Raw genomic sequence first — 72089 nt, 5'->3', positions numbered from 1 at the left:
TCCGTTTGCCAAGGTCATGGAAGGGCTCAGATTTATGTCACCAGATCCCTGGCCCCCAGAGGGCACGCTGTACTGGGTTCAGAGCTGCCTGGATCTGCAAAGCCTGCTGATCATTTCCAAAACGTCCTGTCATCCGCCATCTCTCAAGATGAAGGCCAACTCATTGCCTAGTTGTCATAAGCTGGCCCAAGTAAGCCCGCCTTCTGATCTCCATTCTGGAATTTGAGCAGCGTGTTGTGTGTGTACTCTAAGAGAGAAACAGGTCAGCCGGCTGCTCCAGTTTGCACTGCCCTGTGAACTAGGGGGTCCTTATCAGGGTAGGTGCGCTTCCTCTTCCAGGAGAGGCAGGGAGGGAAACAGGAAGTGCCACTGGGTGCAGATAAGTCTCTGTGCGTAGGTGTCTATATATAGATCTATATATAGACACACCCATACATAATGAAAGACCTTCTGATGGGAATTTCAGAACCAATGCAAAGCAGACTGTTAATGTAGGGAAATTAGCTTAAAGCACTTTGCTTATCTCACTGCTATTTTAATAGTATCACCCCTGTAGCATCTTAGGGTGAAAGATTCATCAGCCTTTTATCATCTGATGAATAACTCCCCTAAATCTGCAAACTCTCAAAACAAAGTCCTATTGTCCACATTTTCTGTGGGCCACAAAAATAACCCACTATGCCATTGCAGCTCCTATTATGAATGTGAATATGCATATTTGCGTATGCTCACATATACAAATAGCTGGGAGAACGACAGGGCTTTCTAATCCTGTAAACAGTCACAGCCTTGGAACTTCACAGGGACAGTTCTATCCTGTCATATAGGGTCACTGTGAGCCAGCATTGACTCAAAGGCGGTGAGTGAGTCACATTCACACACAAACATACAGCTATACACACAACACACAGATATTCACATGCATACACATGTAAACATAAAGAGACATACATACACATATACATCCACGCACACATATACATACACAAACACAATACATTTTTGCACCTCTACTGAACATGTACAAAACACCGTGACCCTGTCAGAGTGCCCTGAAACTGGAAATCTCTCTGTGAAATGCTGAAAGAGTGCGCCAATTTTCAGAAGATGCTAAGTCACACCAAACTGAGGTCAAAGCTCCAACCCCGGGATGAACTGCAAAGCAGCTCTAGGCCAGTGCTCAGAATTGAAGCTCTCCCACTGAGAGAAGACTCCGCCGGGCACTACAGACGCTCTCACTTCGTGTGAATGCATGCAGGCTGTGCGCTATGTGTCGTGGGATAAAAAGTTCAGAGCCTGTCGTGCACACTCCTTTCTGACGTCGTTTGGGGCATTGAGATTCCCGTGACACAAACGTAACTGCTCCTGCCTTCTAATAAGAAGTCGCTGCTGCTGCTGCTATGGCTGTGGTGTTACTCGCTCTGCTGGATGAAAAGTCAGAGGTCTCTAAGGGCTTCAGGTCTGGTTTGATCCAGAAACTCAAGGCACATCTTTGGTTCCTCTTTCTCCCTCTTCGCCACCTTCCTCAGTGTGGGAGCCGGGCTCACGAAGATCCCCAGCTCTTCACCTCAGCGACAAACGCAGTCCAATGGCGACAGCACACCCACCCACCGCACACTAGCACCCCTGCATCTGCTAAAAGGCGAGGCGCTCTTCCTCAAGCTTCTGTGTTGCTTCCCTGGACACAGACATGCCCCTCCCCTATTTGCAGCCTTATCTTTAGGTCACAGTCCTCAACCCTCAGCCAGTTCCTGTGGCCCTGTCCTTGGGGTGCCCTCATTAGCCAGGCCTGGTCGCATGACCACTCCTGAACCAGGCAGAATGAGAATGTTTCTACCCAGGTGACCTGGGTTGAGACTGGGGTGGGGGGTAGGAGTGTTCACTCCAAAGAAGATCAGGTTCTGTCACCAGAAGGAGGTCACCTGGGTAGGAAACAAAACAAACATGGCATCCCAGAGCCCAAAGGGTATGATGGAACCAGAGCCTGAGTGGGGCACAGTGGGCCGTGGGCTCAGGATGGATTGGAGCAGGGAAAACTGGGCCCACCAGGAACCTTGCTTTAGGGCCTACTTAAGAAAGGACTGTCTACTTGAGATTGTGTTCTTTCAAAGAACCGTGTAGATGAGGTCAAATTGGCAACAGCAACTCGAAAGGTTAGATGAGAACCTTAGAAGGCAGTGAGTTTGTGTCGATAAGGGTGAAACCGTTTGGAAGAGGTTATTGAGGAAAATGGCAGAACTCAAAGAATAAAGCCAGTGTTACTGGTTTTCACTTGTAGCAATGATTGATTTGACATATATTTTGCTTTATAAACACACACACACACCCTGAGCACTTAAAAAACAAAAACCCAACAATCTAGTTGGAAAGGATGGGGTATGGGGGATGAGTTGCGGGTTTTCTTCATCTTTCCCTCCAGATCTCGCTAGGTGTCTGGGGGTTGGCTGAGCCTAAAGATGGGCCCCCAACCAGCTTTCATCACTATCTTCTGGTACATCTGGTACGTAGAAGAAAAAGGCTGTTACAATGAGTACAAGGAAGAAGAATATGTTCTAGAATTGAATGCGGTGATGATTGAAGTATTGAATTGTATGATATGTGGATGAAGTGCTAATAAACCAGTTCCAAAAAAAGAAAGGAAAAAGGCTGAAGTAATCATCTCCTGTCCCTCCTCTACTGGCCAGTAGGTTTAGCAATAGCTCCCGCCACCGCCTCTGCCATAAGGTTTAGCGCCACCCCACCCCCATGCCTCCCTGACCCCGCCCTAGACCTGGAGGACGGAGCAGCAGAGGAAAAATGTCACTATGATGCTGGTGAGGAATTGTGAAAGGACTGTGGCCTGCCGGAAGAACAAGCCAATCTGTCTTGAAAGAGTGAAAGCCAGAGTGCTTATAAGTGAGGGTGGGGAGACTTCATCTCATGGACTTTGGACATGAATGATATCAGGAGAGGCCAGTCCCTGGAAAAGGACATCACACCTGGTAGAGGATCTGTGAAAAAGAGGAAGACCCTCAAGGTGATGGAGTGACGCAGAGTTTTGAACACAGTGTTTGAACAACTACGTGTTCAAACAGCCTCGTGTGGATGGTGCAGGATTGACAGTGTTTCCTTCCATTGTGGGTTGAAACCGACTTGGTACCTAACAACAACAGCATGGTCCAGGTGGAGTACAAGCCCCTGGGGGTTCAAATATCCACCAGTTGCCTCAACTAGGAACTAGAATTCATCCTTGGCCCTTCCTTTGGACTCACCTTCAACTACAAATTAACCATCCCAATCCAAATTCACTACCGTCAAGTCGATTCAGACTCTTGGCCTCCCTCTAAGATAGGACAGAGCTGCCTGTGTGGGTTTCTGAGACTGTAACTCTTTTAAGGGAATAGAAAGCCTCGTCTTTCTCCCCCTGAGTGGCTGTTGGTTTCAAACTGCTGATGTTGCAGTGAGCAGCCCAATGCATAACCCACTTTACGACCAATTTTGTCTTCTCAAATTGCGTTCGAAGCCATTTCCCTGGCAGATAAGAGGGCTTTGAAGTGCCATAGGAGTCACCAGAATCACTGCCCTGGCCACCTGTGTGCCCACAGCATCGGGCAGTGACTTTACTTATCTCTCCAGCAGGCCATGAAGATATGCAAAGTATTTTGAGATTTGTTGAGTGAAATTTAGAAGTAGAAGACAAGTGGGTTGATCAAAGTGTATGGACACCATGCATTCTAATCCACAGCTGCACGTTGCTTCAGGTGACCCAGAGAGGGGACCTAACCATGGGGAGTGTTGAGTGGGGTCTGTGATATGATCCAAAGAATAAATGCCTGTAGACCCTAAGGAGTCTAAGTCCTCACTGGACCTAGAGTGGTGATGGGGCATTTACAGATGGGGCGCCTGAGGTTGGTGTCTGCAAAGAAGGGGTCACTTCACACTCTGAACTCTCCTCATCTGGAGGCAGGGAGACCTTACTAGAGCCACCTGCACAAGGGAGAGCTCCTTGGGATTCTGGGCAGCATTGAACGCATCTGCCCATCCCTAGATGCCAGGAGAGGTACCCAGGTTGGTCCACCATGGGAGGTGAGCGGGGAGTGTCCATTGTCCATAGCGGGGCACCGTTCATCCTCTCCCATTTCCTTTGCTGTTCTGGCTAACCAGAGATGAGGAAGAACTAAATAGCTTTACAAAAGAGCTTTTGTCTTCGGCCTTGATTTCTAAGATGCTTTGAGCAAACTTGGGGATTATCTGCAACTCTCATCATGGTTTTATTTGACACTTTCAAACCCATCCCATCCTCTCCCAACCCCCACCCCCTGGCCACATCTCCAGTATTGACCACCAGCATCTCTTTCCCGATACCCATGGCACTCACTTCACCAGTGTCGCCTGCCCTCTGTCTGTGGGTGCGCTTGCGTCACTGTGTTCTGGTGTCAGCACAATGGAAGCAGAAGTTGTTGGATGGGATCGCAGGAAAGCTCCTTAGAAACCAAAGAGCTCTGCAGACCCTCTCTGCTTTCCCCAGCGCCTGCCTCCTGCCTGCAACGTTGATAGGATGGCAGGAGCTCCCTGAGTCATGGTGGGCTGAAATGTGCCTATACTCACAATGGCAGCACACACCCACACCCACACCCAGAGAGAGAGAGAGAGAGAGAGAGAGGCTGGGTCTCCACTGTGGTTCTCGCCTCCTGACCTGAAACCTATGAGCCCTGGGGACATGCTAGGCTAAGCGCTGGGCCGCTAATTTCAAGGTTGGTAGTTCAAACCCACTAGCTGCTCTGAGGGAGGACAATGACACAATCTGCTCTCATAAAGATACAGAGTTCTCCTCCGTGTCAGAATATATAGTGTCAGAGTTGACTTGATGGCAATGGATTTGGTTTGAGGTTTGGACTTGAAACCCACTTTGTATTTAAACCATTATTACATCTGGTGTCTGTTCCCTGCAGCCATCAGTTCTAGTTGCTACTCTTAGCTCAGGCCTCCGTCTCAGTGGAAACCCCACTCTCTCTTGTCTCCCATCCCCCATCTGAGTTGACGGCTCCAAAACCAAACTCACTGCCATCAGGTCATCCTGATCATACCGCCCATATACAAGAGGGTAGAACTGCCCCTGTGCGTGTCTGAGACGATAAATCTTTACAGCAGTAGAAAGCCTCATCTTTCTCTCGAGGAGAAACTGTGGTTCTGAACTGCTGACCTTGAGGTTAACATCCCAACACATAACCACTATACCATCAGGGCATCCCCACATGTCCTGCATATCCTACATCATAGTCCAAGTTACACAACACAATAATCTCCTATTGGCTTGTCTTCTTGTCCGGTCAGCTTGCAGTCTCCACCAGACAATAGACCTTGCCTTTCATTTCTACCACTGTAAGCCCAGCCTTACCACAACATGGGGCCCATTTGTGGGTCCTTAATAAGTATAGGTTGACTGGATAGATGTTGACTTACATAGTCTCTGTCCCCAGGAAACTCACTGTCTAGATTTCTGCTCTAGCTGGAACCCTGGGTGTGAATACATTACCCCAAGGCCAAGAAGGCAGAGTTCACAGCAGTACAATTGTCCAATCTGCCAGATGTCCAATCATTTGTAGCCACTGTCCCCCTTTATGGAGGTCAGCCATGTACGTTGGGGGCTTGCTGGCCTGGGGAATCAGGAATAAACATGGAACACAGGGGAGCCCTGCGGGTCTTGACTCTCCCATCGTCATGACCGAGTTCCAAGTGGACAGGCCTCACGCGTCTGGTTAAACAAGTTATGATTAAAGCCACAGAGGAGAGTGAGGTGGCCCAGCTGGATGCAAAACAGGGAAATCTCTCAGAACTGTAAGTGGGGCCCAAGACACAGGGCTTGTGGGGCTCTGATCCCAGCCCCGCCACTTCACTGGGTTTAATGGGCCTCTGAATAGCTCAAGGGTCAGCGCTGAGGCTCACAGGCCAACCCAGGCTGACCTCGTTCTGGAAAGAAAGCTCTTTCTATTAGAAAGAACGTTGTCAGGAAAGTCTAGCACAGGTCTGTTTTCGAATAAGCCCACGAACAGGACCCAAACCCAACCCACTGTTCATGAGGGAATTCTGATCCCTATGGACCCTACAGGCCAGAGTATAACTGTCCTATAGGGTTTCTAAGCTGTGTTCTTTATGGGAACAGGTGTCCGCATCCTTCCCCTTGGGAGTGGCTGGTGGGTTAGAACACTTGACCTTTTGATTATCCGCTTAACTACTGTTAGAGTGCTTAGCTACTGCAGCCACCAGGGCCCCTGTAAGTCCACTGTGGGACATAGAAGGGGTTTCCCCAGGTTGTTTCCTAAATATATGCCAAACCTAAGACACTGTGTGCAACACATATTCAATGATTGTACATTGGGAGATCAGCTGCTTAGAGGTTATCTCCCAAAGGGTGATCAGCCATCTAGAGCAATCAGACTCTATAGTCTGTCCCACCCTAAGTAGGACCCACTCCCTTCTGATAAGGACAGTGGATTGTTTCCCTGAAGGGGAGCCCCAGAAACAAGGTCAAGCCAATTCAAGGAGGACCCAGGTTAGGCTGCCATGTTGAATCTAGAGTCCGCCCATCTTGTTACATGAGTGCCCCTAGTCCCTCCCCTTCCTATTGCATGTAGACACCTAGCCATCCCTCCCTGTCATGAGTATGCCTATTGGACACCCCCTTTCTGTTATGTATGTGGTTACTTGTAATCCAGGGGCTTGCACACCCCTAAGTATATATAAACCTTGGTTAGAAATATATTCCTCTCTCTGTATGTGGACCTGGCTGCTGAGATCGTGGCCATCCCTGAGGTGAGCATGCTACCATGAAATGTGTCTGACTCCTTTATTTTATTCTCCCCTATCTTCCCTGACTTTACTATGAGCTTTATATATTATAGCCGTACAATTGCGCCTACAGACCCTGCGGTGGTCCGAGGCTGGTTTCTCTGACAAATGGCGCCCATCGTGTGGCACAGTAGGCAAAGAACTCTTTTGAGTTATACCCTGTGTAGAAATTGTACAGCCCACTGGATGGTAGTGAATGGGAGAAATTGCTTGAAGTGAGGATCCAGTTAGGGGATTGGCAGATAAGCAGTAGCAATAGTGATAATAGTAGAATAAGTATTTTAAAGAGGACAATGGGGCGAGGTAAAAGTAAACCTAAAATTTATGGTGTTACGCTTATCCACTTACTGAAAAGACAGGGCTTAAAAGTAACAAACAAATGCAAAGATTTCTAAAAGTACCAAATATATATATATATATTCCATGGTTCCCAGAGGAAGGAAATTTAGATCTAGGAACTTGGGAGGAAGTAGGTAAAAACGTAAAGAAAGCACATAGAGAGGGCAGAGTATATCCCTGGACATGGTCTCTGTGTGCTCAAGTTAAGATGGTTTTAGAACCTCTGCAGACAGAGCAGGTGAGGAAAGAGGAGCACCTATGTCAGGAAAGGCCTGAACTAAACTACAGAAGCAGGCAAAGGTGATCCAAAATGAGTATCAGGCAGACGAGAAGATTTTAGACAGGATTGAGGAAACTAAGCCTGAATCAGAAGGGGAAACCATCCCAATAGCATCTGCCCCCGCTGGGATTTCGTGTAGAAAAGCCCAGAGATGGCAAAGCAATGAAGCAAGCCAGTGCAGGACGTAAAGATGAGATTAGCTCCAAGGAAATGCAACCAAAGGGAGAGGATGCGGTTTGGGAAGTGAAGTTTAGAGAGACACCAGTCGAGAAAACCAGTGCAGAAAATAGAAACAAAGAGGCAGTGTAGAAACGCCCCTTTACTTTCAAAGGCAGCAGTCGGGATTGCAGAAGGAGGTTTAGAAATTAGGACGGCTTTTCCTGTTCGAGTTATTAACGGACAGCCTGACTCGCCACACCCACAAGGAGTTCACAGCACCTTCCTTTTAAGCTTGAGATCTTCTAAAAGATCTCAAGGAAGCAGTCACTGACTATGGCCCAAACTCTCCTTTTGTAACTAGCGTGATAAGGTCTTTGGAAGAGTCCGAATGCTGGATCCCTGCTGACGAGAGCGTTCACAAGAGCATGCCTTTCTCCTTCGGAATTGTGCAATATAGAATATGGTGGAATAAATCAGTGCATGCACGAGCTCATAGAAATACTGAGGATGGAATAGATACAGGATTCATCAATTGCTAGGGGATAAGAGTTATATCATAGTTGAGTCACAAACTACAGTTTACCGAACTAGAGTTTCCCCAGGTACTGGAGGTTTACCTAAAGGCCTAGGAAAACATGGTACTATCAAGAGTGAGACAGCCCAGTTCCACTGCTATGAGGCAGCAGAATGATGAGTCCTATGTAGACTCTGTGTCCTGATTAGAGGATGCTGTGCACAAAAGTGTGTCAAGAAATGTGCAGGCAGTGGAAGGTCTAGTTCACAAACAATCTTAGATTTTTCTAATGAGGACTATAAGAATGCCTTATGTCCCTACAGGGAACAGGATACGTTTTTTGTTGTTTGTTTGTTTTTTTAACATTTTATTAGGGGTTCATACAACTCTAATCACAATCCATACATATACATATATCAATTGTATAAAGCACATCTGTACATTCTTTGCCCCAATCATTTTCACAGCATTTGCTCTCCACTTAAACCCTTTGCATCAGGTCCTCTTTTTTCCCCTCCCCGCTCCCCCATCCCTCATGAGCCCTTGATAATTCATAGATTATTATTTTGTCATATCTTTCCCTATCCGGTGTCTCCCTTCACCCCCTTCTCTGTTGTCTATCCCCCAGGGAGGAGGTCACATGTAGATCCTTGTAATCAGTTCCCCCTTTCTAAACCACTCACCCTCTACTCTCCCAGTATCGCCCCTCACCCCCTGGTTCTGAAGGTATCATCCACCCTGGATTCCCTGTGCCTCCGGCTCCTATATGCACCAGTGTACAACCTCTGCTCTATCCAGACTTGCAAGGTAGAATTTGAATCATGGTAGCTGGGGGGAGGAAGCATCCAGGATCTGGGGGAAAGCTGTATTCTCTATCGATACTACATCGCACCCTGACTGACTCATCTCCTCCCCTAGACCCCTCTGTGAGGGGGTCTCCAGTGGCCAACAAATGGGCTTTGGGTTTCCACTCTGCACTTCCCCCTTCATTCACTATGGTAAGATTTTTTTTTTTCTGATGATGCCTTATCCCTGATCCCTTCGACACCTCGTGATCACACAGGCTGGTGTGCTTCTTCCATGTGGGCTTTGTTGCTTCTGAGCAAGATGGCCGCTTGTTCACCTTCAAGCCTTTAAGACCCCAGACACTATCTCTTTTGATAGCCAGGCACCATCAGCTTTCTTCGCCACATTTGTTTATGCACCCGTTTGTCCTCGGTGATTGTATCATGGAGGTGTGCAGTCAATGATATGATTTTTTGTTCTTTGATGCCTGAAAACTAATCCCTTCGGGACCACGTGATCACACAGGCTGGTGTGTTCTTCCATGTGGGCTTTGTTGCTTCTGAGCTAGATGGCCGCTTATCTATCTTCAAGCCTTTAAGATCCCAGACACTATCTCTTTTGATAGCTGGGCACCATCAGCTTTCTTCACCACATTTACTTGTTCACCCACTTTGGCTTCAGCAGTTGTGTCAGGAGGGTGAGCATCATAGAATGCCAATTTAATAGAAGAAAGTATTCATGCGTTGAGGGAGTGATTGAGTGGAGGCCCAAGGTCCTTCCGCCACCTTAATACTAAATCTATAAATATAGACACATAGATCTATTTCCCCATTCTCATATATATATTTTCATGTACATGTCTTTGTCTAGACCTCCATAAATGTTCTTTGCCTCCTAGCTCTTTCCTCTATTTCCCTTGACTTTCCTCCTGCCCCACTATCATGCTCCGTCCCCACCTGGGTTACAGCTATACCTCTTCTTTACGTTACCTTACCCTTGATCATTCCTTACCAGGCCTGCCACACACCCCTCACCACCAATTTGGATCCCATGTTGTTCCCTTGTCCCTGGGTTTGTTAACACCACTTCCTTACCCCCCCCCCCAGCCTCCCCCTATCCCAAGTCCCCCCGGAACTGTCGGTCCCATTGTTTTTCCTCCAGTTAGTTCATCCAGCCTGTCTTATTTAGACAGACCTGTGGAGATAATAACATGCACAAAAACAAGACAGAGGAAAACAAAGTAACAGTATACAACCAGACAACAAAACAGCAACAACAAACCACTGACAAAGAACAAAACAAAACACATCAAGAAAGAAAAGCTTGTAGTTCATTCAAGGATCGTTTGTTGACCCTTAGGAGTGTTTTCCAGTCCAGGCTGTTGGGGCACCACGCCCTGGCCCCAAAGTCCACCTTCAGCATTCCCTGGGGACCTTGCCGCTCCATTCCCTTGCTGTAACTCTTAGATTATCTTTAAATATGCAGGATTTTAGGGACAATGAATACAAAGCTGACCTACTAGCCGCCGCTTTGGCCAACTACATCAGGCATAAAGGGAAATGCTTCAGTTGTGGGAAGATAGGTCATTTTCAAAGCGAGTGCTGGCAGCGCAGGCCAATCAGCCTGGCCGTGAAAAGCAAGCTGCCGCCTGTGCCCGAGCACGGGCCAGCACCACCAAGGTTGGGTTTAGAAGAACCTGGACTTTGCCCCTGCTGTAGGAAGGGAACTCAATGGGCAAATCCATGTTGCTCAAGATTCAGCAATAAGGGACTTCTATTAGTAAACGCTTCCCGGCAGGGAAATGGTGAGGGGAGATTGATCCAAGCCCTGCCTAGCAGCGCACTGGTATCAAGGCTTCTGCCTGACTCTACAAAGGAGTCCTTAAAGACTAATCACAGTTATCACCTAGCCTCCAACAAGAGACCAGACAAACCAAGCTTGCAAAAGCCCAGCCTCTGTTCTTGCTGCAGTGTCATTAACCAAGAAAGGGCCCAGAAGCCCACACAGCAGTATGTTGATCCCAAAAAGCAGGAGTCTCTGCTAGAAAGAGTAGTACAGCTTCTATCAGGAAAATTTAACCTAAGTACTCCAGAAATTCAAATTGATCCTGGAGTTACTCGGAGGTGTGAAGAAAAGCCAAAAAACTGTAGTTAAGCCAGAAATTATTAAGAATGGTACTTGGGGTCCACTACCTGAAAGAACTATAGGACATTTATTAGGAAAGTCCAATCTAAATTCTCAAGGTGTTCAAATTGTTACTGGAGTTATAGATCAGGATTATGAAGAAGAAATTAGAGCAGTGATAAAATCCGATACACCATGGTTTATAAAGGAGGATTGCTTAAGCCAATTTTTGCTTCCTTGCATTTCTAGAGTTAAAGTTTATACCTATCAGGAAAGAGCACCTGAGAAGTCTGACCACCCTATGAATCAAGGGCTCTTTGGGAGTGCTGTTTCAGGGAAACAACAGCGCCCCCACATGGAATGAGAAACTGAAGGAAAGGGGGTTTTCAATGTTGGATATGGGATCATTTCCTTAGGGCATTCACAAGGGCCTAAGCCCCGCCCACTAACTTCATCTAGATCCAGCATGGAGGGAATCAGAGAAGTTAACCAGACAGAATATTGCAAGATCGTAAAACCCTGCAATGTAAAAGGCCTAAAGGGCAATTGTAACCATACTTGTAAACTTAGGGGGAATGCCTGTTTTATGTTAGTTCAAGAACAGCTGGACAAATTTATTAATGATTTTTTCGGTCTTTCAAATTATCCTGAGTGTGTTAAGAAGTTCTCGCTACAGTGAGCTCTCTTGGTTCTCTGAGTGCTAGGAGCCGAAATTTAAATAACAATGAAGTCTATGTAACAAATTTCACTGGTTTGGAATCAAGCAAGTTCCCTGAGATTGGTTATATTGTCTTTAAGTCTCCATTGTTAAAACATTAGGGGGAGAAGAAGAGAAATCCTGTGTCTGACAAACTTCATTTAGTCATTTTAACTAAAAAAAATTTCTCCTTGCTAAAAGCTTGTGACAAAATTAGGGCAGATAAACACACTTTCACTTCTACATAAAAAGCTGACCCTAAGAAGTCCCAGGAAGATGGAAATCCCGTTTGGGATCCCAGTCTGCCAATCACCTGTAGGATGGGCTGTTCATTCATGTTTTTGCAGAAGAAAGCACATGGTCACCCCTTAAGAGCCACTTTTGGAGAAAGATGAAGGACAAGGAAAAGCTGAAGAAACCACGCAAGCTTAAACGTGTTTCTGTTTCCAGGTTGCTAACAGCCCAAAGGGAGGGACTATTTGTTTATGTTTTCACAGGCAAAGGAGATAGGTGGATTTCTCTTCAGTCAGCAAGACCCAGAAAAAAAGGAAGCTGATGCTATGACCTGAGAGTTGAGAGAACAGCCCAGCAGCCTCTGTCCTGTTGTTGAAGTCATCCAAAATGCCAAGAAGTCCTCGCAGATTCCTGAGAATGGCAATTGTTGCCTGCTGAGGCATTTCTGCCATTGCTGATTTGCTGATGCTGTCTAAGAGACACTCTGGGCCTCTCTCAAAATGGAACGTTTTATACAATAGTGACTGGACTACTACAACAGGCTGTTCATTACCAGACAATCAAATTATGGACTTGCAGCATCAACTAATGCTAAAATGCGATTGGAATGCAACTGATTTCTGTGTGAGCTCTTACCCATATAATAAGACATTGCATGATTGGTATTTGATTAGAAAACATTTGCAAGGGTTTAAGGGAAACATCTCATTTGAATATTAATCAGCAAAAAAGGATATTTTCAATACGTTCAAAGATAGACCTAAGGCATCCCCTAGCACTGATGTGATTAAACAATTGGTGGATGGCATAGGAGAGGTGGGACCCACATGCTTGGGTTCAAAGTATTTCACCCAGCTTAAGTTCCAGTCTGACGGTGCTGTTCATCATCATACCTTTGATGTTTACAGGCTCGTGCTGCTTCTGTAGGTGTGTGAAAGAAAACCATGTAGCCTCAATGGCTCCTTTGAATTTTATACATAAAACAAACGTGGGAAAATCCTTTATTCTCATACTAAGAAGCTTGGCAGACTGGCTTTCTGGGGTGGAGGGAGGCCTTTACCCTTGAGGTTGAAGGTGAGTCCTGAACACATTCTCATCATCTTGTTCCCCACTAGATCCGAAAGTTACCTCTTACAAGCACACAGCTGATTGCTGTGTAGCCGGCAGCTTTACTATAGAAGCAGACACCCCTATGTGCTCCGTCTCTTCCCACCATGTCATCCAATGTCTATAAAACCACCCCCCAATTGTGGATGAACCTGGGGAGATTTTATCCCCCAAGCCTGGACCCAACATCTTTTCCATAGCTCAAATTTTTGGCTTGGCTGCAAAATTATTGTCATGAATTTTGCCTTGGCAGCTTTCAGTGTATAGAAAGAAACCATGTTGCCCCTGTGGCTCATTTGAATTTCATACATAAAACAAAAGGGGGATTTGTGGGTGCAGAACGTTTCCCCCCCAGGTTGTCCCCTAAATCTATGCCAGACCTAAGACACTGCGTGCAACACATGTTCAATGACTGTACACTGGGAGGTCAGCTGCTTAGAGGTTATCTCCCAAAGGGTGATCAGCCATAATCAGACTCTATAGTCTGTCCCACCCTAAGTAGGACCCACTCCTTTCTGATAAGGACAGTGGATTTTTTTTTCCCTGAAGGAGAGCCCAGACACAAGTTCAAGCCAATTCAAGGAGGACCCAGGTTAGGCTGCCATGTTGAATCTAGGGTCTGCCCATTTGGTCACATGTGTATCCCTAGCCCCTCCCCTTCCTATTGCTTATACACACCTAGCTATCACGCGTATACTTATTGGACAGTCCCTTCCTGTTATGTGTGTGGTTACCTGTAGTCCGAGGGGCTTGCACACCCCCTAAGTGTATATAAGCTTTGGTTAGAAATATATTCTTTCCTCTCTCTGTGCGAACTTGTCCGCTGAGATCATGGCCATTCCTGAGGTGAGCGTGTTACCAGGAAATGTGTCTTCATTTTGTTCTCTCTCCTCTGTCTTCCATGACTTTACTATGTTCTTTATGTATTATAGCCGTACAATTGCACCTACGGACCCTGTGATGTCAGAAGCTGGTTTCCTCTGACAGTCCACACACCCAGGTGTTTATTCCCAGGGCCAGAACACCTCTCTGTGTTTCTCTACCCCTTCTCCCCCACCCCCCCAAAAAAGTTGCTTCTTACAGTCTTCTACAAACTAGATGGTTGGGGTCTACTGAAAATAAGACACTGCTGTGCATAAGAACATGCATCCGAAAAATGAAAGGTGAGTCCACTGATTGGGAAAAAGTGTTTGTCGATGACACATCAGAAGACATGAGACAGCTTTCTAAATGTATAGAGTTTTGCAGCACCTCAATAAAACAAAATAAAAAACCCCAACAATCCCATTGAAACATGGGCAAGAGAGAGTTCAACAAATAGGACCCTCAAAAGGCGAACAAACACGAACAACTGCCGTCACTGTCACTAGCCACCGGGGAGATGCACATCAAAACAATGAGACCACAGCAACAACGAGAGCCCAATTCTAAACAAAGCAAACCAGAAAACAACAAGGGCTAGAGAGGGGGTGGGGAGATAGGAACGCTGAGCCGCTGCTGGTGGGCTGGTAAAGATGCCCCACCGTTGTGGAAAATGCCATGTTGCTCCTTAGCACAACTGAGAGCAGGGATCTCACACAGCTCAGCAATACCTCTGTGGGGCATGCACCCCAAAGACATAAGAAACACTGTACAAAGAGGCATATCAGATGCTCCTCCATCTTCATCAAGGCACAGCTCACAAGAGCAAGAACCTGGAAACAGCCCAAATGCCTGCCTTACAGTCGAAAGATGGATTTGAAAACAAACAGACTTGGACCCATAAGCACAACGGAAAGCAATGCGTCCCTAAAACACCATGATGAAGCCACGGAGCACCTGGTGATATGGAGAGGCCTGGAGACCGCTATGCTGAGTGAAGGTTGTCCGTCACAAAAGGACACATTGGATGAGGCCACTGTCTGCCAGCAATGCAGCGGAGCCCTGCTTGGTGCCCAACACCCACCATCGCCCCTTCTTGGAGCATCTTCAGAAACACTTCGTCAGAGGAGGCCAGTTTCTCGTGTGGAGGGGAGAGAGAGAAGACCCATCAGTCCCTACCAGGTGGGATTATGCCAGGCTCCCCCCAAATCAACAGGTGCTCAGGGAACCGTCCTGGACATTCAAATCTAGAGGTGGTGATGGTGGCGGGGCTCTGTGTCAGAGAAGGCAACTTCATTCTGTCAGGGAGTCAATGAGGAGAGGCAACCGGCCATGAAGCAAAAAAAGCTTACCCTTTGCATGTATAGACCCCCATGGGAACAAACCAATCATGTGATGTTCCTCATCAGGCACACGTTTCTGCCTTAGACCCAGACCATGTGCTGCCCATGACCTAGGACTTTAGACTTTGTCCTGTTCAAGGGCACAGCATCCCACACCAGAAGGATCCGACTCACAGCGACCCTATAGGACAAGGTAGGGCTGCCCCTGTGGGTTTCTGAGACCATAACTCTTTACGGGAGTGGAAAGCCCCTTCTTTCTCCTGGAGAGTGGCACAGGACCAGGCACTGCATGCTTGAGATGTGTGTCTGGAAGTGGATGGCAATGTGTGTTCGGAAGATGGCCCAGGACCAGGCAATGCTTTGTTCGGTTCTACCCAAGGTCGCCCTCAGGGAGAAGACGACTGAAGAGCCGCCACCGTAATGGAACTACATCACGTGCGAATCTAAGTCATCAGTCACAAGAACGCAGCTGCTTGGCGGTGGAGAGAGGCTTCTTTAACTAGTGTGGGCAGTCTCGCTTCCCACTCCGCTTGAAGAGCTGGTGCTCTGGGTGCACACCCCACACCGGGCCCACAGCACACCGCACTCTGTGCATCAGGATGCACTTAGCCGCACATGAACCCCAAACTCAAACCAATCCTTCATCAGGTGCTCAACCAGTGCTTCTCTGGGTGCCACCCTGGAGAAGAGATAGCTGGCCTGCAAGCACCCGAACAGCCAGGGCTGGTTTGGCAACTTTGTAAGAATGTTAAATATCTATTTTTCCCCCTCCTCACATTCTATTTCTTAAATTTTTCAAACCAATGGAGACTTTGAAGAAGATGCCGTGAACTCCCTGCATTCTACCATCAACCGCTTACTAGCTTGCTCTACCACCTCTGTAATCTCTCTCTCCCCCTAAAACACGTGTTGGAATCCACATCGCGGTGGCACAGCGGGTTAGTGCTCCGCAGCACACAGAAAGCCCGGCAGTTTGAATCCACCAGAGACGCCGTGGGAGCAAGGCCTGGTGACCTGCTGGCATAAGGATCGCAGGCTGGGAAACCCCACAGGTCCACTCCCCTCCACATTTGGGGTCACTGTGAGCTGGAGCAGGCCAATGGCAAGGCTTTGCGGCCGGCTGCTGCCGCAGCACACCTGCACTGTCTTCTGGTTCGGGAATAGGCTTCTCGTTGTTAACAAGACAGCAGCACCCTTACACACCACCTCCAAGGGACAAAAGGAGCAGACTAGACACAGACACTCCCTTGGGGAAGACAGATGCTGAGCGAAAACTGTCTACAAGCCAAAGAAACCGTGGAAGGGGTGGGGGTAGCTACCAGAATGGGATCAGCACAGCCGAGCCCTTGATGTGGACTCCGAGCTTCCTAACTGTGAGAAAATTAAGGCCTGTTCTTTCAACCTACCCCCTTGTGGTATTTGTGTTCTGGCAGCCCCAGAAAACAAAACACCACCTTCTCTCCACCCATCCAGTCGTCTTAGGTTTTGATACATTTTGAAGACCATTTCAGAGGTTCACATGCCTCTCCCCTGAGAACACTCCAGCCCACGCATCCCTCACCCCAAAGCAATAAATAGCTGCTTATGATTTTCGAGAGGAAATTGTGAGTCAGTGTAATGCACAAACCTCCCGTTGGCCATTCAGTGAAATTGGCACGCATGCATTCAGCTGTGTCACCCAGACCTCTCTGAGGATCTATCAAGGGCAATTGGAATTCAATCAGTTCCCCTCGTTCTACGGCCTGACTTTGAAATGTCCCTGCCCTGTAAGGTGAGGCCCCACTGCGACTTGAGCTTTATGAAACATAGACTTCATACGTCTTATTTTGCATTTTTGGCTCCAGACTCAGGAAAACACTCAGAGACAAGCCCAGACATTTAGAAATGACTGGCTTGAGGCAAAGGAGCCTGGGTGGTGCTGCGGGTTAGCCATTGGGCTGTTAACTGCAAAGTCAGCGGTTCCAACCCGCCAGCCCCCTATCTGCTCCCACGAAGGTTTACAGTCTGGGCAATCCTTCGCAGCATCCCTGTGATGTGGAATTGACTTGATGGCGGTGGGTTGGGGTTTCTGGTTTGACTGGAGTAAGGGCATGAGGAGGCTTTGGTTAGTCCCTTTTGGCCCTCTGGTCACCACCGGGTCTTGCTTCATGGTCTCTTTATGACACAAATACCTCGCATGAATGGCTGTAATAGACACACTCAGTTCCTCACGTTTCGGAGGCCAGAAGTTGGCATTCAGGGCACGGTTCTAGGGGAAGGTGCTCTCTCTGTTGGTTCGGGAAAGAGGTCCTGTCTTTTCCCAATTTTTTTCCCCCAGCATTCTACTTCACCCAACTTGGCTCACTTCTGCTCTGAGGTCTCAAAGTGACTGGTTTAAGGCACCCTGTATCACAGAGGAGCCTGGTGGTGTAGTGGTTATGCAATGGGCTGCTGACCACAAGGTCAATAGTTTGAAACCACAAGCTGCTCTGTGGGAGAAAGACAAGGCTCACTACTCGTAAAGAGTTACAGTCTCAGAAACCCACAGGGAAGTTTTATTTTATAGGGTTACTATGAGTTCACGTCAACTTGATGGCAGTGAGGTATCCCTATCTTTACGTGTTAATATGTGTCTATATAGAGGTAGAAATGTAGACATGTATACATAAATATATTAATCCATAAAGACAGGGATATTGGCCCATGTACATATATATTCATATGTTAAAAGTATCAAGGTAGCAGACAGACTCTGGGCCTCTACTTAAGTCTCATAACCTGACACTGTGTGATACCAATTTCTGGACACAATCACTGAAAACCAAATGGGTGCATAAGCAAATGTGGTGAAGAAAGCTGATGGTGCCCGGCTATTAAAAGATATAGTATCTGGGATCTTAAAGGCTTGAAGTTAAACAAGCGGCCATCTAACAAGAAAGTAACGAAGCCCACATGGAAGAAGCACACCAGCCTGTGTGATCATGAGGTATTGACGAGATCAGTTATCAGAAGATTCAAAACAAACAATATATCTTTGTGAAGGAGAGGGGTCAAAGTGGAGACCCAGAGCCCATCTATAGACAATTGGGCATTCCTTCACAATAGGGTCACATGGAAGGGACGATTAATCCAGGGTGCAGTATGGCACCGATGAAACACTCAACATTCCTCTAGTTCTTTAAGGTTTCCTCCCTCCACAACCCTAACTCCAGTTCCCCCCTCACAAATCCTGCTAGACTGGAATATGTGCATTGGTACAGATAAGTGCTTTCGACACATGGAATCCAGGGCAGATAAACCCCTCAGAAACAGTAACAGGAGTAGCAATACCATGAGGTTATGGGTAGGTGGGGAGGAGGGGAGAAAGGGGAACTGATAGCAATGATGGATGTATAATGCCTCCGCCCCCAGGGGATGAATAACAGAAATATGGGTGGAGAGATACACTGGATGGTGTAAGATATGTATATATATAATTATTATTATTAAGGGTTCACGAGGGCGGTAGGAAGAGAAAAAAGAGGAGCTGTTATCAAAGGGCTCAATTAGATGATGGCAACATATGTACAAGTTTGCTTGATACAATTGATTTATGGATTGTTATAATATCTGTAAGAGCCTCAATAAAACAATTTACAAACAAAAAGGAGTACTGCCTATGCCTCAGTTTCCTTTCCTGCAAAATGGGTATAAAGATAAAGTTTCCTAGAGAGGTCTGAGGGGTTGGCCCCAATCCCAAGTAAGTAGACAGCCCCCCTCCCGGCAGAAGAATTCACTTCAGAGGACAGCACTGAAACTATAGCTCAGGGAGAGGGACTTGTTTGATCAGAGCACACAGGAGCAAATGAAGGGGGAGGAAGACAGAGGGGATCACATCCTGACCCACCAAGTCCTGAGGATGATATCCCTGCTCAGAGCAGCGCATGCACAGAGAGGACCATAGGGCTGGCCCCACCACGAGGTATGACCTGCCTTACTGACCCAGAGCACTATGGGGGCAACACTGGAGACGTAGTGCAGGAATTGCACCTGATCTGACCCCATCATACTGAGGAGAAACACTAAGGATGTGCAACAGAACAACAAGGGGAGCAGAGCAATGAAGTCACCAGGGAATACCAAAAATAGACTTTGGGGCCAGGGCTTGGCACCCCATCAGACTCAACCGGAAAACACTCCTAAAGGTCAACAAACATACCTTGAACTATTTACAGGCTTATCTTTTTTTTTTTTTTTGCTTTGTTGCTTTGTTTTTCTCTGTCTTGTTTTTGTGCATATTATTATCTCTGCAGGTCTATCTAGATAAGATAGGTGAGATAAACAATCTGGAGGAGATAAACAACAGGACCGATGGTTCCAGGGAAGCAGACATGGGAGAGGGAGAGGTGAGGGAAAGGAAGTGAGTGTTAACAAACCCAAGGACAAGGGAACAACAAGTGATCTAAAATTGATGATGAGGAGGGTATAGGAGGCCTGGTAGGACTTGATCAAAGGCAATGTAACCTAGAGGAATTACTGACACCCAAATGAAGGAAGAACATGATAATGGGATAATAGGAAAGCAAAAGGAAATAGAGGAAAGAACTAGGAGGCAAGGGGATTTATAGAGGTCTAAATAAAGGCACATACATATGAAAATATATTTATATATGACGATGGGGAAATAGATCTATGTACATATATTTGTAGGTTTAGTACTCCCTCAATGCAAGAACAGTTTGCCCTATTAACCTGGCATTCCATGATGCTCACCTTCCAGACAGAATTGCTGAAGACAAAGTGGGTGCATAAGCAAATGCAGTGAAGAAAGCTGATGGTGCCCGGCTATCAAAAGAGCTAGATAGCATCTGGGGTCTTAAAGACTTGAAGATAAACAAGTGGCCATTTGGCTGAGAAGAAACAAAGCCCTCATGGAAGAAGCACACCAGCCTGTGTGATCATGAGGTGTTGATAAGCTCAAGTATCAGGTATCAAAGAACAAAATATCTTATCATTGTGAATGAAGGGGAGTGCAGAGTAGAGACCCAAAGCCCATCTGTAGGCAACTGGACCTCTCCTTACAGAGGGTCTTGGGGAGGGGATGAGCCAGTCAGGGCGCAGTGTAGCACCAATGAAACATACAACTTTCCACTAGTTCTTTAATGCTTCACACCCCCTCCCCACGATCATGATTCCAATTCTACCTCACACATCCAGCTAGACCAGAGCATGTACACTGGGACAGATAAGAGCTGGAAACACAGGGAATCCAGCACAGATAAACCCCTCAGGGACAATAATGAGAATAGTGATATCAGAAGGGTAAGGGAAAGTTGGGGGGAGAAAGGGGGAACCGATCACAATGATCTAGATAGAACCCCCTCCCTGGGGGACAAACAACAGAAAAGTGGGTGAAGGGAGACCGGACAGTGTAAGACATGGAAAAGCTAATAATAATTTATAAATTGTCAAGGGTTCGTGAGGGAGGGAGGGTGGGGGAGGGAGGGGGAAAATGAGGAGCTGATACCAAGGACTCAAGTAGAAAGAAGATGTTTTGAGAATGATGATGGCAACAAATGTACAAATGTGATTCACACGATGAATGTATGTATAGATTGTGATAAGAGTTGCACAAGCCCCCAATAAAATGATTTTTTTTAAAGGATATAATTTCCATCCTAGAATTGTCCTGGGTTCTTGGCAAGGCTTTGAAATGGGTCATTCTGACTTGACCCCTGCTTTGAGTTTGCATCTCAATCCCAGATATACTGAAAGGGCGTTAAAAATATTTCGAAGGGGATCTTTTATTATATTACTATGATTAAATACTAAATTCATTAAATTATTATTCTGAAAATCTAAATTCAGATTTAGCATATGTGGTATAGCAACACACATTCTCAACTGGAGGAGAACCAAAAGGAACCTGTTTGAAGCCCTGGTTGTGTGGGTCGAATGAGGTAAATCCTATCAAGTGCCAATTCAAACTTGGTTGGGTGCTCAGTAAACATGGAAGGCCTGGCGCTCTTCATTCCCTCAGTGCCTGGGGACACAGGGACAAGGGACATGTGTGCCTCACTGACAGGGGCTCTCTGTGCTCCATGATTTTTGGACCCACTCACTCTGAGTCTCTTTGGTCTCTCTGTCCCTCCAGTCCCAAATTGAACAACTGTCAAAATTCTCACCCTAACATCACTAGACAATATCAACGGGGAGCTGGTGTCCGTAAATGACGCACACTAGAAGACACAGAGCAAGTGGGGATCGGTTCTTACTCTCTAATTGTGTTGGGTTTCTGAGTAGTACAGAGCTCATGCCTGGCCCAGAATTGTACATCACGTCATTCTGTTGACACTGAAGAGCAGCACCGTTCGTTAGTCCTCTCCTGGCCCTTCGTCTCTGCCAGGCCAAAGCACCCGCCAACTGAAGTTGGTTTTGTTACGCATGGCGCTTATAGAATCAGCGACCTCTGATCCAGAGATCTGGGAAGAGGATCTTCAGTGGACAGCCTCTTTATTATTATTTATTAATATCAGGTCCTGTCCAGTTGGCTCCAACCCAGCTGTTTCAGAGGGTTGTGCTCCACGGGGTTTCCAAGGGCTGATATTTTTCAGAAGAAGATCGACAGGCCCTTCTTCCAAGGTGCTGAGTGCTGGGAGTGGCGAGCAAGACCGCAGCCATTTTGATTTGGAGGCAGCCATGTGAAGTAGAATCAATGTTGTTGTACATGTGTCTCTGTAGGCTGCCCTGCTTCCTAGGGTTTAGGCCCTTGTTTGGAATGCTAATGACTATTTTAATCCTGGAGTTCCAGCGTGCTCATTCACTGTATAAGATTGAGAGAGAGTGGTCAGTTGGAAAGTCCATGTCAAGACAATGAATTATAGGATTCTTTTGCTATGTACTCACTCGGTTTTTCATACAACTGTATGTTATGGTTTTGTGTGGCCTGTCGTGTGTCTGAAGAATTATAGCCCAGCTTCATGTAATATGTGATTGATATTGTCAGGAGAAATTAGTATAAATATTGCCTGCACATTGGAATTATTCAAGCACCTACCAAATGGTCTTAGTCACGAGAAGGATCCTCCTTTGGCTAGCCTACTATAAAGTTCTGTTTCTCTCTCTCTCTCTCTCTCTCTCCCAATTGGAGTAGTTGCTAACCAGGCTCAGTCACTCCAGGGCAAGAGCCCAACACTTGGGGTAACAGTGCTGAACATCTACACCTCCCAGGAATCTCTTGTATTCAAACAAGGGATCTTCTTAAAATTCCATCAACTCTTTAATTCCACTTCTCCATGAACTTTTTGAAGTCCCCTTGTACAGGACAACCTCGCTGGACTTCTTTCAGTTCAGTTACTCATTCAGTAATTTAGTCACTGACCACATCTGTGACCGACACGGTACTCGCTCTAATTTTTTTAATATAGAGGAAATGTAAACCTTATATTATTAATCACACCAATAATTTGTTTTGTGATTTGGATGGGCTGATCCAGCAGTGTCCCACAGGGGAGGCACTGCTGATTGCTTAATGTGGCAGGGCTAGATGGCTGTCCTGTAATATTTATCCTCTATTTTCCCATAGTGACAACACCTCTATTTTAGGAGGACGACTCATGGTGTCTAGGGCAATGACTACCTTTCCCAGTCTCCTTTGCTACTCTATGTGACTAAGTTCTGACCAATGGAATGTGCAGGAGGGCAGTTGCATGCCACGCTCTTCAAAGGATAGAGGATGTTCTTCCTTCCCCCTTTGCTCTTCCCATGGGCTAGGAGTCAGGTGGGTGCTGTGTCTCTCGTACCACAGAGAGCAGATCTGCACCTACAAATGTGTGTTAGTCCGGTTGACGAGAGAAACAAATTCATAGACACATATATGTGTGTAAGAGAGAACTTTATATCAAGGAGCAATTGTGTATTGAGAAAACATTTCAGTCCAGTGCAGATCAAGTGCATAACTTCAATATTAGTCCATATGGCTGTAAATTCCTCTTCAGACTCACGCAACACATGCAATGATGAAAAATGCAGGAAGATCCCAGGCCAGTGGTGGAAAGACATGTGGATCCAGTGGTGGGGGAAACATCTCAGCCCTTGCATGGATATCCATGTGATCCTTCCAGCTCCAGGGCTCTGGCTCCATCAGCGTAACTCCATGTGGCTTGTCAACAGGAATGTGTAGCAGAGAGTGTGGGTCTGGCCTCTAGTGAGCTTTTTATCTTTACTGCCTCCAAATGATGTCATCAAGCTGTGACCTGACTGACAGGCTAAACTCCACCCTTCACTCTAATAGTCTCAAGGTGAAACCAGATTATGTAACTACCACAGAATGGTAGAGCAACAAGATGTAAGGACCCTGGGTTCCTGACACTAAGACTGTTTCATAAGAGAGAAATAAACCACAGTGTCATTTTAGCTGCTATAATTTTAGGTTTCTGTAATGACAACAAGGAGCCCTGGTAGTACTTTGGGATATAAGCATTAGGCTTCTAGCTGCAAGGTTGGTGGTTCAAACCTACCAGCTGCTCCTCTGGAGAAAGATGAGGCTGTCTGCCTTGGTAAAGATTTATAGTCTCAGAAACTCTATTTAGGGTTGCTGTTAATTAGATGTGGAACCCTGGTGGGGTAGTGGTAATGGTTGGGTTGCTAACTGCAAGGTTCACAGTTCAAAACCACCAGGCACTCCACCGGAGAAAGATGGGGCTTTCGACACTCATAAAGAGTTTTAGTCTTAGAAACCCACAGAGGCATTTCTGCTCTGTCCTGTAGGGTCATTGTGAGTTGGCAAGCACTCAGTGTCAGTGAGTTAGCTGTTGTTTTATCTTATTTTATTGGGTGGGGGTAAGGGTTTGATTGATCAGAATTGACTTGCTGGCCTTGGGGTTTTGTTTGTTTGGGATAACAGCAGCAGAATTTACATTCAATTAACAGTCTACCCATTAGACACCCTTCTTCCTAATTAAGAGACCCCTGAATATGTCCAGGTATCCACTCATAGGCAAAAGTGACTCCACCCCTAGCTTAGAAATCACTCTCATTGCTGCTATTTCAGTAAAGTCAATTCTGACTCATGGGGACCTCATGTGTGCAGAGTAGTTTTCTAGATGGTGACTTTGGGGAAGCAGATTGCCAACCCTGTCACTGAAGCACCTCTGGGTGCCAACCTTCCAGCAAGTAGTCATGCACTAGACACCGGTGACATCCAGAGGCTCCCAGATCTCATTCCTGAAAGACAGTGGTTCTCAACCTTCCTAATGCGGTGACCCTTTCATACAGTTCCTCATGTTGTGGTGACCCCCCCCACCATAAAATTATTTTTGCTGTTAGTTCATAACTGTCATTTTGCTACTGTTATGAATCGAGTGACCCCTGTGAAAGGATCGCTCCACCCCCCAAAGGGGTCACGACCCACAAGTTGAGAACCGCTATTTAGAGTCCAGGATAATTTGATTTTGTGGGGGGCCCAATGCAGTTCTAGGCCATGAAACTAGCAACGTTCTACGGGAATTTTTTTTCTTCACTTTTTGCTGTAAATTAGGTGAAGGTTTACAGAGCAGATAATCAGTCTGACGTTCAAGGATTCTACAAATTTTGTGTCAATTCATCCATTGCCGTCCCCTCGATGTCCCATCACTTATTCCACTTCCTCCCTGTGCTTCCTGCTCCCAGTCTTCTGTCTTTCCTAACCCTCTGAACGCTGTCCTTGGGTACATGCTATGGTTTTTATCTTGAGTGGTTTATTATTCTAACTCAGGGATGAGTTCAGCCCCAGACCTGAAGACTGACTAAAGGCAGGGATCCCCCACTAGTCTCCATCTAACAAATAAACCTGTTCTTTTCTCATAAAAGAGCTGTGTTCCACATTTTCCTCCCACTCTCTCCAGGACTTTCTAATATGATCTTTTTCAGAGCAGCTGGCCACGGTGGTTGGGCACCATCTAGTTCTTCTGGTCTCATTGGTCCATTAGTTTGTTGGACTAATTGTTTCTACATGTCTTTCAAATTTCATCACTTCTCTTTCCTCCAGGCAGGGAGAGACCAATAGTTGCACTTTAAAGTGCTGCTCACAAGCTTTTACGACCCCAACCACAGCTCACTAAAGTAGGAGGTAGGACACTGTAGTTGTGAACTATGTTATGCCAATTGACCTTGGTGTCCTCCAAGGCAATGGTCCTGCTCCCCTATGTCCAATGACTCATTCCCTGAAGGTGTTTGGTTATGCCAAACCTTGCCTCCTGTATGTTCCACTACATTCATGGCTGAAGTTGTGGAAAGCTGGGAGGACCTAATAGCATGGTTGAGTCGTTGAATTAACCAAGCCTGGAGCCACACCAGCTCCAGATTTCTTAGCAGGCGAAGTTGTCAAATGCCCTCATTGTTTAAATCAGCCACATCAGGGTCTTCTCTTACTTGCAGCCAACAGCATCTCTCTTGGGCGGGGTAATGCAGAGAGGCAAAACCAGGGCATTCCTTCTGTCAAGGAAATGCCCCACACAATTACAAAGGCAGGCAGATTCCATGCCTGTGCATCAGATGTCAAGCTGCAGGTTTCCCCTGACTCACAGAGATGCAGGGGCTCGTGACCCCAAGCCCAGCAGGTCACACAGCAGATTTCTGACTGCGGAGGTGAATGAATTCAAGACCAGCAGGTAAGATGGCAAGCTGCCGATGACTCCCAGGATCAGAAGGCTGCTGGCTTCATGCCAAAGAACCAGAGGTCAGATGAGGAACCAGATGCAGAATCCAACCCAGCAAAACTCACAAAGGCTTTTCCACAGCATCTGCTTTATAGGAAGTAGGCACACCCCCAAGGGAAACTCTTTCAATTGATTGATGCAGATCTCATCATGAAGGTATTTCTATGTCCTACCTGCCAAACCACTGAGAACTGGCCCAGCCAGGTTGATCCCAAACCTTAACGATCACAGTATCCTAATCATGCTATGTAGCATATAAGGGCCTGGCTCGTGATCAGCTCTCCCGTTGCATCCCTCAGCAGTTCGCCCTCAGCTCCAAAACACAGACCTACTGGCATCTCAATGTGCAATTATGTGTGTGAAGCAACTTCCCCATCCCTTTTATTAGGCTCCTCTAGGGAGCCTTCTGGGCCACCTCCAGTCTACCTGGAGTTTGTTTCCATCACCTGGAATAATGGCCTCCCTGCTTTATCATCAGCAGGATCACTCTCATGCATCCATTTCTTCATTCATTCATTCAACAAACCTTTAGAAGTCGGAGATGCCAAAATGAAAATGGCGGGGTCCTTGCCATCAAGAACCTCATTCCCTGTTTAGGGAGCTCAGTGCAAAAGTATCAGCATATGAACCCATCTTCCCAGAATGCTTTTTTCGCTCCTAACACACCTTTACAATGTATAAGGCAGTGATGCACAGGATTAGGGGGCGGGGGGTTGGGGATGGGGTGTCGGGATCCAGCTCTAGTCTAGAGTCAGATTTACTAGCTTTGTGGCTCTGGAAAAGTCACTTTGCCTCTCTGTTTAACTTTCCCTACATGAACAACGGCATCAGCTACGGCATCTAACGCACTGGGCTCCCCAAGAGCTATGTGTGAGAGGGGTCACAAGCTAGGACACACGAGCGAGATGTATCAAACATCTGTCATTTCCTGTCTGCCCAAGTCACCTCCTTAGGAGCCTTCCTGGTCCTCCCATGTAACATGAGTCACCTCCTCTCTCTTTTCCTCTCACTGGGGTTTCCATTCGGCTCTATGGGGCGCGTCACAGATATCAGAAGTATTGGGAGGGGTGTGTGTGTATTTGCCAAGCTGCATGAAAATAGCAGAAGTGGCTTTTGTCAAATATTCAACATTACAGGAGGCTCTTACTAATTGTCAGGCAGCTAAGAAACTGGCGGTTTTCTGAATCCACCCACAGATGTGGATGGCGAATTAATGAACACATGCTTTTCTCTTTGTCTGACACACACTTACCATTTTCCACATGGAAAGTTCCAGGGCCTCTCTCTCAAGTTCTTTGGAGGAAATGAGCTAAAGACACTGAGGCAAGAAAAAGAGTAACGATAGTAATATAGCATGTTACGGGTGTTCACCAGCCAACCCAGGAACACTGGTAGCATAGAGGTTACACATTTGGCTGCCTGCCATAAGGTCAGCAGTTCAAAACCAGTAGCTGCTCCCTGGGAGAAAGACGGGCCTTTCTACTCCTATAAAGAATGAACAGTCTGAGAAACTCACAGGGGCAGTTCTACTGTGTTCTGGAGGGTCACGATGGGTCAGCATCCACTTGATGGCAGTGAGGTTTTTATTGGTTATGGGGCAACACTAGCAACTGGTCCCAGGCTGCTACAAACAGTTTGCACTTAATGACTAACCTAACCAGGGGGCTCCGGTGGTACAAATGGTTTCTTGTCTGCCTAAAAGGTGGGTGGTCTGAACTTGCTCAGAGGTGCCTGGGAAGACAGATACAACACACTCCTGAAAGATCATAGTGCGGAAAACCCTGCACACAGACTCAATGGCAAATCAGCGCAGCACACCAATGGACCTGAAGTTGGTGGTTCAAATTCACCCCACAGGACTGCAGAAGAAAGGTCTGGCGATCCGAGCCCGTAAAGAAACCCCCAGGGGGCAGTTCTGCTCTGTGATACACGAGGTCATCATGAGGGCAATGAGCTTCTGTGGGTTTGGTTCTTCTTGTCGCTGCTGTGCCACACAAAACCACAGGCCCCAATCCCTGTTTTCTCAGAGCTTCCATTCCAGATGAGGAGGACAGTAATGAGCAACCAACATACAACTGCTTATTGAAAGGCGGAAAAAGTAAAACAAAGCGGGGCGTGGGGACAGAGCATGACGTGGCTGCTGTTTTATCAGGGAGGCCTCTGATAAGGGGACATTTGAGCAGAGTGGCAACTGTATCAGGGGAAAGGGCAGCGGGCATGGGGAAGCAAGGGCAGAGGCAGGGGTGTGCTGGGCGTTTAAACAGCTGTGAGATGCGGAAGGCCTGAGGAGGCCAGGGTGGAGGTGAAGAGGGTCTGGAGGCAGTGGTGGGGGCTGTGAACCTGACTCTGAGCAAGGCTTCCTAACAGAAGTGATTCAATCGAATGCAGGTTTTATTTTACTTATTTTAATTTTTTATTAATAAATCTTTTCATTGGGGCTCATACAACTCTTATCACAATCCATACATACATCAATTGAGCAAAGCACCCTTATACATTCGTTGCACTCGTCATTCTCAAAATTCGCCTTCCACTTGGGTTCCTGGCATCAGCTCGGTTTCCTTTTTTCCCCCTCTCCCTCCCTCCCCGCTCCCCCCTTCCCCCTGGTCCCTTAGTAGTTTATAAAAAATTATTTTATCCTATCTTACACTGCCTGGCGTCTCCCCTCACCCACCTTCCCATTGCCCATCTCCCAGAGAAGAGGTTACATATGGATCTCCAAGATCGGTTCTCCCTTTCTACACCCACTTCCCTCCCGGTGTCGCCACTCCCACCGCTGGTGTTGAGGGGTTCATCCGTCCTAGATTCCCTGTTTCCAGATCCCTACTGCACAGCTGTGCATCCTCTGGTATAACCAGGTCCGCAAGGTAGAATTGGGAGGGGAGGAAGCGTTCAGGAACTAGAGGAAGGTTTTGCCCACACGGAAGCAGCACACCAACATGGGTGATCGTGAAGGGCAGAGGAGACCAGGTCTCAAACAACAAAGGCAGTGGGGGTGGGATCACATCACCATGAATGAGGGGGAGTGCGTGATGGGGACCCAATGCCCATCTGTAGACAGCTGGACATCCCTTCCAGAGGGGTAGTGGGGAGGAGATGAGTCACTCAGGCTTCAGTATAGCAACAATGAAACTCGAATGCAGGTTTTAAAAGATCACTGGCAGCTATGTGAAGAAGAGAGATTATGGGGTCGGGGGGTGGGTGCAGAGAGATCCAGAGGAGGTGGTCTTCACGGAGCAGGCGGGGGAGAAAGCAGCCTGAGCTGTGCTGTGGAGGCGGTGGGGAAGAGTGGGAGGAATCACTGGGGGCAGCCAATGGCTGCAGCCCACGTGCCAGGACAGCGCTGAGGACTTTTGCTTCAACCAATCAGAAGTCAATACACCATACACGTAGCTACGGCACGGTCATCAGCGTGGCAGTCTTGAGGGTTGCTATGACAGTGAGCAGGTTTCAGCAGAGCTTCCAGACTAAGACAGACAACCAGCAAGCGCGGTCTGAAGATCTCCTTCCCAATATCAGCCAGTGACAGCCCTGTGATCACAACTGTCCCATCCCCAACCGATCGTGGGGACAGCACAGGGGTGGGTAGCATTCACTCATGTGCCTGGGGATGCCATGGGTTGGGGAGCCAATTTGACACCAGGTAAGAGCAACAAGCATGGGTAAGGGGTCCAGGCTGATGTGACAGCTGGACGGGGGTGGGAGGGGTGGGGGAATGTGTTGGCAGGAGGGACCAGGCCCTGGAAAAGGCAATCATACTTGGTGGAAAGAGGAAAGCCTGGGGGCCAGGATCGGGGTGGGGGGCTGACACAGTGCTGGTAACAATAAGCTCCAACATGGCAGTGCTTGCCTGGATGAGGCTGGATGGGCGGCGCTTCTTTCTGTTGGGCACAGGGTCATGGTGAGCCAGCACTGGCTCCATGGTACTAGATGACAGACAACAGGCTTACATAAGGCCCGATCCCGCAGCAGATGAGGGGGACCTCAGGACCATCAAGAAGAGCCTGGAGCAGATCATGCTTTTGAACCTGGGGTTCATGTGCTGAGAACCTCCTAAAAGAGCTATCATCTGGGCCTGGAGCTCGACCACTGAAGATGGTATCAGGTGGCGAGCTGAGCACTCTCAAGCAGATGGCTTGTTGAGCTCCCCGGTGTTTGTGTGTTGGGGTGGGGGTGGGGCCGGGGTGCCTGAAGGGCTACAACAGTTGCCTGAGCAGAGCCATGAGGAGCCCTTGCAGCCAGCGCTATGGGAAGACTCTGAAAGCTGTATTGGTTGGAAGCTGTCCCAGTTGAAGAACTCTCTTGCCTCCCAAGTTACTTCCCCAATTTGCCACCTTAGCTGTGAGTAAGAGCTGTAAATTCTGTGTAGCCATGACAACAAATGCCCAAGACCAGCAAAGAAATAGAGAACTGTGTGTCACGGAGGACAAGGAGGGCTTGCTTCAGAAATGATGAGAAGTTGGAGGAGGAGTGTGTTACATCTGATTTCCACCACATAGGAATCCGCTGGGCTCCAAGGGCGATTCTTACGGTCCGGAGGTCAATGCTAACAGACAGCGAGAAGAAAGCAGGTCTGAAGAGGTCCTTACTGTACCTCACGGGCTTCTCAACTGATAGGATACAATAAATCTCGGACCTTGTTTAAGCTTATTTGAGCTGTGTTTCTTGATGACTGTGGGTCTGTGGCTAATAGTTGTGGTGCCGGGGTCTGAAAACAGTTTGTTGACCCTAACAACTCAATGCAGGATTTCCTGGGAGCAATTTCCTCTGAGTCTGAGCCTGGCTCCCAGCTGGCAGCCTGGTTTGACCTCTTGTCACACATGAACAGGGAAGGTACGATTGATCCGACTGTAAATCAATCCAGACTCTTTCAGACAGGGCTTGCTCCCTGTTAAAAAAAGAAACAAAACAGCTTTCCTGGGACTCAGAACCCCCCTCCCCGCCTCCACTGCCCCCCAAGCAGTCCCTGATGAAGGACCCACCAAGGAAATTCCCTGCAGACAGGGAAGGGACATTAAAGTGGGCCCTTTCCGGGGAGTCCTGACCCTCTGGAAGAAGCCAGAACTTGGGTTCAAAGCTTAGCTCTGCTGAGGCTATGTGGCAGTAGGCAAGCAGCTTAATCTGCCCGTGCCTCTATTTCATCTGAAAACACTGGAGCTGAACAATCACCATTTCATCCCCTGGGGACTTCGAGTGAGGAGCAAATGAGTGAATCTGCAGGACATTCGGGGGCCGTTTAGGGAAGAGCTGCGATTGTTCCCAAGGCCGGGCCCCTCCCCTTTTCAGACGTGGATGTGTCCCCTGGGAAGGAACCAGTCGTGTTCATCACCGGAATTTTGTTTCCATCGGGAGCTGCCGCAGAGCTGAACCTTTCTCTTCTGATTTCTTTCTCTTTAGGGCGTTTTCTTTTCTGACCCAAGGCCTTCGATGCCAGGGCAGGGCTGGAACCTGGTGAATATGTGAACTCTGCCACTTCCCCAGTGGCTAGCCTCCTTCTGGTACGTGGAGGGGGTGGTAAGCCAGTCAGGTGGGTTGGACTCAGGGCAAGTCAACAGAAGGAAACCCTGCCTGGGCCTGCATCAGCCTCATAGTTGTTGCTGCTTGAGTCCACTGTTGACATCTGCTTTCAAAACAACACAAAAGAAAACAAACCCAAACTCACGGCCCTCCCGTCGATTCCGACTTCCGGTGGGTTTCGGGGTCCAGAAATCGTTAAGGGAGTAGTGCAGGGTCTCCTCTTTCTCCCACAGATCACCTGGTGTTTTCCAAACCGCAGCCCTTGCAGTTAGCTGTCCCGGGGCTTCCACTGTCACGGAGGTGCTCCGTAACTGGTGGGCCCCTGCTGTCCCTAGCCTGCAGGATACCACGGCTTGCTGCTGGGGCGGAGGGTGGGGTGGCTGCAGCCGCGACGTGGGCATTTTCTTTTCCTTTGCAACCTTCCAGCGTAACTTCAAACTCCACCCCAGAGCCGCCCTGCGCCAGGCCACCGTCCCGGAACCGTAGCCTTTCCAGGTCTGCCTTTGGGGAGGGAGAATGGGGGTGGCCCGCGGGAGGCCCGAGCCGAGAGAGCGCGCGCGTCCCGAAGTCCCTCCCGCTGCCCCACGTCGCTCGAAGGCGGAGGCTCGGGCAGGGGCAGACCCCGCCCGCCCGCCTCCTCTGAGCTCGGCTCCAGACTTCGGCATTTCCTCCCCCGCTAGCCGCTGCGGCCTCACCTCTCCTAGGAAGCAGAGGCAACTCGCGGGGCCCGAGTAACGGAACGAGCGAGCGCAGAGGGGCGCGGAGAAAAGGCCCGGGTCCACCGGCCACAGGCGGGACCGTAAGGGTCAGCGGCTAGGCGGGGCCGGGCTCGAAGCTGGCCCAGGGCAGCGTGCCGGGGTGCCGGGCGGGGAGGGCCGCCGGGCAGGGCGCCGAGCGCAGGCGGCGCAGGGCGCGGCCCGGAGCCCGCGAGTGCAGGGCGGGCCGCAGCTGGAAGGAAAACTTGAGCTGGGAGCGGAGGCCGAGCTGGAGAGCGGCTTCCCCGGGCCCTGGCCGGCGGGGACAGCCGCCGGGGTGAAGCAGCCGGAGCCGGAGCCAGAGCCCGAGCCCGAGCCGGGGCCGCAGCCGGGGCCCGGGCGCTGCGCGCATGCTGGGCCGAGGACGCCGCCGGGGCTCGCGCCCTGGGCCGCCGGGCCGCCGCTGTCCGGGGCGGCCAGCATGTCGGTGCACTACACCCTGAACCTGCGCGTCTTCTGGCCGCTGGTCACCGGCCTGTGCACCGCGCTCGTGTGCCTCTACCACGTCCTGCGGGGGAGCGGGGGCGCTCGGGCCGAAGCCCGGGACGGCGCCGACTGTGGCTTCCCACTGCTCAAGGCGGCCGTCCTGCTGCTCCTGGGCTACGTCCTGCTGCGCTGCCGCCACGCTGTCCGCCAGCGCTTCCTGCCCGGGCCCCCCCGCTCGGGGCCCCACCCCGCCTTGTCCCCAAGACCCTTCGGAGAGCCGGGCCTGGGCGTCTTGCTGGAGAGTTACTATGAGCACGAAGTGCGCCTGTCCCCCCACGTGCTGGGCCACAGCAAGGCGCACGTCAGCCGGATTGTGGGCGAACTGGTGAGGGCTGGCCGTGCCCGCACGTCCCGAGGCCCCATCCCCGGGGGGGCGCTGGCCTTGGCCTTCCGCGGAGACTTCATCCAAGTGGGCAGCGCCTACGAGCAGCATAAGATCCGACGGCCCGACGGCTTCGACGTGCTGGTGCCGCTGCGCCTCCCGCCGCTGGTGGCGCTGGAGCCACGGAGCCTGTGCGCGGAGCCCGCGCTCGCCCCGGCTTTCCGCGGCTGCTTCTTGGGCACCCTCAAGGCGCCGCCCTCGCCATCCGGGGCCCCGTCGGGCCACTGGCTCCGGAACTGCAAGCCCTTCGCAGACGGCTTCTGCGTGCACATGCGCGGGCGACACCACCTCTCCGCCATGCTGGTGCTGCGTTGGTTTCAGGCCCACCTGCAGCGCTGTCTGGCCACTGTGCGCTACAGCCTGGAGGAGCGCTGTCGGGTCAGCCTGACCCCCGGCGGCCTGGAGCAGCCGCCCACCCTGCACATCCTGCCCTGCCGCACAGACTACGGCTGCTGTCGGCTTTCCATGGCCGTGCGCCTGATCCCCGCCGTCCACCTGGGCGATGGCGCGTTCCTGGTGGCCCCACCGCCGCTACCGTCTCCCAGCGGGCCTTTGTCCGAGCTTCCAGCAGGTCTGCGCCCCGATGCACTGTGGGGCGTGAACACAGCGCGCCAGGAGCAGAGGCTGCTCACCTGGCTGCAGGAACGGGCCCCTCCAGGTGCCTGCTACCTCAAGTGTTTGCAGTTGCTGAAGGCCCTTCGAGACCTGGGGGCCCGCGGGCTGGACCCGATAGCTGCCACCCAATGGGGGCGCATCTTGTCCTCCTATGTGCTCAAGTCGGCGCTGCTGGCGGTGCTCTTGAGCAAAGGGACACCTGCGCAGGCATGGGAGGAGGTGCACCTGGGCGAGCGCTTGGAGGAGCTGGTGCAGTTCCTTCGGGACTGCCTGCTACAACGCCAGGTGCTCTTCCACTGCGTCCTGGGGCCTGCGCGGGCAGCTGCGGAGTTGGGCCCCCTGCCCAAGGTGCTGCGTGAAGCTCACCCAATCGACCTCCTGGCGCCTTTTGACCCTCGCGCCCGGGAACGTGCGGCGGCCCGCTTGCTGTCCACGTGGAGAAGGCTGCCTCAGCTTCTCCGGCCCTACGGGGGTCCCCGTTACCTTGCCAGGTGCCCCTCACCTCGGAGTCAGCTCAGTCAGCGATTCCCTGAAGATGAACCATAAACCCAGACACTGCCCCCACATGGCCAAAGTTCCCCAAAGCTGCTCCTGTGGCGTGAAGGGGAGGAGGGCCATTCAGCAGGTTTCATGGGGGGGGGGGGGGGGCGGCGAGATGAGCTGCAGAACAAACCCAAACCGATCTCGCTGCCAGAGTCCATTCTGACTTGCAGCAACCCTGCAGGATAAGGCAGAACTATCCCCGTGGACGCTCCCACTCCATGGGCAAAAGCTCATAGCACAGAACATACTATGTCACCGGTGCTCCCTGTTAGAGCCAAGGACTAGTCTCAACGTTGTGCTGTGTGGATGCTTCATTCCAAGGCCTGGCAGTTAGGGGAAGCCGGTAGAGGAAGCTAAAACTAGCTACAGGGGAATGTTCCATCTATAGCTTCTTAAGACACAGCCCCCTCTTTGCCCCTAAACTTAAAAGAAGCTACTTAGTAGGTACTTGGTTGCCCCGTGCTCATTATACTTATGAAATGGGCAGCCTTGCTGAATATCTTTTCAGGGCACAAGCTGGGACTAGAGTCCAGCCAGTCAATTAGGAGTCAGACACAATGTAAAGTAGCAACTTGTGTGTATAAAAGAGCATTGGTGAGAGCTTAAAACAAGTTGGGTTTGGAGAAAGATGTATCTTACCTCTGTAGAGTTTGTCTCCAGGATTTGCTGCTGGTTGGAGATGGAGATTTTTTTTGGGGGGGGGGCATGGAGATTTCTTTCTGCTTTAATGAGTGAAATAAGATGAAATGCTGGTTTGCAGTGCCCAGGATGTAATCTGTGCTCTCAGTCCACATTCACTAGTGGCCTGGTCTGAGGTTACACTTGTGCCTCTCCTATTGTCCACATGGCCAGTTTTGAAGAGCTGTTGGTTCTGCCCAAATGCTTTCTTTAGGGTTTAGAATTATGGGCTCTCTGCTTGAAGAGCAGAGGGGGAAATACCAGCCAGGGAAACAGGCACTGAGAACATCTGTTCTTTGTTCTCTTTGGATTTAAATGTCACCAGGCTGAGTGTATTTTGAAGTCTCCTGTCTCTTCTTACCCAAATTTTAACAATCCTGAAATTTCTATCAACTCTAAAGTTCCAGCTTAGAATAGTCCAGCATCCCCTAGGAGCCAGGGTGGTACAAGTCATTTTTGATTGGCTGCAACCTCAAGGTTGGCTGTTTGAGCATGAGAGCACCATGCTCAAAGAATGGCCTGGCACACGACGGTGGCATAGATTACCCCTGAGAACTCTATGGGGCACTTCTACTTGTTAGCTCATGGAGTTACCAAGAATCTGAATCAACTCACCAGCAATGAGTTTGATTTTTTACTTTTATTATCCCTTCCCCTGATTGGAAAAACAATAAGTCTCAGTGTTATACTTTGGGATTTCTTACAGGTAAAAGTTGGAAGGAAAAATCAGCTGTTGAATGGGGGCCAGTGTTTACTTGCTGAGCTATTTTCTGGGGTTTCTGTAAACCTTTTCTCCTTAGGGGACCCACTAAGGCACTGCAAGAAATCATTGTGACTAAATGGTTCACAGGGACTTCTCATAAGGGCTATATAGATTTCTTAGAGTCTTTGACACCATGGGCTGTAAGAGAAATAGCAGGAACTGATATGCTGTTTCTTTGAGGTTATTGTGGGAATGACTCCTCTGGTACCATACAGGTCACTCCTAGTCTCCAAGGTTAGTGTTAGGTCATAAGGTACTGCATTTAGCAAATGGGTCATCCTATCAACTTCCTGCAAAGCTACCAACTGCACAGTGTTCTTTAAATTAGTTTTTAAAATAAATGCTAAGAGTAAATCATATGTATATGTGTTTATATACACACATATACATATATATTCATATATATATGGACTTTTAAAAGTTCATGGAAATTGGAAATAAAAGAGAATGGAATTTTTCCATGAACTTTTTAATATACTTCTATACCCAGCTGTACTTTCTCCTGTAGCCATTAAGTCTCCTGGGGGACAGCAAGGATCTCAGAGGACTATAAAGCTATAAAAGTAGCATTTCCTAATTTTTTAAAGCTGACTTGATGGATTTCTCTTTTTAAAATTTTGATAGCATTTTGAAGCATATGTCTAGTAGCATAGTGTTCTTGTAGTTTTTTACAGTTTAAGTTTCCAAAGCCTCAACCATCCTCAAGTGTTAGAAAGATATTATTTTTTAATTAATGGGGCATTGTCTTTGTGAATCTTGAAGATATCAATGTTTTATTTAAATGCCACTAAGAGCATTGTTCTCTGTAGGCGGTGACCCAAACCTAGAGATTTAGATCAATTTTGATCAATGTTTAGTCCTCCAAACATGTACTATGTACAAATGAGATAATATGGCATATTTGCCAGGTGTGACAATTGCCCAAAGCACTTAAATTAAGCTCGGTTCTGTATTTTATTAGGGCTCTGTCACAGCTTTCATTTAAAATGTGCACATTTTTTGGTGTGTGCTTGATACTGGAGACTCATAGATGCAATTATTCTCAGACAGGAAGGCTCAACATTGCTCATGTAACTTAAAAAAAAAAAAAAAAGAAGTAGGAAAAAAATTCTAACCAGCCCCCGAAGAAACTGTTTCGGGGAATATGAATCAGCCATTTTGGTCTAAAACGCCCTGTAAGAGCTCCTGCTGGCCAGCCTTAGGAGCCATTCTGGAATGCTTGTGGGCTGGGAGTAGGAGATTTTCTGTGTGTGAAATGAAACTGAAGCAGAAAGAGGGAGAATGTGAGGGAGCCAAAGAAATCGGAAGAATTCAGGAAGGGTGAGCTCAGATGGAAGTGAGGGGCGAGGCGGCGTGAACATTGTAGGAGGGTGTGAGACAAGTTTGGGGTAGGAGACACATTTTTAGGTATGTGCAATTCCAAACCAGGAGGGGTCGCACACTCAGCCGCTTGATTTAAAAGAAGGTGGGGGGTGGGGTGGGGGTTAGCAATCTAGTTTTTAAAAAATTTTTTTAATGAAACTTGATTGAACTAATAATTGCAAGATGTTCAAAGCACCACGTGGGCCAAATAAAAGATTTCATTGCACCCAGCGCTACCAGTTTGCGACCCCTACCTTACACAGCTAACCCCACTCAGTGTGGATAAGGCTATATTTATTGTTATGGTTACAATGTTGTTATATATAGTTAGGGCTGTAATATTTCAGGTCTTCTTTGTTTCCCAGAGCTAAGCTGTATTGTAGAAACAACTGCCAAAAAAATTAACCCGGTCACAGATAGCACTTAACTCCATTCCCAGAAGGGCCAAGAGCTCGTACATCAAACCAACCAGGATTGGGGAGGGGAGGGGGGGGGAGGGTACTTGTCAGCCTTTCTTTTCCGGGTGACTCTGGGCGAAACTCCTTGGCTCTGTTGGCGTTTACAGATGAGTAATCAGGAAGGATTGCAGAAGAACTTGTTTCTTCTCTATTTGTATTTTAATTTTAGAATTAATTAAATTTTAAAATGTTTTTAAAGTGGAATTTCAGCCAGTGCCTTAGCAATGATCACAGGTGCCCTTGAACACCAGCAACCACGGTGCTAGTCCTTGGGCTTAAGCCTCTTAGAGTTGTTACCACTCTCATTACCTAAATGGCCCTTCCTGCCTGGGTATGGCTATTCCTGTCTGGTGTCTGAGGGAATTACACTATCATCCATCTAAAGTGGTGCCTTCTAACCTCTTGGAGCCTGTCAATTGAACCTGACCACCGGCTTTTTCTTCTAATTCCCACCTTTTTGGGGGGAAGATGGGGAAAACCAACCCTAATGTTTCCAATGTCCTTTGAGATGGAAGCAAGTTCAGTGTGTGTCACCGTGGAAAATGTTAATTTTTTCCCCCAAATCATGCGTCTACTGCCGTGCATTTTGTACCTACATAGCACAGAGTTTGGTGGGGGAAAAGCAAGTGCAAGGTGGGAGGGGGTGTGACTCATCCCGGCCGTTCTGTGTACAGAGAGGACAGAGTTTACCATGCAGCTAAATGGCATCTTAGCTGGTTTCTGAAGGATCAGCTAGGAATATTTTTAGCGGGTTTTGCTCTAAAACCATAAAACATGCCTTGATGTAGTCACTTGACATAAAACATTCCTAATTTGTTATTGCAATATGTATGTGATGACCCCAAACTGTGTGTTATGATGCAATCCCTCCCAGCATAAATTTTGTTCCACTAGCAGAGGCCAAAGAGTGATTCGGAGAGAGTTCATCTGTGAAAAAGATACTGGGATCCCACCTCATTTCCATGGTCCGGTTAGTTGAAGACTGTCCTTGATTTTCTGTTTCGGGTGGGAGTCGTTTTGCTTCTTTTAATCATATGGATAATTTGAGAACCGTGGTCTTTTATACTCTGCTTTATTAATAAAGGAACTCGTAGCAACCTCTGCAGTGGCTGTCAGGTCTTGCCTGTGTTGACAGATGCTGGCCTGTGGTTCTTCACGTAAGCCTCAGCTGCTCTCGGCCTGAGGGTGCTGCGAGTTTTTCCAGGCTGGGAATCTGGGGGTATTGCTCACACAGAATTGCACTGAGATGGGAAAGCAGGCCAGGTCGTAGCTTTGCAGGCATGCTCTCTGCTCCCCACCCCCACCTCACCCCAGTTTTCAAGTCCGTCATTAAAAAGCCCAAACCCAAACCCTGCCTTCTGCTTTCCCGCCCATTCAGCCTCTAGGGCAGAGTAGAACTGCCTCTTGGAGTGTATGAAGCAGCAGATCTTTTAGGGGAGGAAAAGTCACATGTTTCTTCTACGGAGCAGTCATTGGATTCCAACCGCTGACCTTGTGGTTCCCAGCCCATCTGGTAACCCACTACATTACCAGGGCTCCTTGTCCTCATGAAAAAGAGCCACCAATTGTCACTGAAAGGCAGGCAGTTTTAACACACCAGCCACCCGGGGGAAGAAAGATGTGGCAGTCTGTGTAGCTTCCCACTGCCTGCCATCAAGTGGACTCCAGCTCAGGGCGACCTTGTAAATCTTCACAGGAGAAGACAACCTCACTGTCCCCCGAGGTGGCCTTGAACTCCCAGTGTTAGGGCTAGCAGCCCAATACTTTACCCACAGCACCACTAGGGCACCTTTCTGTCAGTACTGGGAACCCACAGGCTCCATTCTACTTTGCCCCATCAGGTTGCTATGAGTTGGATTTGGACTTTTTTTCTTTTTCCTTATGTAGGATGTTCTCCTCCCACCCCTTCCCTCTCACTCCCACCTCCCTTCTTTCTCCTCCCCTCCCTCCCGTGTCCAAACACAAGAGTCAACTCTTACCCTGTGGCTAATTTATAGTTGAAGCATTTTGGTGAGAAATCGCGTAGGCCCCCAGGCCTTCTCCAAACAACAACATTCCCTCATATGAACACTCACCGGGTGTGCAGGGAGGGGGACGCTTTGAGGCCGAGGAGGGGTGTGTGCAGCCAGCCACTCCGCCAGGTAGAAGTTGGAGAGTCTGCAGCCACAGCCTAACTCTTGGGGGAGACTTGTCTACAGGAAGGCCTTAGTGTCTTTTTTTTTTTTTTAAGATCATTTTATTGGGGGCTCGTACAGCTTTTATAACAATCCACAATCAATTGTATCAAGCACATTTGCACATATGTTGTCATCATCATTTTCTAAACATGTACTTTCTACTTGAGCCCTTGGTGTCGGCTCCTCTTTTTTCCTGCCCCTCTCTATTTTGTTTTCAACGAGTGTTTATTTTATTCTTATTTTTTAAAGATCATCTCATTTGGGGCTCTTATAGCTCTTTTCTTTCTTTTTTTCTCTTTTATTTATTTTAACAATTTATTGGGGCTGATACAATTCTTTTCACAGTTCATACATATACATACATCAATTGTATAAAGCACATCTGTACAGTCTTTGCCCTAATCATTTTTTTCTCTTTTCTTCTTTTACATTTTATTAGGGACTCATACAACTCTTACCATAATCCATACATATACATACATCAATTGTATAAAGCACATCCATAATTCCCTGCCCCAATCATTCTCAAGGCATTTGCTCTCCACTTAAGCCCCTTGCATCAGGTCCTCTTTTTTTCCCCCCTCCCTCCCCATTCCCCCCTCCCTCATATGCCCTTGGTAATTTATACATCATTATTTTGTCATATCTTGCCCTATCCGGAGTCTCCCTTCCCCCCTTCTCTGCTGTCCCTCTCCCAGGCTCTTACAGCTCTTATAACAATTCTATCAAGCGTATTTGTACATAGGTTGCCTTCATTTTCTAAACATGTACTTTCTATTTGAGCCTTTGGTATCAGCTCCTCTTTTTTGCAGTGAGTGTTTACTGAGCTTCTACTCTTCCGGGAACTCTCCCTGCGTTGGTTTCTTTCTTCCCCCAACAGTTTTATGGGCACGTCACTTACATGTCACATAATTCAATAGTTCAATCATTCAGTCATATCAATGGGCATTGTATATTGGACAGTCTTAGTGAGTCCCCCCCCCCGCATACACACACATGGTTAAATCGCCTTTAAAATCAGTGTGCAATCACGTCAGTTCTAGAGCTCTCTGCTCTCTCCCTCCTTCATTATTTACTCTGGAAATCCCCTTTCCCTCCCCATCAACCCCCTCCCCCCGCCTGCATTCTCCAAAACCCCTTGCATCAGTTATTCTCATTATGCATCCACCCCTCTTGTGATTCACAGCCGGGAGCCCCAACAGAAAACAATAAAGAACAAAATCACCCCTAAGGTGGTAAGTTTAAAAATCATAATAAAGACAACAGTACACATAATTCGTAAGACGGAAAGGAACCCCATCAACATTCAAAACTCGAGGGAGGAAATTTCTTATCAAGGAGCAAGTAGGAAATACTTGCCCCCAGGACAAATTCAGTTCGTGCCGCGAGGGGGTGTCAGCTGACCAAGTGTTGGGTTCGATCCCACAGCATCAGGGTTGCAATGGTCTCGGCCTGATAACAAGGCTATTTGAGGCCCTAGCCGTTGGCTCAGCCTGACTAGATACTCTGCGGGTGGGTTTGGGGCTCCCACGGTCCTCCATAGTCTTCTACAAATTGGGTGTTTATAATTTTATCTGATCGTTTTTTCTTCACCACATTCAAATTCTGTGATGGTCATCTTTGGATCGCACAGGCTGCTGTGCTCGCACGGCAGGGACGAGGCAGGGTGCCTTCTCACTCAGGAGCTCGTGAGCCGAAGGGCAGAATGCACGACGCCGTGTGGGGCGCGTGCCTGGGAACGGTATGAAAGCTCAGAAGGATGCTACCCATGCAGCTCCGGGGTCCAGGGAGGGCCGCTCAGAAGAAGGGACATCTAGCCGGAGGTCCGGACGATTAGAACTTAGGCAGCTAAGGGAACTGGACTTGAAGAATGTATCGTCCGGCAGAGAGAAGGGAGGAGTATCTCAGCGTGGCAGGCAAAAGGCTGGGCCTGTGGGCAGAGGAGCTTTGGTGGCAAAGGATGCTCGGGGAGAGGCAGGAAGGTACTAGCCACCCAGAGTTCTGAAGCCAGAGCAAACCACCTGCAGTTCCAAGGAAGTGCAGGTTCTGACTCAGCAGGTCCACCGTGGGGACATGCCCCGGCGTGGTGTCAACCATGCGTGCTCCAAGGCTAACCCAACAGCTGGGTGCTGGCAGTTCAAACTCATCCCATGATGCTGCGGAAGAAAGTCCTGGGCACCTGCCTCCCTAAGTATTAAGGAGGGGTGCGCTCTCCTCCGTAATTCGTGGGACTGGCATGGACCAGAGCAGACTCCAGGGCGAGGGGGCTTGGTTTTGGTTTTGGAGTGGGCCTGAAATGCTGGTTTCTAAGAAGAGGTCAGCTGAGGGTGAGGACGCAGGTTCTGGCCCAGCACTTTGATCGCAGAGTGACTGCGAGGCTGTCCCCACGCTGAGCATCAGGCATCTAAATGTGAGATGGATGTCGACGGCACTGGGGAGCCAGCGATTGCTTTCAACAAGGACTGGTAGGGTCACGTTTGGGGTTGGCTCACTCAGGCTTGGCGTGCTATAACCCAAGTATGATTTTTTTAAATGAAGGCTCATGGAGCATAGCCATGCCCATTTGTCTACATAGCTGTCGCTAGCTGCTTTCCCTTCACTACGGCAACATGGAGTAGTCGCACCGCTAAAAGATTTGCTCTCTGTTCCTTTGCAGAAAAAGTAATCAGGTGCTCCCGTGGTCTGGGCCTGGCCAGGGGGCCTGCAGTGGGGACAGAGAGACAAGTTCCTGCACAGTCCAAACTGGTGTCATTAGGGTGAGACCTTCAGGACCAAGCCCCTGTCCTCAGATCCTACCTCTTATACATCTCTCTGCAAGTTACTTCTTCCTCCGAGCTTTGATTCCCTCGTCTAGGAAATGGAACTAAAACTAGACCCTCCCTCTTAGGAGAGATTGAGGATTAAGCGAGTTTACCCACATTAACAGTCTCGGAAACCCACAGGAGCGGTGCTACCCTGTCCTGCCAGGGTCACTCTGAGTCAGCATTGGCCTAATGAGTAGTGGGTTTGGGTGTCTTTGCATGCAGGGCACTTGGCACATATGAAACATCTTGTACACGTCAGGATGGAGTCCCTGCATGGTAAACATATAAACAAGCTTGGCTTAAGGGTTCCACTGCACCCAGTAGATCACTGAGACTTTCTTCTAAGTCATTTGTATGAATTGATCGTAACTCAGAGCAGGGTTTTTTAAGTTCATGGAAAAATCCCATGATCAGTTCATCCCATTTCCCCATGAGCTTTCTGAAGCTTCTGTATAATTCCAGGAATCATGAGGTTTTATTTTAAGTTAGAAAGAAGAAATAGATTAGAGAACCCAGTATACTTCCTCTTATTGGCCTGAGTGGTGTCACATGACCACTCTCAGCAGCAAGAGAAGATGAGAAAGAGGCCCTGGCATCTGGCTCATTGCAGCTCTGACCCAAATATGCAGGAAACATGGATATTAGTGGGAAAATGAGTCTGCCAAGGAAATGCTGAAGACAAACCCACTGAAGAGTCTGTTAAAGAAGTAAGACGTCATTTTAAAATGCACACGCAAACTCCTACCGCCTCCAACGAAACTAGTTGTCATTGAGTTGATGTCCAGTGTAGGGACACCTTGTGTGTGTAGAGGAGGGCTGTGCTCACTCCACAGGGTTTCCAAGGCTGTAAAATGCCAGTTCTTTCCATGGAGGCACCTCTGGTTAGGTTTGACCTGGCAAATAATCAAGGGCTTAACTGTTTGAACCCATCGATATCCCTTGCCATAAACTTGTAATCTATACCCGCTTCAGACAAAAGTCTTTTAAAAGTGTTACCAGGCAAGGTTGTCCTTTTTGGAGAACTAAGGTGCAGACAACCAAGTGTTGGTGGTTTCAGGGGCCTCATAAGCATATGAAAGTTGGAAAACGAATAAGGAAGACCATAGAAATATGGTGTTGGTGAGAAATACTGAATATTTCATGGTCACGGACTACCAGAGGGATATAAACTAATTAATTGGTCTTAGAATAAGTAAAGCCAGTAAAAGCGGGGAGGGGCATCCAATGTGGCCACACAGCCAGAGCCTCTGGGAAACCGACAAAGGAACTTTGAAAAAAGTGGACACATTTCAGCAGCTTGAGTTCTGAGCTCCCCATCCCACCCCGCCCCCCAACCCCCCCACCCTCCACCCTCCATCCCCCACCCCCCACCCCACCCCCAAGGAAAGGAAACTTCTGCTGATTGCATCTAGGCATCTCACAGGGAGAAACTGACACAAAGAATCCTTTAAAAAATCCAGATATTCCACCCAGCAGGACTCCTGCAGAGCCATCCCAACAGTCATCCCTCTCCTCCATCCTCCATCTCTGATGTCCGAACTTCCCTAGACAACCCCTCCCTTCTCATCCACACCTGGCTAGGTGGATTTCGAATTTGAGTAGGAAGATTCGCAGGCTTCTGCCCCCTGGGGCTGAGAGGGTCCTGATCCCCTCACTGCATTTCATCGGGATAGGGGAGCTTTAGGGAGGTTATAACCTGACTCTTAAGCCTGACTGGAACTATGGGGACTAGACTGTATTAGAACTTTCCCCGAGCACTGAAGGGCTGGCCCGCCCCGGGGAGATGTGAAATTAGGTGGACAGGTGTCCGGGAAAGCATCAGCACGGCAGAGATTTGAGTATTATCACCTGCTTACCTGTTGGCCCACCCTACATAGGAACTGGGCCCTACTGTGACACACAGGGTCCTTGGAAACAGCATGGGTGGTGTGTGCTTGCGCAGTGTTTAAGACAGTCTCTTATCTCCCAGTCGTGTTGGGGGGGGGGGTACTGGTCATTGTCTGGCATGTCCTGTGAGCCAGCCTTGAAACTGGGATTTTGACGGAGACATTATTGAATTGTTTTCTGCTTCAACTCTGCCCTACAGGTAGACGAGTGCCAGACCACCTGGCAGCCTTTAGTTAACTGGGTTATACAGTACGTGCATAGGGATTGCTTTGTGCGCGTGCGCACACACAATACTGCGTCTCGAAAGCAATAGTCAATAACTGCACATCTGGAAACAAGAGAAAAGAATCAAATTAATTGGAATATACATACAGATGAGCACCCAGGGGAGGTCTTGGGGAGGAGAGAAAGCTTCAGGTCTTCCTATGAGGGAGATCCAGCTACTTGAAGCAATTTGAGGGAAAAATTGGTAGAAATACAGAAGAAAAAATAAAACAGCAACTTGGGAAGTCACTACAAAACCCATCTGACAAAATAAATGAAAATTTATAAATAATTCAACAAAACCAAATAGAAATTCAAACAGCAAACACTAAAATATTACAATTGGATTACACTTTGAATGAATAAATCAAAAGGATGTAAACAATGGAATAATGAATCCGTGCTCTCGAGACAATTCTCTCAAGCCCCAAATATAAGAAGACAAAATACAAAAAAGAAAGAAAGAAAGAAAAGCTGAAAGAAACCTAAGAATTCTATGGGACACTTTTAAAAAAAGAACAATTTACATTTGATAAATATCCCAGAAATGAGAGATGAAATATTAACTACAGAGAAAATAGTTGATGAAATAGTAAAGGAGGATTTCTCATGACAGAACACAAAATAGCTACTCAAGAAACCCAGAGAACTCCAAACAGAATCAAGCTCATGGAAATCACCATGACACATTATATTCAAACTTTCTCACACTAAAGAAAAGGAAACAATCCTTGGAGCAGCATTAGAAAACAAACAAACAAACAAACAAACAAACAAAATAATATCTAAAGGCCAATTAATCAGGATAAGTTAAACTTTATCAAAACCATGCAGGCAAGAAGGAAATGGATTGAATATATTCCAATTTTTTAAAGAAAAAAACTGGCAACTAACCAAGAATCTTATATCCAGCATATTATTCCTCAAATATGAGAGAGTAATAAAATCATTTTCAGATAAAGATGAACTCAAGGAATTTGCAAAAACAAGACTACCCTTCAAAAAATTTTTAAAGGAGTTTTCTGAACAGAGAATCAACAACAACAATAGGCAGAAACCTAAAATTGCCATAAAAGACCTTGTTATGGAGAAAAAATCCTATGTGAGTAATACACAAAGTGAAACAATTATGTGAACCAAAATAAGGAATCACAGATAACATTTCTGCAATGAAGACAACAGAAAAAAAAATACAGGGAACAGAGTATATAATTTACAATCAAACGAAGAAGGTAACTAGTTGTTCTTAAAAGACAACAAACTGTTTTGAATTTGGAAAAAAAACACACAAAAAAAACCCAATGGTCCTCAAAGAAAAGGTTGTATCCTGAAAAACCAAAAAGAAAAAAGAAAATTATATAAGCATGCTAAGCAGTAAGATAAAGATAAAAATAAAGCAAAGAAAATATTAACAAAAATTATAAGCAAAAGGAATATGTACAAATTATGAACATTGAAACCAATGTCATCATTAAAAAACATTACAAATGACAGCAATAAAAACATACTTATACATGGCAACATTGAACATAAGTGGATTGAATTCACCAGTTATGAGACAGAGACTAACAGAATGTATTTCTTTTTTAACGAGCCTTTAATATGCTGCTTGCAAGAAACACACCTCAGACATAAGACAAGCATAGACTAGACATCAAAGGACGGAAAAAATATCTATCTACCATGCTAATGGCGGTCAAAAGAAAGCAGGAGTAACAACCTTGATCTCTGACAAAATAGACATCGGAGTAGAAGACCTCATGAGAGACAAAGCAGGGCAACATGAAAACTTCAACTGAGCAAGACATTCCAACCACAATTAATATGTACCAAATGAAAGACCTTCAAAATATATTAATTTATTTCTTATAGAAACGAAGAGACAAATAGACCATAACATGAAACTTGTTATTAGATGCCATTGAGTTGGTTCTGACTCAAAGCAACAGATCAAAACACTGCCCGGCCCTGTACCAACCTCTCAATTTTTCCGAAGCTTGAGACCATGGATTCCGCCACTGTGTCGATCCATCGTGTTGACATCCTCTTTTACACTGTGTGGTATCACACAATTTCAAGTCAACTTGATAAAAGGGTCTACTGGTGGAGTCTAGCCTGTCAATCAGTCACAGCCTGATGATGCCTCCTTGTGGACATGGCCTTCTCATGAGGATTCTGGGAACTTCCTCTCGAGTCTACCATCAGAAGGGGCAGGCCACTCTCTCTCTCATTCTCTCTCTCTACTTCACCTTCCTGTTGACAAATCACATGGAGTCATGCTGAAAGCAGCAAGAGCCCTGGAGATGAGTCCACTGCCATTGGATCTACATGACTTTTCACCCACCGGCCTGTGATCTTTCTGCATTCTGCATCATTGTGTGTAGTCTGAAGAGGGATTTATGGTCTAGTATCAGACTTATGGAGTAGTGTTGGACTTATGGACTTGATCCGGACTGGGCTTGAATGTTTTCTCACTATACAATTGCTCTTTGATAAAAAGCTCTCTCTTACACACATTTGAGGTCTCTGGATTTGCTTCTCTAGCCAACACAGTCTAAAGCACCGCGCTTATCTATTCTACCTAGCATGATGTCCCTTTGCCGGGACTAGTTTCTCCTGATAACATGTCCAAAGTATGTGAGATGAAGTCTCACCATTGACTATAAGGAGAATTCTAGCTGTACTTTTTCCAAGACAGATTGGTTTGTGCTTTTGGCAGTCCAGGGTACTTTCAGTATTTTCCGCCAGGACCATAATTCAAATGCACTGATTCTTTTTCTGTTTTCCAATGTAATTGGATTCATATCCAATCCAAATCCCAGCACAATTCTTCAAAGAAATGGAAAAAGTAATCACCAACTTTATATGGAGAGGAAAGAAACCCAGGATAAACTAACACTCTTAAAAGACAAAACAAAGTAGGAGGTCTTTCATTCCAAGATTTTGAAACCTACTATATAGGGTGATCATGAGCTTGGGATTGGTACAATGGTAGACCTGAAGACCAACAGATTAGAATCGAGAACCCAGAAATACAACCAGGTACCTACAGACACTTGATCTTTGATAAAGAACTAAAACACGTTAGGTGGGGGAAGAGATAGCCTTTTCAATTAATGGTGGGAAAAATTGGATTTTCATTTGCAAAAGGATGAAACAAGACCCATACCTCACATCATATTAAAAACACACAAACAAACAAACAAACTCAAGATTGATTAAAGACCTAAATATAAATCTTAGAACCCAAACGACCATCAATGAAAAAACAGGGACAAATTTAAGGGCCCTAAAATAAGGCATAAATACATTACCAAACATAAAGAAAAATACACTCTCAAAGACAAAACAGAGGACTGAGACTTTAAGACATCAAAAGAGTTCAAAGAGAATCCACAGATTGGGAAAAACATTTAACAATGATATGTCAGATAATGGGCTAATTTTAAAAATCTATAGAAAACTAGAACACATTAATAAGAAAAATACAAATAACTCAATAAAAAATGGGCACAAAGCATGAACAGGCAATTTACTAAAGACAACATCCAGGCAGTCAACAATCATAAGAAGAAATGGTGCCATCCATGAGCAATAAAAGAAATGCAAATTAAAACAATGAGATACCTCTTCACATGACACTCTTAGCCACCTTAAAAACAAAGCCAAAAACAATAAATGCCGGATAGATTGTGGCAGTCGTGTATTGCTGACGAGCCTGTAGAATTGTGCAACTCCTACGGAAAAGAATGTGGCGCTTCCTTAAACAAATGCAAACACAAATGCCTTAGGAGCCTGCGATCTCTCCACTTGGTACCTATCCTAAAGAAATGAAAACAACAGAAAGCCACAAACAGACAGGTGCACATCTATGATTGTTACAGCAATTATTATAATAGCAAAGAGATGGAAACAATACTCAAACTATAGAGGGGATGGATAAACTAACTCTGGTACAATCCTACAATGGGATATTATGCATCCTTAAAAAACAGGGGTGACATGGTCAAACCTCTTCAGACGTGGGCCAAAGTAGGGAACATCATGCTTTGCAAAGTTAGTGACTCCGTGAAGCTAAATATTCTATGACGCCAAGATTATAAAGGAAAATAAAAACAAAAATGGTTTTCACACTGACGGTTAAGACTTTACAGATTACAATGAAGCTAGGGAGAAGGGGACGAGAGGAGGGACAGGAAATTATGGAGGGAGGGAGGGTGAGAAAGGAAAACAAAAAAGAACCACAGGTACTGGGGTTTAATGGGACACTGTTGCTGATTTGATCTGATTGGTAGGCTGTTCAACTACACAGAATATGTTGTTCTTTGTCCGTAGTGTAGTGCACAGACAAGAGGGGGGAAATATATACATTTTTAAAGTAAATAAATTGAGAGAGCGAGTGAGAGAGAAGTCTCACAGCCTTAAAAACCCTTCAGATTTCTCATCCACCAGATCGAAACATTGGTCTGAGTGGCTGTGTGGTACATATATAATCATTTGTCAAATTGAGGATTAAGAGTGAAGGGGTGGAGTCTACTCTGTCAATTGGGTCACAGCCAATGAGGCGTCTATGTGAGCATAGCTTTCCCCTAAGGATTCTGGGAAATCCAGTACTTCCTCCTTAGGGGCTGGAGACATTTCTCTGCCACTCCCTGGGAGACATAGCAGCTAACAAGACACATGGACCCATCCTGATGCAACCAGACCTCTGAAGCTGGAGAAGCCACAGAGAGACCCCTGCTAGCGCTGAGATGCTTACAACGCTATTGGATTCAAAGGCTTTCTACCCACTGGCCTGGGATCTTCCTGCATTCAGCATCATTGCATGTGTTTCGTGAGTCTGAAGAGGACTTTATAGATTGGAATCGGACTTATGGGCTACTATCGGACTTATGGACTTGGACTGAACTGGGTTAGGATGCTTTCTCAATGTTCAATTGCTCTTGTATATAAATCTTTCTTTTACACCTATGTGTGTCCATGGATTTGTTTCTCTAGTCTACCCAGACTAACAAAGGCTGTAAAAGGATGTAAGCCAAACTGAAATGTACCTGGATTCTTTTATGACATACAAGTTTGTTACCAACCAACCAACAGTAAAGCCAGGATGCTCCTTAGAAGCAAGGATGGTGAGACTTCATCTCATGTACTTTGAGCAGGTTACCAAGAGAGACCAATCTCTGGAAGAACACATCATGCCTGCTAAATAGAGGGTCAGCAGAAAGGAAGAAGACTCCCAACTGGATGGCTTAACACAGTGGATACAACAATGGTGAAATAGTTAGTTTATTGTGCCAACCTGGCTGATAATAACATGTGGGGTTAATTGAAGAGCGGAGGGATAAATGGCTCAGTGAGCCTCGCCTTTCTAGTTCTTGGGTCTCTTGCTTTGTGATGGTCGGACCAGGGTGCAGCTGCCTTAGCCAGTTCCCTCCTTTAGCTTGCAAGGCTCACTTCCTGAGAGACATCCATGAGGAGAAGCCACATGGACCTACCCCATTGCAGCCCTGGGTGCTGGAGCAGCTGTGTGGAGACCCCTGCTAGCACTGAGATGCTTACACATTCACTGACTCAGCTTTCCTCCTGCAGTTGGTGTCATTGTGAGTATTTTGTGAGATGAAGGAGGACTTTGTGGATTGGTGTCAGACATATGGGCTAATGTTGGACTTGTGGGCTTGGGGGCAGCACTGGGTTGGGATGTTTTCTTGATGTTCACTTACCTTTATATAAAATTCTCTCTTATACATGAGTTTCTATGGATTTGTTTCTCTAAAGTACCCAGACTAGCACAAGTGGACTCAAACTTAACACTGTGAGGATGGCTTAGGATTGGACAGGGATTTGGTCTTTCTGGCTTAGAACCAATTCGACAGCAGCTAACAAAACCAGCAAGTCTTGGCAGAGAGCAAACAGCCCATAAATGTTGTTGGAATTGTTGATGGAGTCCTAGCTCCACAATTCCCTGATTGTATCATTTGGGGCTAGCCAGTTAACTTCTCTAGACATCTGCAAATTTTCCATATCTACTTGATGGGAATGATAAGGTTTATTGGGAACTATCCAAGAGTCTTGTGTGTGAAACTGAGATGCGCTATCCAAATGCTGGCGATGTTCTCTTCGGAGGGTGCCCGGCATCTTTGAAACAGGCAGATGATTCCATTTTGAGTCATCCTCAGGCATCCTGGCTCCCCCGCTCGTCACTGCCCTGGTCAGTGTGAGCCAGACTTCCTTTCCTCAGGACTGAAATTGAGTTCTCGCGGTTTGGAGTTGTCTAGTGTGTCTCCAAGATGGAGGGCATCAAGCGAAGTAAGCCAAGCACAAAAGGACAAGTACAACATGAGTCCGCTGAGGTAAGCTTTAAAAAAAAATGCAAAAGGGGCATAGGGAAAAAGATACTGCATACAAACATTCCTGGGGTGAGGACCAGGTAATATGGCAGGAACCAGAACAAATACATATGGTAGTCAACTAAAAAGGAGGTGGGGAAAGGAAAAAAAATAATAAAAAGAAATGGGTAGTGAGGGCATAGGGCACTAACCCACCCAAGGGGAGGGTATTGTTTATATCTCCACAGGGAAAGAGGGACCAGACTTCAACCCAATGCTCCAAGATGTGAATGCAGCAAGCCGGCGTGGAGTAGGGACCAGTGGAGAGATCTGAGGGGCTGGCCCTAATCCCAACTACTATGTGGTCATCTGCCCCTCCCCACCAGAAGAATTCATTTTAAAGGACGGCATTGAATCTGTAGCTCTGGGAGAGGGACATATCTGATTGGAGGACATGGGAACAGATGAAGTGGGAGTAAGAGAGAGTGGAGCACATCCTGGCCACCAGGCCGTGAGGATGATGTTCCCAATTAGAGCAGCCAGTCCACAGAGAGGACCACATGGCCGGCCCCACTATGAGACATGACACCCCTAACTGACCCATAGCCCTACAGGGGACAGCACCGGAGACATAGTGTGGGAATTGCTCCCGATCTGATCCCACCACACTGAGGCAAACACTAAGGGGGTGCAACAGAACAGCAAGGGAATGGAGCGGCAAGGTCCCCAGGGAATGCTGAAGGTGGACTTTGGGGGCAAGGCATGGTACCCCAACAGACTGGACTGGAAAACACTCCTAAAGGCCAACAGTCCTTGAACTAACTACAAGCTTTTCTTTCTTATCATGTTTTGTTTTGTTTGTCATTGGTTTGTTGTTGTTGCTTTGTTGTATATTGTTGCTTGGTTTTGCTCTGTCTTGTTTTTATGTATGTTATTATCTATGCAGGTCTGTCTAAATATGATATGCTGGATGAACAATCTGGAGGAGGAAACAACAGGACTGACAGTTCTGGGGGACATGGAAGAGGGGGAGGTGGGGGAAAAGGTGGTGTTAACAAACTCAGGGACAAGGGAACAAGTGATCCAAATTGGTGGTGAGGAGGGTGTAGGAGGCCTGGTAGGGAGTGATCAAGGGTAATGTAACCAAAAGGAATTACTGAAACCCAAATGAAGACTGAGCATGATAATGGGACAAGAGGAAAGTCAAAGGAAATAGAGGAAAGAGCTGGGAGGCAAAGGGCATTTATAGAGGTCTAGATAAAGGCATGTGTATATGCAAATATATTTATATGAGGATGGGGAAATATATTATATGTGCATATATTTATAGGTTTAGTATTAAGGTAGCAGAAGGACATTGGGCCTCCACCCAGATACCCCTCAATGCAAGGATACTTTCTTCTATTAAATTGACATTCTATGATGCTCACCTTCCCAACACAACCACTAAAAACAAAGTGGGTTATAAGCAAATGTGATGAAGAGAGCTGATGGTGCCCAGCTATCAAAAGATATAGCGTTTGGGGTCTTAAAGGCTTGAAGGTAAACAAGCGGTCACCTAGTTCAGATGCAACGAAGCCCACATGGAAGAAGCACACCAACCTGTGAAATCACGAGGTGTCAAAGGGATCAGGTATCAGGCATCATCAGAACAAAAAATTTTAATGAGGGGGAGAATGCAGAGTGGAGACCCAAAGCCCATTTGTAAGCCACTGGAGATCCCCTTACAGAAGGGTCTCAGAGAGGAGAGGAGTCAGTCAGGGTGCGATGTAGCAACAATGAAACATACAACTTTCCTCTAGTTCCTAAATGCTTCTTCCTCCCCCACTATCAAGATCCCAATTCTACCTTTCAAGTCCGGCTAGACCAGAGGATGTACACTGGTACAGATAGGAACTTGAAACACAGGGAATCCAGGGTGGATGATCCCTTCAGGACCAGTGGTGTGGGTGGTGATACTGGGAGGGTAGAGGGAGAGTGGGTTAGAAAGGGAGAACCAATTACAAGGATCTACATGTGACCTCCTCCCTGGGGGACGGACAACAGAAAAGTGGGTGACGGGAGACGTCGGGCAGTGCAAGATATGACAAAATAATAATTTATAAATTATCAAGGGTTCATGATGGAGGGGGGAGCAGGGAGGGAGGGGAGAAATGAGGAGCTGATGCCAGGGGCTTAGGTGGAGAGTGGATGTTTAAAGAATGATGAGGGAAACAAATGTACGCATGTGCTTTACACAATTGATTTATATATGGATTGTGATAAGAGTAGTATGAGCCCCTAATAAAATGATAAAAAAATAAAGGTCATACTTATAAGGCAACAACAAAAAAAGAGGGCAAGCATCTAGTGAGATGATCATGTTTCTTTCTTTCTTATGAATTATGCCATCTTCTTATGATTTTTCCCCTAAAATGGATTTTTATCCCTTGCGATCTGGGTTGTAATCACTGACTTCAGGCTGATGACCCTTTTGGTACCTTACAATAGGGTACCTGTGATCTCACCTGGCACTGTAGAACCATGTGTTTTGTGTGTGTGTGGTCTGCTTTGTGGGTGGAATAAAATCCTGGGACAGAATCCATCAGCTGAGAGGTGCCAGACAAGATATCATTGCTAAGCAGCCATGGGAATGAATCTCGCTGCCAGTTCCCCCCTTTTTTTCAATGCTCCCTTTTTTTCAATGACTTTTTTAAAGTCACCAGAGTCATCCTGCCACTCATCAGCAAAGCAAAGCCTCTGTATGCGGAGGGAGAGCACCGGCGTTCTGTTCGCCAACCAGCCTGGAGAGAACATGCGTCATACGCAGCCCGTCTCCCCGAGTGTTTGGATGAATATTCAGTGGTTTTGCCCACACGTTGACTCAACCTTCCTCCCCCAACCAGCTTGAGATGCACGGACAACTCTGAGTTGGCACTTTCAAAACTGTGAGTCCATCCAGGCTACTGCATGCCAGACTCAGATGGAAAGCTTTTAAGGGCCTTATCTCATCATAGGAGTTAATCTCCCAGGTCTATTTAATCACCGGTCTTCTTGAATTAGGAGCCCTGCCTCTGATGGAAGACGGATGGTCCTTCTAAAAAGGAAGCCATTGGTGCGCCTTTCAAGCGTGGGTGGAAAATGCGTGTGGCATTTGGAGATGGGCGATGTTCAGGATCTTGAATGATAAGAAACTGCAGGTTCTAAACAGCACTGGAAAGCTGCTTCGTCTTATAAGCAAAGGATTTTGTAACAATCGTGTGTCCTCTGATGTTGTGCGCTGTCGAGTCGATATGTACCTGGGATTCAAAAGCAGTCTAATTAACAAGAGTCACCACTTTCCAAATGTTGAAAGCATATTTGAGCTTTCTTTCCCTACATCCAGTCCCATGAAACCAGCCAAGAAGTCTGACTCCTTTCACATCACCACTTGGCTGACCATCATGAATAACCCATGCATCTCCAAGCTAGGTAGAGTTACATGAGTCATTCTGACCAATGGACAACGAGGAGAAGGGAGGTGTGCCTGGTCACGTAGAGAGGACAAAGTCTACATGTTGAGAGGGCAGCATCCCAAGACAGAGCCAGCCCAGATCCCGGGGTGACCACACTGATGGCAGCTATCCCTGGGGTCCCCGAACTCAAACCTCAGTGAGGAAAGGAGCCCTAAGAGCAATGGATTACATGCTGGCTGCTCACGGCAAGCTTAGCAGTGAAACCTACTAGCCATGGTAAAAAGATGAAGTTGTTTGCTTCTATAAAGATTTACAGACTCAGAAACCCCCAGGGATGGTTTTTTTTTTCTTCTTCTTCTTCCTGTCCTGTGGGGTTGCCATGAGTCAGAATCAACTCAATGGCAGCGAGTTTTAGCATCTTAACTCTCTGAAATGCGGGGATTCTTTGTTACTGCAGCTTAGAAATCTAACCTGACCAATACACCACGATGCGAAAGAGGCTTCCTGTTATGTCACCCATCTCTCAAGGCACCACTGGAAACCTCTTACATTTCTGTGTTGAAATATAGATAGGGAGAAGATGCTCCCCTACAGGTCTCCGTCAAAAAACTCATTGCCATTGAGTTGACTCTAGCTCATAGCGACCCCATGTGGTACAGAGCAGGTTTGCTTTATGGAAGCAGACCCCCGGGCCTGATCTTCTGAGGTGCCGCTGGGTGGGCTTGGGCTGCCCACCTATAGATTAGCAGCTGATCAACCACACACTGCTTGGCCCTCTCTTGGACCCCCAGTTATAAATTGTGATGGGCTTATTGAGGAGAACCCTTCATGAGATGGGCAGACCCAATATCTACAATCGTGGGGTCAGACAGACCGATAATTACAGACCTGGCACAGGGCCAGGCCACATTTTATTCTGTTGTAAGAAAGGTCACAGCGAGTCGGAGCTTATTCGATGGTGACTAAGAATGATCTGCCTTCAACTAATATATATTCAGTAATAAGTCCTTGAAATATGGAAATTATGATAAAAAATGTGCCAGCCAGGTACTATGGCTATGCTAACGAAAATGTGGGTGATTTGAACAGACCAGCTGCTCCCCAGGAGGAAGCGGGGGCAGTCTTGCTTCTGTAAAGATTACAACCGTGGAAACCCAAGGGGCACCTGTACTCTGTCCCACAGTGTTGCTCTGAGTCGGAATCGACGAGCCAGAAAGGGCTTGGCTTGAATGTGCCCGGCCACTTCGCTCAGCACTGGGGAAAGGGTGGTTAGAAAAATGACATCATCCCCACTGACCGGCAGCTTACAGTCAGATGGAGAAGCAGATGCTTATCAAATAAACATGTTGATGGTGTGGAATAGCTGTTGTTGTTAAATACCACCGAGTCAGTTCTGACCCGTGGCAACGCGCCGTACCACAAACCCAACCCTGCCCAGTCCTGCGTCATCTTGGCGATCGTTGCTGTGCTGTCCCTTGTTGCTGCGGCGGCTGTGGCCGTCATCTCCTCGAGGGGCCTCCTCTTCCTCACTCAGCTACTTTACCAAGCGCGATGGCCTTCTCTAGGAACTGCTTTCTTCCGACAGCACGTCCAAAGTCCCGGAGCTGTGAGCTCGATGCCACACCCTTCGCGTGTGATCCTTGAAAGTCTTAGGAGATGGTACTGACCACAGCTTAACATCCTCACAGCTAGACCCATCGTAAGCAGAGGAAAGAGCGAGGTTGTCCAGAGCTTTACCCCCCTTCGGTCCACAGTCGACCCTCAAGGAAGCAGCAGCCAAGAAATCAAACATACTGCAACAGGCTAATCGGCTGCAAAAGACATCTGCACAGTGGTGGTAGCAAAAATGGCACTTTGAGGGTGACAGTGTACCTGGCCCAAGCCGGGATATTTTCAAGGACCTCACGCACGTGTGCAAGCTGCAATACGGAAGACTGAGCACCGATGCCTTTGAATGACGGTGTTGGCAAAGAATGCTGAACAGACCGCGGAGGGCCAGGAGAATGAACAGACCTGTCTTGCAGTCAGAATGCGGAAAAACTCCCAGCGGTGCGTGCTTTTAGAAGGAGAGAAACAAGTTTTCTCTAACTCTGGAAAACAAAGGGGCTGAACAGGCCTGTGGGGTTAAGGAAGCCTTCCTGGTCTTGAAGGAGCCCTGTGGGTGCAAGGGTGAAGCCCTTGACTGCTGGCTGAAAGTCCAGAGGTTCAAATCCACCAGCTGCTTCTGGGCTGTCATATGAGATGACAGTCTTGGAAACAGCCCCACTGGGCAGTCTTACCCTGCCCTGTACTGTCACCATGAGTCAGAATCCACTCAAGGGCAGCGGATGGCAATGGGATCGAGTTTGGGCCTTGATGTCCTTCATGCTATCTTACCTCTCCAAGAGACTGTACACTGGTGCATATGAGGGTTGGAGGTACAGGGAATCCAGGGTGGATGATACCTTCAGGACCAAGGGTGTGAGGGACGATGCTGGGAGAGTGGAGGGTGAGTGGGTTGGAAAGGGGGAACTGATTACAAGGATCCACATGTGACCTCTTCCCTGGGAGAGGGACAGCAGAGAAGGGGGGAAGGGAGACTCTGGATAGGGCAAGATATGACAAAATAACGATGTATAAATTACCAAGGGGATATGAGGGAGGGGGGAGTGGGGAGGGAGGGGGAAAAAAAAGAGGACCTGATGCAAGGGGCTTAAGTGGAGAGCAAATGCTTTGAGAATGATTGGGGCAGGGAATGTATGGATGTGCTTTATATAATTGATGTATATATATGTATGGATTGTGGTAAGAGTTGTTTGAGTCCCTAATAAAATGTAAAAGAAGAAAAGAGAAAAAAATGATTAGGGCAAAGACTGTACAGATGTGCTTTATACAATTGATGTATGTATATGTATGAACTGTGAAAAGAATTGTATGAGCCCCAATAAATTGTTAAAATTAAAAAAAAAAGAATGAAACAAACAAACAAACAAACAAAAAAAAGAGAATCCTTGAAGATCACTTATAGTGTTTGCCATTTAATGCTAAATGACATGCTCTTCTCATGTGGTCTGTGACCATCTTAAGATATGGTACTAATCTCAGCCCTACTTTACAGATGCAGGAACTGAGGCTCTGCAGATGTGTTCAATCAGAGAAACAAATCCACGGAAACCCATATGTATAAGAGAGTTTTACATAAAAGTTAAGTGCAGATCAAGAAAACATATCAGTGCTGTCCAAGCCCACAAGTCCAACATTACCTATATGTCCAACACCAGTCCACAAAGTCCTCCTCCATCTCACAAAACACACGCAATGACACTGACTGCAGGAGGAAAGCCAAATCAGTGAATGTGTAAGCATCTCCGCACTGGCAAGGGTCTCCCCATTGCTGTTCCAGCGTCCAGGGCTGCATCAGGGTAGATCCATACCATATGGCTTCTCGTTGGGGATGTTTTGCTGGAAGTGAGCCTTGCCCGCTGAAGCAGGGAACTGGCTAAAGCAGCTGCACCTGGTCCGATCATCAGAGAGCAAGAGACCCGAGAACTCGAAAGGTGAGGCTCACTCTGCCATTTATTTCTCTGCCTTTCAATTAATCCCAAATGTGTTTATCGGCCAGGTTGGCACAATAATCGTTAACTATCTCAGCAGATGTAGACACTTGGGCCTCTAGGTCACTGAGTAAGTGAGCACAGATTTGCATCCCCGGTTGCTCACCCCAGAAGGGATCTTCTCGGTGTTGCATGCATTTGAGCTTAAGACAAGGGGCTTAGTCAGACAGGAAGCAGCCCCACGGGGGAGTTGAAAATGGAACCCACTGGCGATGTTCACAGTGACTGGAGAAGCCACCCTTTGCAGGAGGGTTGAGGAGCCCTGGTGGTGTAGTGGTTACACCTTGGGCTTCTAAACCAGCAGCAGCTCCACAGGAGAAAGATTGGGCTCTCCATTCCTGCCAACAGTTAGTCTCAGAAACCTCTAGGGGGGTCGTGATGAGTCAGCATCAACTCGATGGCAGTAAGTTTGATTTGGGTTTACAAGAGGGGTGCCGGTAGTTGTGGCCCTGCAAAGCCCCTCCTTAAGAATCCGGGGTTCCCTTTTCATTTTCAGCAGCCCCACCCCTTCCCTAAGAGCTGACTTCATCTCCCAGGCCAGACCGGAAGGCGTGGGTGGGCCAGCCCCACAGGAGTCCAGCCCCAACCCACTTCCCTTGGCATGTAATCCGATGACCGCGGCAGGGCACACAAGCCAGTGCTTTTTAAGATGATTCTCAGTGGCCACATAGAAGCAGCAGGAAGGCCCGGAGCTGCTGCATTGAAAGGTCCGCTGCTGCAAGCTTCCTGCTTGGCTCTCACAGGCAGACTAAGGGAGTCCCCACAGTTTGGCTCATTTAGACACCGGCTTCACATGCAGACACACGTGTACACACATGTGTGCACAAGCATTTGTACTCATGAACGCGTGCAGACACCCACAGTTTACATTTGCAGAGCCCTTCCTGTCCCCCAGGCCTGGTTCTACCCAAACCCCCAACCGCTGCCGTCAAATGAATTGTGACTCATAGTGACCCCACAGGGCAGGGGAGACCTGCACCAGAGGCTCCCCAAGGCTGTCAGTCTCTACAGGAACAGACTGCCTCCTCTTTCTCCCGTCCAGTGGCCGGTAGGTTTGAACCTCTGATTTATTTATTTTTGGGGGGTAACAGGTTATTGGTACATAATCTATATATGATGCCATTTGATAGTTCAGTCCTATCAAAAGAGTTGTATAAACATCACCACAATCAAATTTAGAACATTTTCTTCTTTCTGGTACTCAATGTTACTACCTTCATATTTCCCTCCACAACCTCTCTGCCATACTCCAAGAAATCATGAATCCACTTACTGTCTCTATAGATTCACCCATCCGGGATTTCATGTGCCAAAACAAAACATACAAGAACAACAGCAACAAAAACCCACAAAGAGAAAAGATAACAACAAAAACCAGATGATATAGATAAAAACCTATTACAAACTAGAACAACTATAACAGGGGTCGAAAGGAAGACTAAATGAGAAGGTGTTTACTTTTAAAAAATTATTTTATTGGGGGTCCTTATAGCTCTTATCACAATCCAACCATCCATCCATTGTGTCAAGCACATTTGTATATATGGTGCCATCATCATTTTCAAAACAATTTCTTTCTACTTGAGCCCTTGGTATCAGCTCATTTCCCCCCTCCCTCATGAACCCTTGATAATTTATAAATTAATTTTTTCGGGTCTTACACTGACTGCTGTCTCCCTTCACCCACTTTTCTGTTGTCTGTCCCCCAGGGAAGGGGTTATATGTAGATCATTGTGATCAGTTCCTCCCCACCCCCACTCCCCAGTCTTCTCCTTTCCCTCCTGGTATCACTACTCTCATTATTGGTCCTGAGGGGGTTATCTGTCCTGGATTCCGTGTGTTTCCAGCTCTTATCTGTATCAGTGTACATGCTCTTGTCTAACCGGATTTGTAAGGCAGAGTTCGGATCATGATAGTGGGGGGAGGAAGCATTAAAGAACTAGAGAAATGTTGTATGTTTCATCCGTGCTATACTGCACCTTGACTGGCTCATCTCTTCCTTGTGACTGAGAAGGTTTCCATTTTAACCTAACTACATCTGCCATCGTACACTTTCCCATGCATTTGCACCATAGCATTGTTGGTCACATTCCTGGTCTGTGGCCAGAGGGAGTTCACCAGAGGCTTAATTCACGTGAATTTCCCCTTCCTTCCTTCCTTCCTTCCTTCCTTCCTTCCTTCCTTCCTTCCTTCCTTCCTTCCTTTCTTTCGCTGAAACAGCTTTTAAATGGGTCAAAAGGGAGATGAAATAAGATATTACATTTTAACCTAATTCTGTCTACTCTAATCGTCTTGACAGTGTTCTCCGTTTGATAACATAGCTATTCACATCCTTTGATAAAGGTCAGAGAGGGTTCACCGGAGCTTAATCTATGTGTGGACTCTGTAAATGAGTTCTAGGCTTCCACTGCTGTCCACAGCCTCGAACCACCAACGTTAGGTTAGCAGGGGGCACTGTACGCCACCAGGGCTCCATGAATCCACTGTGGCAGGAACTATCCGTGCCTACATTTTAACAATAAGGGACCTACGTCACAGGAAGTTTAAATAACTTCCCCACCAGCACCCTGATATTAATGCAACACAGTCACACAAATACACATACAAATCAGACACCCTCCACATATCCATAGCACACAGTTCACAAGTCACATGCATGTACACACGTAACCATGGGTCTACATCTGTATGGCTATTCAAAGACTTTTTATAAGTTCACAGGAAAATGGAACTAAACGATAATGGAATTCCCCCCCCCCCCGCCCCAGACTTTGTGAAGCCCCCTAGGACAGCAGTTCTCAATCTGTGGGTCGAACAACCCTTTGGGGGTCGAACAACCCTTTCACGGGGGGGGGGGTCACCTAAGAGCATCAGAAAACACAGATTTCCAATGATCTTAGGAACCGAGACACCGCTCCTCTGTCCGTCTCCAGGTGGGTCCGCCCACATGCAGATACGCCCACATACGAGTACCCAGTGTTAAGACTGCTACCGATGTGACACCATGCTTCAAGACAAAATCTCATTTATTTGTCATTAGAAATAAATATTTTACAATATGTAGTTACATATTGTTTTTGTGATTCACCACTGTGCTTTAATGATGTTCAATTTGTAGCAATGAAAATACATTCTGCCTATCAGATATTTACATTATGATTCCTAACAGTAGCAAAATGACAGTGATGAAGTAGCAACAAAAATCATGTCATGGTTGGGGGTCCCCACCACATGAGGAACTGTATGAAAGGGTCTCAGCATGAGGAACTGTATGAAAGTGTCTCAGCATGAGGAAGGCTGAGAACCGCTGCCCTAGGACATGAAAGGTTCAGCAACAGAATCCTCATCATGTGTGGTCCTGGCTCCCGGCCAGTGCGCCTCACACGCAGTCGTCACCCATCTGTGAGTGGAGGCTGAACAGGTTTCAGTGAAGCTTCCAGACAACCATGAACTTGGAAGACAAGCCTGGAGACCTAATTCCAAAAACCAGTGCAAGACAACCCCATGGATGGCAACAGAAACTCATCATGGGAAAAAAAGAAGAAAGAAACTGATCGTGGGGGTGACCCAGGAGCAGCCAGCATCTCATTCGATGTCCATGCTCCACCTTCAGTCAGAGGCTGACTTGAGGGTAGCTAACAACATGTGCACACACATCCTCCTGCAAGTTCATGATTGGACATAATCATCTACCTATGCATACTGTTGTACACACACACACACACACACACTACCTCCTCCCTCTACTGACCACACACCTCTCCTCCAGGACCCCTCTCTTCCACAACATAGCACTGGGTGTTCACCTAAAGCCAGAAACCCTGCTGCCTTCCCACAACTGCCCGTCTCTCTGCCCAGCAGAAACCCACAGGCTGGGGCCCTGGGCGCCCAGCCCACCTGCACATTTGAGGTTGTCATCCTTGATAGCCGATGAAGAAAGACTAGGAGTCCTTGCGTGGCACAAATGAGGAAGTGCTCATCGACTAACGGAAAGGTTGACAGTTGTAGTCCACCCAGAGCCTGCTTCTCAAAAGTCACAGCCTTGACACTGGACGACCCCGGGGAGTCGTCTGCTCCAGACATGCGGTCACCATGAGCAGCAGTGACTTCGACCAGAATTTCTTATTGTTATTTCTTCCTGGGGCCAGTCACTGAGGCACAGGAAAGTTGGGCAAGGCGCCTAAGGGTCACACAGGAAACTAGCCATTCAGCTGGCAGCTCCCCTCCCTCCCAGCATCGGGGGTGGGGTGGTGGGGTGGGGGGGAGGGGCGGGGGGACAGGTGCTGAGGTCGGTGCTGCTGGATGTGGGTGGGGAGCACTGACTCATGTTCATTTGTACTGAACTCACTGCCTTTGGATCACTGCTGACTCGGAGTGACCCCTGTGGGCTTCTGAGACTTTAACCCTATTGGTGTGGTGCTTACGCGTTGGGCTGTGAGCCTCATGGTCGGCAGTTGGAAACCCCGCGCAGCTCCGAGGGAGAAAGACTGGACTTTCTCCTCCTGTCAACAGTGACTGTCTTGCACGGTAAATGTAGCTACTCTGTAGTAGTGGCTGGACAAAGCAAGTGCACGAGACAAAACCTGATGAATCAGACATGAAGGAGTTGAAAACATGTGGTGCAGAGCACATTCGGTGGGTGGTGGAGACACTTGGGTGCAGAGGACACACTTGGTGTGCAGAGAAGACAGGGTACCACGGAGACACTTGGGGCGCTGAAGAGACACACTAGAGTTAGAGGTGGCATATAGAGTGTGGAAGAGACTCCTAGGCGTCGTGGAGACCCTGGGGCCCAGAGGAGACTCTTGGGGGAGACACAGGCCTGTACCCTCCCCAGGAGCAGTATAGGGTGGAGTCGCTGTGATCGATATGGTTTTAATTAGGTCATTTTCAGAAGTCAATTGTCAGGCTTCTTCCCGAGTCCTGCTTAGCCTGGAATCTCTGAGCCATCTGTTCGGGACACAAGCGTCCCCATGGACAGAGAGGTCTTGGCTGGCCCAAAGCGTGTTGGCCAGGAATCAAACCCTGTTCCCTGTGTGGAACTGAACCGCTGAACATCAAGACTCAGTGTGGAGAGAGCCCACCCAAGGCCAGGAAGTGGCCACTCTGGGACTTGAACCCAGGAGCGTGTGTCTGTAAGTCCCACCTGGAGGAAGAGGTGTATCCATCCTTGTGCTCTTCAGTCCCAGGACAGTGGCTCTGGAGTAATGAGGAAATGACAGAGGGGACTTTGGGTCCAAACATTCCGTGTGTGTGTGTGTGTGTGGTGAAGAGGAAGTCGTGGGCGTTTTCTGGCAGGGCGACTGTCTCCAGCTGTCCTGAGAGCCAGGCAGCCTGCAGCTGGGGGAGCAGAGAAAGCACCCTAGTACTGCCGGCTTTATTTCATGGGCCGGGCCAAGGAGGAAGTGACCCCCGAGGTCAGCGGGGGATCCTGTGAGTCTAGTAGGGCAGGAACGGAGTCTGGTTTGTGTTTTCGAAGTGAAACTTGCTGACTTGGTTGTGACGGTGGTAGACATCAGATGTATGTGTGGTAAAAAGCTCAAACCAGGCAGAGACGTAGGAGACCGTGGTCAAGGCCGCTAGAAACTTGCCCACCCAGGTTTTTGTGATTATCTTTCCCAAGCTGGCTGTGTGCAGGCACCCCGACCCTGCCCCCACACTCTACACACACACACACACAGTACATACACACACACACACACAGTACATACACACACACACACACAGTGTCCCAGGGCTGCAGTTCCACAAAGCCCTCAAGTGGGTGATTTTTCACAACAGAAACATTTTCTCACAGGCGTTGCGAAGTCTGAATTCAGGACCTGGGTTCAAGGGGAAGGCTTGCATTCGGGGAGAAATCGTAGTCTCAACTCCTGTAGGCCTTGGGGTTCCTCGGTCCTTGGCAACCTCCATGTGGCATCTGGGTACATTACTCTGGTTTGATTTGCTTGTCTGGGTGATTAATCTGCTCGTTTCACATTTCAGAAGCCGTGGTAGCTACACAGTTTCGTGCCAACTTGACAAATAAGAATGAAAGGGTGGAGTTTAGCCTGTCAATCAGGTCACAGCCTGCTGATCCCTCCTTGTGGGCGTGGCCTTCTCATGAGGGTTCTGGGACTTCCTCTCTTCCCCCCTGAAGGAGGGACACACTCTCTCACCGCTTAACCTTCTTGCTGACAAGCCATGTGGAGCCACGCTGCTGGCAGCCAGAGCCCTGGAGATGCGTCCACTGTCACTGGACCCACAGGACTTTTTACCCACTGGCCTGATCTTCCTGCCTTCGGCATCGTTGCATGTTCTGTGTGAGTCTGAAGAGGAATTCATGGGCTAATATCAGACTTATGGATTTGATCTGGCCTGGGCTGGGATGTTTTACTGATGCATAATTACTTCTTGATATGAAATTCTCTCTTGCCCATAGATGAGTGTCAATGAATTTGTTTCTCGAGGCTACCAGACTAACACAGAAGCCACTGGGATTAAGTCACACCCTAGTGTTATATGCTGCCTTCAGATTCAGCTCGGAATCATAGCAGCCTGGAAGGAAACACTGCCAGATCCTGTGCGAGCCACATCACTGTTGAGCTTGAACCCACCATTACAGCCACTGTGCCAGCCCACTCCACGAGGGCTTTCCTCTCTTTGCCGACCCTCTACTCTGCCAAGCACGATGCCCTCTGCCAGCGGCTGGTCTCTCCTGATAACACATCCAAAGTGCGTAAGGCGCGCAGCCTCACCCTCCTCCCTTCTAAGGAACATTCTGGCTGGACCCCCTGCACAACAGCTCTGTTTGTTTTTCTGAGAGTCCCTGGGATTTTTCCATCTGTTTCACCATCATTCAAAGACAAAAATTCCTCTCATTGTCTAGCTTTCATATGTATATGAAAACACCTTGGCTTGGGTCTTCAAAATGATATCAGTACCTTTTAACACGTACAGAAGTCGCATGCAGCAGATTGGCCCAACACAGTATGTTGTTTACCGTATATACTTGTGTATGAGCCGAGTTTTCCAGCACATTTTAAATGTAGTTTTTGTGGTAAAATTAGGTGCCTCGGTTGATATGCGGGTCAGCTTATACTCGAGTTTATACGGTAATTCGTTTCTTGAGTGCTGCTTCCATGAGCGGTGATTGTGGATCTCAGTAAAATGAAATCTTTGACATCTTCCGTCTTTTCTCCTTTGTCATAGTGTTGTCTATTGCATTTTGGTTTCCTTTCTACTGAGTTATAATTCACACTGAGGGTGGCAGTCTTTTGTCTTTATCGGTAACCGTTTCAAGTCCTCTTCACTTGTCAGCAAGTAAAGTTGTGTCATCTGTATATCACAAGTTGTTAACGAATCTCCTTCCAATCCTGTGTCAAGTTGCTCTTTATATAGTCCAGCTTCTCAGATGAGATATTCAAGGTACAGATTAAATAAGGTGAACGTGCACAGACTGGACACAAAACGCCGTACCCTCTGTTCCGTTTGTCCTCTTGGTCTATGTCCAGGCAAAGATCCATTTCATGTCAGATAGTTCTCGTGCCAGATCCTCTTCTGAACCTGGTTTGAATTTCTTACTGCTCCCTGTGAATGTAGTGCTACACCATATTTAAATTATCTCTGGTAAAATGTAACTTGCATGTGATATTCATGATAATATTCAATAATTTCTACATTCTGTTGGGTCACCTTTCTTTGAAATGGATACAAATATGGGAGTCTTACAGGTGGTTAGCCAGGTAGCTGTCTTCCAAATTTCTTGGCCTGGGTAAGTGAATGCTTGCACCGGCTACATAAGTTTTTGGAAACATTAAATTGCTCTGTCAATTTCTGGAGCCTTGTTTTCACTAATGCTGTCAGTGTAGCTTTAGGCTTCTTCTTCTAACCACATTGGTTCCTGATCACATTCTGCTTTTTGAAATGGTTGCATATTGTCCAATTATTTCTGTTACATCACTCTGGGTGTTCCTTCCATCTTCTTTTCACACTGCCTGGATCTTTCAATGGCTAGTCCATAAAATCCTACAAGAATGCAACTCAAGGTTTGATTTTTTTTTCTCCCCCAGTTTATTTAGCTTGAGATATCCCGAGTGTGTTTTCCTATTTTGAGTTTCTAACTCTGGGGCAGGTAAGGGCTCATCGGCTCACTTAAAAGCAGGCAGTTGGAGTCCACCCCAGGACGCCTTGGAAGGCAGGCCTACTGCTCTGGATGTTGACAGCACAATTCCACACTGGCGCACAGGGAGTCACGGACAACTCAGAACTTCTGACCAAAGCCTCCTGTTCGAGCCTCCAAGCATGGGTGGAAGGGCGTTTACCAGAGGCCCCTCCTCCTGCCGCCCTTGGCCTTCAGCTCCCCTGGCATCACCTCTGCCGGAGACAATGGCCAGAAGCGAACGTCTAATTTAGATCCTGACCTCAGCCTCTTGGCTTAATGGTATTTCATATCCACCTGCCTCCCACTTTTGTTTACTTGCCTGCCTCTGAGGCACTTCAGCTTTCACTTCTCCTTTTCTGAACTCCAAGGAGCCCTGGTGGCATCGCGGGTTTTATGTGGGGCTGCTAACCGCCAGGCTAGCAGTTCAAAACCACCAACTGCTGCAGCAGAGAAAAGATACAGCTTTCTCCTCCTGTAAAGATGTGACCCCGTGGAGACGCACAGGTATAGTCTCACTGAATCAGAATCGACCCCCTGGCAGTGAGTTTGGTGAGGTTTTGTGTGTGTGTGTGTGTGTGTGTGTGTTTAGTTTCTGAATCTCAAGGAGCCCTGGCGATGTTGTGGGCTAAGCTTTGGGCCACTAACCACCAGGTCGGTGGTTCAAACCCATCAGCCATTCTGATGAAGAAAGATGAGGCTGTCTGCTCTTGTGAAGATGTAGAGTCTCAGAAACATTACGCGGGGCCAACCATGAGTTGGAATCGACTTTGGGTTTGGTGTTTTGAGTTTCTCTCTCAGTTTGGCAAATGGAACTAACAGCAGACTCTGCTCCCGTGGCTTCTGGAGGGAGAGTAACAACATGATGCAACTCTCAGCCACGAGAGCCGACATTTTCACTGTCATGAGTATCATCATCGTCATCATCATCAGGAAGGAATTTCGCTGTTTCGATGGGTGCGTCAAGCCAGAAGACAAAGCAGGAAGCGGCTCTGGCTCCAGGAGGCCTTCCTGTCCCCGTCCATCAGCCTCTCCCTTCCAATTGCTCCTTCCTTCCAGGAGCAAAGCCACCTTTGGCTTCCTCCCCAAAGCCCTGTGGCACTGAGTCAAGTGCAGCTCCTGGGGGCTGTGCGCAGGATTGGCGAGGCGCTCTTTACTGGAGGAGATGGTCTTTGTCTTGAGGAGCAGCAGGCGAGTTTGAGACCCTGCAGTCAGCAGCCCAGCATTCACGCTGCAGCACACCGCCAGGGCTCCGCCCACCTGTGTCCTGGGGCTCTGCCCCCCCCCCCCCCCCCCCCCGCCACCCACACCATATGGGAAGCTGGGGTTTTCCCTCCTGCCTCTTCACTTTCCCAGGACTGCCTGGTTGAGTCCCCACCCCAGTGGCTATCCAGTCCATTTCAATTCATAGCAACCTGAGGACAGACTAGCACCGCCCCAGATGGTTTCCACGGCTACACTCTTGATGGGAAGGAGGCCCTGGGTGCACAGTGGTTTAAGCACTCAGCTAATCACGGACAGGCTGGCAGCCATGGAGCTCAGTGGTTCTGCAGGAGACAGACGTGGCAGTCTGCTTCCATAAAGACTCACAGCCTGCAGGCTGGACCAATCTGGTTTCCAAAATTGTCTGTATTGGGGGGTTTGTATTGTTTGGCTTGGTTTCTGTATGTTCCTACTGGGGGGTATCTCAGAGGTGTTTCGTCATTGGAGGACACCCTCTTGAAGTTGTGTTATATGCATTTACATTTTTTTGGTATATGAAACCCAGGATGGATGAACCTATAGGGACAGCAAATAGAATAAGGGTTTGGGGGCCGTGGGGTACAGTGGTGGGGAGTGGTGGTGGTAAAAGAGAGACCATGTCAAGGAGTCCGTATAGAAAAAGAATGGAAACTGATTCTGGTCGCAATCTGGTACCAATCTGCTTGGCGTGACCGAACTATGGAATGATATGATACATGTATTAAATCCAAATTAATAATGAAGAACATTTTTTTAAACTTACATCCTTGGAAACCCTGTGGGGAATCCACTCGATGACTATGGGGTTGGTGTTGGCTTCATCTTGAGGGGCACAGACTCCTACATCTTTCTCCAGCAGAGCTGCTGGTGGGCCACTCTGCCCTTTCAGCCGGCAGCTGAGAGCTTTAACCATTGCACCACCAAGAATTCACTGTACATCCTGGGTGGAGTGTTTCATTTATTATTTATACGTAGGAAAAAACTTTATATCAGCAAGCAATTGTATATTGAGAAACACCCCAGCCCAGTCCAGACCAAGTCCATCAGCCCAATGGTAGCCCATATGCCCAATGCTAGTCCATAAATTCCTCTTTAGACTCACACAGCAGTGCTGTAATGCTAAATGCAGGAAGATCACAGGCCAGTGGGTGGAAAGTCTTGTGGATCCAGTGGTGCTGGAAGGATCTCATTGCTGGCAGGGGTCTCCACATGGCTCCTCCAGCCCCAGGGCTCTGGCTCCATCAGTGTGTCTCCATGTGGCTTGTCAGCAGGAATATCAAGCAGGGAGTGTGTTTTCTTTGTTTTAAAGCATTGTGTCGTGCAGTAAAATCTGATAGCACTTGACAGGCAGCCTTATTTTTCCTGGTCTCACAAGTTTTACCACTTTTTAATAGAAATTATGAGGGCAAGTATAAAAGTATCCCTATTAGTTCATAGAGATATGGGTTGGTTCTAAACAAAGCATTTTATTTATTTTAAACAAAGCATTTTCAACATGGCTCTGGAATCAGTGGATGACGGCAAACAAGTTCTCTCAGCAACTCACTGTCTTGGTCTCCTTACCCAAACTCCCTGCCATCGAGTCAGTGCCAACACAGCGTGACCCACTAGGACACAGCAGAACTGCCCGCAGGGTGTCCCAGATTGTAACTTTTCAAGAGTAGAGTAGAAAGCCGTATCGTTCTCCCGTGGGGCAGCTGGTAGTTTCGAACTGCCTACCTTGCAGTTAGCCTCCCCAATATGTAAGTAGCCCACCAGGTTGCTTCGTCTCCTTCGGATGCTTTCAAAAGGAGAATACAAAGCAGCGGCCTCCAAGGAGGTCTGCTGGGCCGGTTACATTTAGAGCAGAGAGGGCAACTGAGAACATCCTGGTGACTGTTTGCGGGGGATTCAAGAGAAATCTTCTGGATCAATGTTCTCGGAGGACACTGGACGATCACAGGAGCTTAGGAGGAAGAAATCTTAAGAAAGTTGAAAGTTGCCTTGGTGAGTAAAAGGCCAGGAAAAGTGGGCCTAGGAATTCGTTTGTCTTTCCATCAGGATTGTGTTAGCCTGAGGAGACTAGAGAAACAAGTTCATAGACACTCATGCGTGCACAAGAAAGAGCTTTCTATCAAAGAGTAATTGTATAGTAAGAAAGCATCCTAGCCCAGTCCATGCATCCGATATTAAAGTCCATACATCCAATATTAGCCCATATGTCTGATACCAGTCTGTAAAGTCCTCTTCAGACTCACGCAACTCATGCAATGACGCTGAATGCGGGAAGATCACAGGCCAGTGGGTAGAAAGTCCTGTGGCTCCACTGGGCTCATCTCAGCCCTGGCGTGGGTCTCCACGTGGATCCTCCAGCTCCAGGGCTCTGGCTCCATCAGCCTAACTCCATGCGTCTGGTTAACAGGCATGTCTTGCAGGGAGTGTCTCTGTCCAGCCTTGAGTGAGCTCTTTATCTCCGTAGTGCCTCCAAATGAAGTCATCAAGCTGCGACCTGATTGACAGGCTAGACGCCACCCCTTCACTTTTATGGTCTCCAGTTGGCCCCAGATGATGTAACTACCACACTCATGAAGCACCTGCACATTCTCCAAGGGTGGCCAGGACTGTCCTAGGAGAATTTCTTGGGGGGAACCTTACCCGATCCATCCTCCAGGCCTGAGCTTGCCCCTTCAGCTTCCCCTGCCCCGCTCCCCTACCCCAAACTGAAAACACACAGAAAGGAAACATGACTTGGGTTCCCTTGAGGTTACCCAACCAGCTATTTTAATGGGGTGTAAATCCAAGAACCCCACACAGACTTCTTCAGGAGAGGGCTACGCAGTTGGACATCACCGCCTTCAGAAGTGAGTTGACCTGTAGGAAGGAAATGTCTAGAAACCATCACTTCATATTTGGGTGTTTTTATTTAGCAGCAATTTCGATGGTTCTGTCTCAATGCTTTTTGATTTAGCTTCATGGCCGAGTTTTCCTTCTCTGACAGGTTTCCTCCTTATACAGGTTCTGGCTTTCATGGCTCTCACTGCATAGCACAAGGCTGTGACACAAAGGGCCAGGTGAAAGGCTGGTGGCGGTAATCCACTCACAGGTGCCTTGGGAGACAGGCTGGTGACCTGCTTCCCAAAGGTCCCAGTCAGGAAGACCCTGTGGAGCCCCGTTCTCCTCTACACACATGAAGGTACCGTGAGAAGGAGCTGCCTGGGGGGCCGCTAACCACACTGGTCATGGGGGGTATCTCCAAGAGGTGCCTCCAGCTCTCTCTCGGTCCCACGTGGCCACCTCTCCTCTGTGTGCCCAGCATCTCCGCTCCTCCTTTAGAAGGACATCACAGAGACTGGATGAGGCCCGTCCTACTTCAGTCGGAGAGGCAAAAGCGCCAAACACCCTGGGTGTCAGGGTAGCTGTGTCACCCTCACCTCCTCCCTGTAAAGGCTGCCTCATGTGAAAACCTCCGTTTAGAGCAGAGAGAGGTCACCTGAGAATGTTCAGGCCAAGGCAGGGAGCACCGAGTGAGAGGGAGAGCAGGGACAACCCTCAATGGTGGTCCTGGGCTGACGGGTGGGTGCTGTGCACCAGCTCCCCAGCCCCTTCCCAGGAGAGCACTGAGAAGCTGCTCGGCACTGCTCCCAGGCCTTCAGTCACCCACAGCAGTAACAGGGTTGGTGATACACCTAGTCCGGACTGCCTACCTTTCCCTGTTTCTCCGTTCTTCCTTCCCTTCCAGGGCTTCCAGGACCCCCTCCTGCATAAATACTTGGTTCACATTGTGGTCGGCTTCTCTGGAGCCTACACTGAGAGTAGTCCCCCTGGAGGTGAGAACTCTGAGCAGCAAAAGCCCTCTTCTCCCACGCAGGTGGAGGAGAAGATGCTTATGAACTGAGACAGGGGATCAACCACTGGAGGACGTGAGATCCTTGTGGAGAGAAACCCCGGGAATTGAGAAGACTAAGAGATGGAGGAGCGAGTCTGGTGGGGGAGTGGGAGGGCCCCCACCATGCCGAGTGAGTTGAGGGGGTCTTGTGCCTGGGAGGGATGTACTGAATGAATGGCCTAGGGAAGCCGGTCTGTGTATGTCACTGGCCACCACCTAGCACCATGAGCTGAGGGATCATGTCTGCTCAGGTCTGAGAGGGAGAACATTTGGTTACCCATTGTCATACTCTTCCCAACACACTGGTGCCATGGACCAGCTATTGTAATACTCACCTAGTACCGTGGGTAGTAACACGCATCCAGTACAGCGGGGAGTAACACGCATCTAGGACAATGGGTAGTAATATCCATCTAGTACAGCGACTAGTAATGCGCGTTCAGTGCAGTGGGCAATAACGTGCATCCGGCAAAGTGGGGAGTAACAGGCCTCCAGCATATTGGGTAGTAACACACATCTGGTACTGTGGCTAATAACATGCATCCAGTACAATGGCTCGTAGTATTCATGGAGTGTGGTAGTTAGTCATACTCATATAGTAAGGTGTGTGGTAGTAACCATGCTAGTAGTAGTATGTGCTATACTAGGAGTGCACTACTAGTAATCATACAGTGAGTAGTAATAGTCATGGAGTGCAGTGTGTATCAATACTCATCCAGTGCACTGGGTAGTAGTACTCATCCAGCGTAATGGGTAGCAGTACTCATCAAGTGCACTGGGTGGGTGGTAGTATTTATCCTGTACAGTGAGTAGTAGTACTAAGGCAGTATAGTGGGTAGCAGTGCTCATCCAGCGCACTGGGTGGTAGTAT

General features: G+C 47.7%; 1 protein-coding gene across 1 annotated transcript; it reads left to right on the top strand.

Annotated features, from left to right (window-relative positions):
- Positions 1 to 31944: 31944 nt before the first annotated feature.
- Positions 31945 to 38587, top strand: ITPRIPL2 (ITPRIP like 2). Its single transcript, XM_075564561.1, has one exon. The coding sequence runs from the start codon at positions 32621 to 32623 to the stop codon at positions 34226 to 34228; it is 1608 nt and encodes a 535-aa protein (XP_075420676.1). The 5' UTR covers positions 31945 to 32620; the 3' UTR covers positions 34229 to 38587.
- The last annotated feature ends 33502 nt before the right edge of the window (positions 38588 to 72089 follow it).

The sequence above is a fragment of the Tenrec ecaudatus genome, chromosome 12 (genome assembly GCF_050624435.1).
Source record: "Tenrec ecaudatus isolate mTenEca1 chromosome 12, mTenEca1.hap1, whole genome shotgun sequence".
NCBI classification, from domain to species: domain Eukaryota; kingdom Metazoa; phylum Chordata; class Mammalia; order Afrosoricida; family Tenrecidae; genus Tenrec; species Tenrec ecaudatus.
Note: the sequence above shows the minus strand (reverse complement) of the source record. Positions and strands in the feature narration are given on the sequence as shown.

Bases quoted from the DNA above. Each gene is read 5' to 3' on its own strand.
- ITPRIPL2 (XM_075564561.1), top strand. From the start codon at position 32,621: ATGTCGGTGCACTACACCCTGAACCTGCGCGTCTTCTGGCCGCTGGTC.